Source organism: Mytilus californianus, unplaced genomic scaffold (assembly GCF_021869535.1).
Source record: "Mytilus californianus isolate M0D057914Y unplaced genomic scaffold, xbMytCali1.0.p SCAF_3, whole genome shotgun sequence".
Classification (NCBI taxonomy): domain Eukaryota; kingdom Metazoa; phylum Mollusca; class Bivalvia; order Mytilida; family Mytilidae; genus Mytilus; species Mytilus californianus.
Window position 1 is genome coordinate 45,901,519 of NW_026262679.1, and position 72,089 is coordinate 45,973,607.

Sequence of the window (72,089 nt, forward strand, 5' to 3'; positions counted from 1 at the left end):
AAATACCACCACAATGCATTAAACCTTCTTCGTTCTGTAAATACCTTTATGTTCTATCCTTTTTGGGCAAAGGTTGGTTCTCACTGTTTTAATGGTTTCAAAGAAGAACATGTGCGCCAGGCAAGCTAATAAGCTACCCAAAGATTAATAAGATACAGAAAATGTGAATGTTAATAGCTATCTTGAAGTCAGTCCCAAAAAACCACCAGACGTCAGAGCACTCTTGGACTATACTAAGATTGCCCCAAGTTATGAATTTAATAGTCATTCCCTCAAACTTGAAAACCACTAATGGAATGAATAATTATACCTTTCATGGTTTTTATAACTGGAAAGTGATATTTTTTTACAAGATTATTTCCTTAGCATGTACTGCAATGTTTTAAACTGTTATGAAAAACCTTTAAAATTAGTTTAAAAACATCAAATGGAAAATCTGCAATTCTATGAACTTTTTCTCTAAGACAATTTTAGAGGTAAATTCTGTTAAAACATAACAAAACAAAGCTTTATACAACGATTAACTGGATGGTCCAATAAGCTTGAATGGCTCACCTGAAAAGAAATATAACAACAGTTACAAGTGACTTGTAGAGTGTCCTAAAAGAGAGGCGAAATATACCAAAGGGACATTCAAACTCATAAGTGAAAATAAACTGACAAGGTGATGGCTAAAAATGAAAAAGACCAACAGACTAACAATAGTACACAAAACACAACATAGAAAACTAAAGACTGAGCAACACGAACCCCACCAAAAACTGGAGGTGATCTCAGGTGCTTCAAAGGGTAAGCAAATCCTGCTCCACATGTGCACCCGTCATGTTGCTCATGTTAGTACATACTCAGAAATAAGTCTAATTCGGTAAGTCATATTCATCAATCCTTTAAAGCTCCAAAGCATTACACCTTGTAGTTTCAGAGGAGATTTTTGAAAATTGGCAAATCATAATGAATGAGAGTAAGTTTGTAAAGGTCTTCAATATGTCATTCCTGTCAACTTTTTTTCACATTGTCCTAGTGGTTTCAGGGAAGAAGATGAAAATTTTAATTGGAAATACATATTCCACTTGTAGTTTCAAAGAAAATTTATAAATATTGGCTAATCAGAATAAATGATTGCCTGTGGAAGCCATGCTTTAAAGTCTAAATCAAATCCTAATGAGGATCATTTGTAAAAGGCCATCATACATAATACCAGTCAAGCTTGTTTAAAATTTGGAAATATGATTTCACAGCTTTATGGGTGACATATAATGTTGTGAAGTGATAGCAATAGATCACATGACCTTTCAGGACTGGTGCGCTAGTTAAGAGAGATGTGGGGTATGTCAATGAAAAAAGCAACCTAAATACACGAAAAATAACAAACATTGTGACATCTGTGTATTATAAACCAACACAGTTAAGACTGCACACATACCATGGTTGTGGTACAATTGCTTCTATTATTAAGACGTTTTCAGTCATTATGTGTTTATTTGTTTGTTTGAGGTGTCATGCCATTTCTATAAATTGCAGCTTTAAAATTCACAGCTGTCAGTTGTTTTGGTGCAGTTATTTAAAAAAAATTTACTAGCAAACTCGATCATCTAATGATGAAGTGCATATTGCCTTTTAGAAAATAAAATGCTTCGCTGAGCGCAGCCTGATACGACCGCAGAGGTCAAACCCTGAACAGTTGGGGCAAATTTGGACACAATATTCAAGCTTGATACTGTCTGAATTTGGATTGTGATCAACTTTTTGACACAATATAGGTTTCTGACACAAAATAAATGTGGTCAAAGATCTTACAAATCTATTGCGCAATACTGTGCAATTCAAGGTTTCTTATTTCTTCTTGAAACTTTCAAAAATTTGAAATTTGTAAAAATTTTGAAAACAAAATATGAAGCCCTTAAAAAAATTGGAACCCCACCATTTTTGAATCCCTCCTTCGAGCAATTACCTCCAAACTCAATCCCAGCCTTTCTTTTGTAGTATGGAACCTTGTAGTACAATTTCAGAGAGATCCGTTCACTTAAACACAAGTTATTGTCTGGAAACTAGAAAAATGCTTGTTTTTGGCCCTTTTTTGGCCCCTCATTCCTGCATGAATGGGACAATTATCCCCAAACTCAATCCCAGACTTCCCTTTGTGATATGGAACCTTATGGTACAATGTCAGAGAGATGCATACACTCGCACACAAGTTATTACCTTGAAACTACAAAAATGCTTGTTTTAGGCCCCTTTTTGGCCCTAAATTCCTAAACTGTTGGCACCACAACCCCCAAAATGAATCCCAACCTTCTACTTGTGGTATTAAACATTGTGGTACAATTTCAGAGCAATCAAAATACTTAAAACACAACTTATTATCCTGAAACTAGAAAAATGCTTGTTTTGGGCCCCTTTTGGGTTCCTAATTCCTAAACGGTTGGGACCTGGCATCATCCCCAAAATCAATCCCAACCTCCCTATTATGGTATCAAACCTTCTTAAAAAATTTCAAAGAGATCCATTCACTTAAACTAAAATTATTGTCCGAAAACCAAATGAGTCTTCGGTCGACGACGCAGACGACGACGACATCATACCATTATACGATCCCAAACAATTTTTTGCGGTCGTATAATGACTGGAAGAGGTCTTGAAAAAATATGGTTTTGGTATAATGCTGTATTGATTTTGGAAAGCTACTGCAGTATAGTTGGAAATTTGGGCTAATTTTTATTTTTACAGTTCTTATTCTTTAGAAAAATGAAAACTGTACAAATAATTTATGGCAAATTGTGAGGGGAAACCATGATAAAAGAATGAAAACAAACATGCACTGGAAGGTCAATAGTAATTACTAAGGGAGCTACCATTTGATTTAGGGGAGGGGGGGGGGCTAGGATGAAATTTGGAAAAAAAGGCAGGACAGGAGATTTGAGTAAAAAAAAAAGGCATGATGACAATTTATGTAAAAAAAGTCAGGATAAACTAGAGATTACAAATAAAAAAAAATGCAGGACAACATTTTTCATCCTAGCCCCCCCCCCCCCCCCCCCCCCCCATAAAAATCAAATGGTAGCTCCCTTATTCTTAAAACAATTAACTAAATACACCAAATCATTTGACAACTGTTCAGGAAAAGTTTAATGTACAAAGGGGAACGCATGGAAAAGAAAAGAAAAAACAATATTATGGCTCCACATGCTCTGTGTTGATTGTTTATCAATGTAACGATGCGGTAAATTTCGGCAACAAACTTGAAAGTTAATTAGCTTGCATCCTTCATTGCTGATTTTTTTTTTGCTGTTTATAGTCTCTATTTATACGGTTTCAAAATAATTGATAAAAACGTTAAATTTGGAAAACAAAATATGGTCATGTAAGGACAGCAACTCAAATAAGAAGTTAATAATGGTTTCATTAAAATTGGCAATTATGTATATATTCTATCTATTATGGTTTCCATGTTATGGTTACGATTGGTGGCTGTTCAACGTCAAGTGGCAAACTAGTTGCATATTCAGGATAAGAACATTTTAATGTGAAATGAAGATGAACCCTACTTTGTACAAGACCAACATGCTGAGCCAGATTTTAACATGCTATTTCACAAGTCCACAGGAAGATTATTCTGTCTCCAGGCCAACCAGTGTTTGCTCTTACTCCTAAATCCTGTGTGCTTAGCGTATAAGTAGCAAATATCAATTTTTAAGTCTTTTTTTTTGACGCAGCTGGGGATCAAACCAAAAATCTTCTTCACTGGAGGCCATCACTCTACCAAAAGACCACTGAGGCAGTTTACAAGATAACAGACAAAAAACTAAAACTGCTAGATTTTATCAAGGTAGCCATGATGGTTAATCGGCAGAAACAACAAACCAAAAGTTTAAACTAGATGCACTAATAGTTAATTCAGGCCGTTTTGATTGAAATTGGTCCAGTAGTTTCATATGATACCAGTGATACGGTGCTTTTTGTCCGCAATTTGCTTTTTGTCATCTTTTGCTTTTTGTCCGATAATTTTGCTTTTTGTCCGACACTTTTGCTGTTTGTCCGTTGCTTTTTGTCCGTTTTTGCTTTTTGTCCGATAATTTTGCTTTTTGTCCGACACTTTTGCTTTTGTCCGTTGCTTTTTGTCCGTTTTGCTTTTTGTCCGATAATTTTGCTTTTTGTCCATCACTTTTGCTTTTTGTCCGTTGCTTTTGGTCTGTTTTCCTTTTTGTCCGCTGATTTTGCTTTATGTCCGATATAAAAATGTGTATATTTTTTGCATGTTTCACTTTGAACTTCGAAACACCATGCCCTTTTTGGAGTTAAATACAGACCTAATCAGTTTATAAATGATTTGTACATAAAATATTCGTTTCTTTCACTAGATATAAGAAGATGTGGTATGAGTGCCAATGAAACAACTCTCCATCTAGTATGATCAATATGTTCTGAATTTACCGCTTACTTACGTTTAAAATGATTCATTGGAAAAGTTTAAGAAGATCGATATTATGAGCATTTATAATTTTGACATACAATTAGTTTCGCCTGAAAAGAGCGCAACATAATGCAAAATATAGGTATGCAAGTCCGACGTCATTTCGGTATATATTTCTTTTATTTCAGATGTGAAGAAGATCCGAATGCTTCCAATTTTGCATACTAAAGCTTTATGTTTCAATGACATAATTTTCAATTGTCCTTGATTTAATTTTCGTTGTTTCGTTTGTGTATAGGCTGATTGTAGGGTGTACATGTCCGACCGGTAGTTTTCAACTAACTTTTTGTCAATTTTCTATTTTATGGTTCGGTTTTTTTTTCTGATGCTTTTTAAGCAATGGGTCAATTAAAATTTAATTTAGCGTATGCAGGCCTTGTTATTTTTACTAGAATATTAAACGGGGTTCATCTAACATTGACTTCATTTTCATGTGCTATTGGTCGATGCTTATTTTTCATGGGATTTTGGTGGTTTTTTTTAATAATCTCATAGTAGACTCATAGTATATTTTCTGAAATGATTGTAATGTGAACATACTAAAAATTTAATACATTTTTATGGTTTATTTGCTTGTCTTAATGAGTGTGGTATCTTAGATAATAAATACAATAGGTGGACAATATTGGTTGTATTGGATGATGTCTAATTGCCCTTACTTTCGTCATTCATCGATCAATCATGAGTTCTCAACATTTAATTTATGTATAATTTACATACCCGACAAGAAGTGACAATCTGACCTTGACCTTAGTTTCATAGTTCATTGGTCAATTTTAAGTATTGGTGGTTATAGGTCTGTATCTCGGATAACAATTAAAACATTCATGAAAGATACCATGCAGATGTATAACTGTATTCTCCAAACTCGCGTTTCCCTACAAAGGATTCATCAGTGACGGTCGATTAAAAAATAATATGGAACTTAGAATAATTAATTGGTAAGATTGCCAATGAAACCACTCTCTACAAGAGACCAAATGTCTTTGGTGATAGAGACTACATGACACCGTATGACACTCAACGTGGAGCAGAAATCTTCACCTCATAGACAATAAAAAACGTGAAAATCATCGGCATCATTTATAATGCATAAACCGAAAAACCGAAAAGATAGCGTTAGAATAGATATAAGAAGATGTGGTATGAGTGCTAATGAGACGACTCTCTCATCCAAGTCACAGTTTGTAAAAGTAAACCATTATAGGTCAAAGTACAGTCTTCAACACGGAGTCTTGGCTCACACCGAACAGCAAGCTATAAAGGGTCCCTAAAATGACATGTTTAAAACCATTCAAAGGGGAAAACGAACGGTCTAATCTATATAAAAACCAGAAACGAGAAACACATATGAACCACATCAACAAACGACTGAACACCATCACTGATCAATATTGTGATAGTCAAGTTTTTCAAATACTTTTACTAATCGGTCAACTTGACTTATTTTGTTGACCCATTTTCTTCAAGACTATTTTGCCGACCATAATACCAATTTTCCAATCATGATTTCTTTGACAGAGGGTTGCTGCTCACAAAGAAGCTATTAAACCAAGAGTTCCAACAGGTGAAGTTGAAATCCCCCCTCGTAAGTTTTACGGACGCCATCAAGAGTTGGTTGACCGTTATGGAATATCTGTTTCACAGATGATAGCGGATAGGTTTCAAATGTCTTAACTACAATCCCGTCCCCTTTTCCTTGAATGTGTCCTACCTTGTTACCGGGTTTGTACTAACATGAGCAACACGATGAGTGCCACGTGTGTAGCAGGAACTGCTTTTAAAAAAGAAAATGTGGTAGGATTGCCAATGAGACAACTCTCCACAAGAGACCAAATGACACAGAAATTAACAGCTATAGGCCACCGTACAGCCTCCAACAATGAACAAAGCCCATACCGCATAGTCAGCTATAAAAGACCCCGAAATCACAAATGTAAAACAATTCAAACGAAAAACTAACGGCCTAATTATTGTACAAAAAAATTAACGAAAAACAACAGCAACAAACACCAACCACTGAATTACAGGCTCCAGACTTGGGACAGAAAACATACATACAGAATGTGGCGGGGTTATACATGTTACCCTTCCTGAGCACCTGAGATCACCCCCAGTTTTGCTCAGTATGTTATGTTTTTGTACTTTAATTGTTTGTGTGTTTGTGTGTTTGCGTGTTTCTTTTTTAGCCATGGCGTTGTCAGTTCATTTTCGACTTCTGAGTTTCAATGCCCCCTTGGTATCCTTCGCCTCCCTCTTTAGATGGAACATTTCTGCTTGAAACCTTAGATTTTCCATTTTCCTTATCTATCTGTAAGCTTGAAACATTATGTATGGTTTTATCCTGAGAAAATGCATAGCATCCTTCAATTTCGTTCAGATTAAGAAATTTTTGCCAAAGTTGAAGGAAGGACCTGAAATAAATGATTGCTTTGAAATGTCAATTTGACATCTTTTTTTGTATCGAGGCATAATTATTATTAATTAATATGAGTTGTTTAATTTATTTTTGAATTCGTTTCAGACTAGTGATTTGTTGCCTTAGTTATGGCCTTGAAAAAAGAAACTTTGAAAATATGTAGATACCGCAAAGTATTGTTACGATTTGCATGCATAAACTAACGAACTCGTGGTTGCAAATTCAGAAATGCCATTAGCATTAAATATATCGATCATTCCAGGGCTTGAGCGAGCTTTTTTCTGTGGTATGGGGTTTACTCACTGTTAAAAGCCGAGCGAAAACTGGTTTATAATGATCACACTTTTGATTATTGGCTTTACTGGATAGTCATCTAATGTACAAATATACCACACAAGTTTTACACGAAACCATTGGATTGGCATGAAATTTCTGATGTCTTCTGATTTTTTAGTCACTAAGAAGTCAAACTTTCCGCTATACGGTATTTGCATGACTGTAGATTAAAATACAAAACATAAGAAATAAAAAATTCTGATAAAAAAGTTTTAATGAAAGAAAAATACATCTTCCTGATGTGTAAAAACACGGTAAATACATATAGAAAAGTGTCTTTTGTACCACTTTCAGAGGTATCTTTCCTTAAAAGTCAAAACATATAGTCAAATTGGTAAGAAAAGAATTGTGAAAATTATATGACATTAATATGTGTTCTTAAACATACAAATCCCTCTTATCGTTTTAAATGTTATAAATGTTTGAATGAATTGTACAAGTAATCCATACTTTCACGACTACCCTCTGTCATTAAGGGACATACAATACAATTACAGGGGAGGTAATGGCGTTGCTAACGTAAAATGTAATTTTCGCGAGGTCAAACTGTGACATATCGGGAAATGACTGTTTTTTTCTGTGATTTAAACTGATTTAACTTGAAAACGAGTACATGGACCCCTCTTTTTTAAAATTGCATTATATTTGATTACGTATGAAGATTATTGGTACCAATTTTAATGAAAAAGTCAACATTGATTTTTTTTTAAAATTTGATGAATATACCGCAAAAAATGCCGTTTTTCCTAAGATTCCGAAAATTTGTTAAACATTAACTATTTTCAAAGAATTGTTGAACATACTAAGAGATGAGTAAAGAAGTTTTCATAATTTTTGTACAAAAATCCGCTTGTGTTTATCTGTTGAAATAAAAAAGTTAGGTGTGTCTATCAAAAGGATAGAAATGTCAAACAAAAACGAAATGTTGACCCCTTTTATCTCTTAAAGTAGCACATGAAGGTATATTTTAATTACATAATTGAATTGCGCAAAAGGGATTTTTTAATGATAGTTCATGTCCAGGGAGACATAAAGCAACAAACGCCCAGCAGGACCGATGCATTTGTCTAAAACATCTCCGATATTGATTCCGCGTGGCTTTCTAATTGACACGAGTATCCATTGGTGTTCATGGTAAAACCTTTGGAGCTATATCAGTTTGTGTGGAATTAATAAAGAGCATGGCGACCTTTCCTTGGTGATATTTTAATGGCCGTCCGGCTTAAAAAAATATCTGTTAACCAACAACCATCTTATGTGTACCATAAGCCGTCAGCGATGGGCACACAGACAATTTGCTACCTTCGTGGACCAAAGTCTGGCTTTTCGCGGGATCCTATTAAACATTCAGTGTTGTCACTACCATGTGCTGTAGAGATTTCGTTGCACAACATGACAGAAACATTCTTTATTAGGACTCTATGTTAATAATTCGACATTGGATGTTCCATATACCAATTGTAGCCGAAAAATGATAATGAAACATTTTTGTTTGATATCGATCTATTGTTTGAATTGTAAATTTTCATATTCAATTTTTGTTTAAAGGTTATCATTTTGAACATAGATTTTATTTTTGAAAAGGCAAGTGTTGGACTTTTATTGGCACTTAGTTCATGTAAGCTGTCATTTTTTAAATGTGCTTATCCGAGTCCTGGACTGCATTCCAGCGGCTTTCATTCGTTTACTTTTGTGTACATTTTATACAGACCAGTATTTTTTTCAATTGTTTTTACCAATATTTTAGCTGCATGTAACATCTTGAACACTCAGAACAGCGAAACAAAATTTAGATTTCAGAAATAAATAGCCTTTAGCCATCAACGAATAGCCGATGACTTTTCAAGAGTTGTTTTCGTTAAAGAATGATTCCTTTATTTTTGTGCAATTTTTTCTCTTTAATAACGACAAAAAAAAAAGATAAAAAGAACATTACGTAAAGCATTAAGTATCACCTATAGTATTTTACAACCTTCATTGGTGGTAGTTCATATATATTTCTGCTGTGTTTTTTTTGTATATAAGTTATTGTCCTGAATAAACATCTTTATGCGTTTGTGCGTTTTTGCGTTTCAGTTTTTATTGTGAAATTTCTTCTAACAGCAAAGACAAACTTTAAATTCGGCCGTTATAAATGTTTTCGCCAGAAATCCATGTATAATTATTTAATAGCTACAAATTTAATCATTATCTAGTGCCCTTAGATGAGATTTTCCCGAGACGCTGGGTTTGAAATGGGGTATCCAATTCAATTTATACAATATTCGGAATTTTTAAAAGATGCAGATGGGAATTTTCGGTCCTTATGAATGTGTTCGCAAGGAATTAAATTATAACTCCTTGTAGGGTCATCAAAAAGCAACTATTTAGGACCCTCTTGGATTAAAGATCTTCAAAGACAACTGGTTCGAAAGTTCAGTTAAACATATGTTAAACGACGGATGCCAAGAGATGAGAAAAGCTCACTTAGCCCTCTGGCCCAGGTGAGCTAAAAAAGCTACGGACAAAAAGTAAGTGTCGGACAAAAAGCAAAATTATCGGACAAAAAGCAAAACGGACAAAAAGCAAAAGTGTCCGACAAAAAGCAAAATTATCGAACAAAAAGCAAAACGGACAAAAAGCAACAGATAAAAAGCAAAAGTGTTGGACAAAAAGCAAAATTATCGGATAAAAAGCAAAATCGGACAAAAAGCACCGTATTATACCAGTAAACATTTTTTAACAACTGACACTGAATGATTACAACAGCTAACATGGCCCATAAGATAAGGTGTCAAGTGAGTTAACAAAAGTAGAATATCATCCAGCACAACAATGGATTTATATCTAAAAGGAAGATCAAATAAAATGAAGAATGATAAAACAAACAATTTATTTTTGTCATGAATCTGCAGATCTGTTCCTGTGAAGTTGTGGTCGTAGTGATGATAATGTGATCAAAATGGCTTCTTAAAAAGAGAGAAATATCTTTCAGTATAAAGCATAATAATTTGTTTCCATATGTTCACCTAGAAATGCATGAATTATTTTTGCGAAAACCCCCCTTTTTTTTTTACAAAAAAAACAATATCTCTAAAATAAAATTTTGAATCAAAACCAAAAAGTATACAGATCTTTAGATTAATATAACTAAGAAGTGTGTTAAATTTTAAGCAATAATCATAAATCGTTTTTGAGATACGGCGCGACATGTGAAAAAACCCTCCCCCTTTTTTTACAAAATACTCAATAACTCAAATTTAAAATTTTGAATCATCACCAAAAAAGTATACAGATCTTAAGATTAAGATAACTAAGAAGTGTGTAAAGTTTTAAGCAATAATCATATATTGTTTTTGAGATACGGCGCGACATGTGAAAAAAAACACGCACCTGTTTTAGTTACAAAGTCCCGTAACTCAAAAATTTTAATCTTATTTTCACCAAAAAGTATACAGATCGTTTGACCTTCATAAGAAACAACTATTTTAAGTTTCATGAAATTTGGATAAGTCGTTCTCAAGTTACGGTGTGACATGTTTACGCCGGACAGACAGATGGACAGAAGGGCAGACGACATTTGTATACCATAATACGTCCCGTCAAAATTTTGACGGGCGTATAAAAACTATGAAAGAAGGAGTGTTTTGGGCCTGTAAATATAAAAAAAAAATTAAAAAGGTTCTCCTGAACACTTTGTCTCGTCTGGACTGCTGTTGGCAGTGTAAATTGAATGCTGACTGACAAAAAATAAGTCCTTTTATTAGTAAAATACTGAGAACAGAAAAGAAGAAAACTTTGCTTAGGATGCTATGTCTTGATTATAAAGAAGCTTCTGTCCAACTTTTGTAACATTCCATGAAGAATTGACAAAGATATTTAAGTTTTAAAATCTTTTACCACAGACTGTACCTAAATATTTAAGGTGAACAATAAGTCCATTATTTAGTTAAGTACAGCAAAACGAAGAACAAAATGAAATTTTACTCTTGATAGTAACTTTTGATTTTGAGATGCTTCTGTAAAAATTTCAAGAAATTCTATGAAGGTTTGAAAAAGGTTATTAAAGTTTTAAAAACTTTTTAAAAAAAAAGCATCTGAATATTAACTGCGAAAATTTTTATCAGTAAAACACAGAAAAGTTAAAAAAAATGTTTAAACTTCAGTTTTGTCCAAGTTATTTGATGTCTAAAAAACTTTAACTCCAGAATGTATCCAAATGGTAATTAAGGCAAAGTGTACGTAATTGCACGCCTCTAGCGGAATTCAGGATAAAAAACGTGCGTCGTTAGTTACGCGGGTTATCTCCCCTACTCCAAGAAAGGAAAAATGGGCACATGAAAGAAAAATGACTTCGTGCGGTCTATCATGAATCCAAACAAGTATTCATGTGCTATCTCAAAACTTCAAAGAAATTATTAGAATGACTCCAATCAGAAATCTAGCTGAGTATCCTATTGTGAGTTAGTCTGACTTTATTACCACTGTTTTTGTTTTAGACACGCAGGAGCAAGTACACAATACGACTCGTGTTTTTTTTCAACAGAAGGTAAAAACGCATAAACAACAAAATTATAACCAATAAGCAAATAAACCAGTGACAATTCTGCTTCTATTCGTATCAAATTCATTAAAATCAAACCAGAATTGACCCCACAATATTTATTTGAAAAACCATAGTTTTGAATGAAATTCACAGTGTACTGTAGCGTAAAATTGTAGGTAACGTACTAACAAATAATTATATTGCATGTGAATTTGTGTGTTGGACAAGAAAGACGTTGGCATGTCCGTTTTTATGCAATTGAAAATTTTATGATGTTTTTTTTATTTTATTATTTATGTAAAAAGTATAAAAGATACTAAGGGGTAATCGACAACTAGTACAACATAATGAACATTTATAAGCCGAAGGCGAAGAAAAAGCCAACAACAAAAAAAAAACCCATCAGATTCCGTCCACAAAACATTACACACTCAGAAACTAAGAATTGAGCACTATTACATTTATCTTAGAATAAGTAAAATATATGTCATCCAAATCTCAGTTTTCAAGGTGCAGAAAATAAACAGGTGTCTTCTATTCCGTCCGCAATTTTTGGGGAAAGTAAAATCTAAATTTAGAACCATGGTTGAAACTGAAACTACACATGTATGATAAAAATAGAACGTGTTATTTTTTCTTTATCAAATTCCAATTTCGATGGGATAGCGAAATATGTTTTCTTTTTTTGAGCTTTTGTGTATCATTCAGCAGTAGTATAAGGTAGGGGTGAAGAAAATAAGGTCTACAATGTCGGGGCTTTTTATAACCGACTATACGATATGGATTTTTCTCATTGTTGAAGGCCGTATGGTTGCCTATAATAATTGCTTACATCCACATCATTTAAGGTAGCTGGGGTGTCTAAATGTTGGACGATAAATTTTTCTTAAACTTCTGTAAAAGTCTTCTGGGTCAATGTAATTTCAAATTTCAATATAAAAACTTGGGATCACGGACCTTGTTTTTTCGTAATAACACATTGAAATTCACGAAATTTGGGTTATTTTATATTGTTAATATAGGGGAAACTTAAGTTTTCCTTATTGCGGAAACATTAAACGATAGAATTGGCTAAAATTCGATGAGAAAATAGCTTTTCATTAATAACTCCGAAATATCAAATAAAAATAGGGGGTCACGGGCCTTATTTTCTTGAAAAAATCCCCAAAAATTTTAAATATACTTTACGACACATAATTTTTTGATAGTTCAATCTTTAAATTTCAAGTTTTAGGTATTTTGTTGTATATTGAATGATACTTGGTAAAATATTTTTGAAACAAAAAAGTATTTTTGCAACATGATCAGAACGGACGCTCAGAAAAAGACACCTGATCTACCTTAAACTGTGGCAGATAGTTGTCTCATTTGCAATCATACCACATCTCCTTATTTTCATATTATATTAACAAAACTGCAATTCATTTGCATTATATACAGGGACAAGTTATATCAAAAACTCCGATCTGTTTTACTTTGCTAAAATTCATGTGCGGGTTCTTCTTTTGACCTTATTACAGCCATAAAAATTCTCAAGACAATATGCAGATACAGTTTTCTTATTTTTTGGGAGTCGTGCATGTGGATATTCAACAAATAATGGTACAAGAAATTATTTCCTTTTTTACTTAAAATCTCCAGCAAACATTATATTATGCTTTGTCGTGTAGTTAAAGAAAAGGGAAAGCGATCGAGACAGGAAATTTTTAAAATAAAATTGCAGAGTTGTGTCACGTGCACGTGTGTGAACCTGACAAATAAAATGGGTTTTGTGCGCAATACCTCGAATAGCGCCGGAAATGGTGAGGATGAAAAGATGCAGCAAATTATATACACTTTTTTAAAATAAGATATTTAAAAAGACGTGTATACGCGATCCCAATATTATAACCGATTATTTAAATACGTATAGAATCATTCTGTCAACGCTGTGTTAACCGGGACAATTTCAAACTTGATATTTGATTCATAATTATTAGAACAATACAATATAAAAATAAGAAGATATGGTATGATTGCCAATGAGACAACTCTCCACAAGAGTCCAAATGACACAGAAATTAACAACTATAGGTCACCGTACGGCCTTCAACAATGATCAAAGCCCATAGTCAGCTATAAATTTCAAAAAAGATGTGGAACCCTGTCTAATTAAGAAAAGATGGAGTTAAAGTCTATACAGTAACTTTCTTTCACTTGCAGTATATTTATTTGCCAATTTGCTTTTTTTTTGGCAGCAGAAATATCCTTAAAAAATACTCAGTTTATTTCCTTATCAATTGATTACGCTTGAGCGTTTGCAATAATTAGGAAAATGGGTTATAAATAATTCGTAAATATAAATCAACATGTAGACATCTTATACGTTCAGGTATTTCACATCCAATATTTTATGGTAATATTCTTTAGAAAGCACAAAAATGTCGGCATTCACCTCAAAAGCTAACCAAAACTTTCAACAGACTTATTCGGAAAGGATATAGTTACGATACTGTTGTCAGGTCATTAAGGATTGCATATTTTGGTATTAATATTGATTCACTCATAGGGTCTTTGCATCGGAAATAAACACTATTATTCTAAAACCAGTTGTTGGCATGATACGGGTCATGTTCTTCTCATATATTTTATGATTGTATGATACTAAACCCCTAACGGAAGGGATTGTACTTGATTTTCATATGATGAAGACATAATCTTTCAATCAGTTTAATTGAGGTCTGGAGCTGGCATGTCAATAACTGCTAATAGTCCTTTGTTAATTTATGTATCATTGTCTTTGTGTTTAGTTTCTTTTGTTACCTATTCTGACATCGGACTTGGGCTTCTTTTAAACTGAGTTATACTGTGCGTATTGCTATGTGTTTCTTTATTCTACATTGGCTAGAGGTATAGGGGAGGGTTGAGATCTCATAAAACATGTTTAACCCCGCCGCATTTTTGCGCCTGTCCCAAGTCAGGAGCCTCTGGCCTTTGTTAGTCTTGTATATTTTTTTAATTTTAGTTCATTTATATGTTTTGGAGGTTAGTGTGACGTCCATTTTCACTGAACTAGTACACAATTTTATTTAGGGGCCAGATGAGGACCACCTCCGGGTGCGGGATTTTCTCGCTGCGTTGAAGACCCATTGGTGGCCTTCGGCTGTTGTCTGCTCTTTGGTCGGGTTGTTGTCTCTTTGACATATTCCCCATTTCCATTCTCAATATTATACACACTCACGATTTTGTTTCGACACTGTACGGTATATATAATAGCGTTATAGAGTTATATATCTATAAAAAAAAAAAAAAAAATAGTAGAAATTGTGATGACGTTACAGTAGACATCAATAACGTCGCCGAATGTTTTTTATTCTTTCAGCTAAAAATCAAACTTCCACAGGATTTAGCTTGAAAACTAGCACGGTTGCTAAGGACTTTCTTTGCACCAATGGGTTCGTCGTTCATTTTTGAATCGCATATCGATTTTTAAAAAAATTCTGTGGACCAACGAATTAGAAAATCTTGATAAAGTAAAAATATCTGCCGATTTTTATGATTTTCCCTATATATCCTTTGTATTTTTGGCGTATCATGCTGTTAATTTCAACAGCTTGTATCTGAAAAACGAAAACGGTTACCCCCTTTTTTTATTTTATTGTCTGATGTATTTTAACAAGCAGAATCCACATGTAAAATTAAAAAAAATTCTGTGGAGTAGTTAATTACGTACACTTCGCCTTAAAAAATACTATTCCCATCTATCAGTAAAATACAGAAAAATAAAAAATATGTTTTCAAAATCTTGTATCAGATGCTATCTCTTATTAATACAGAAGCTTCTGTTCCAATTTCATAAAATTCATGAAGGTTTGACAAAGTTATTGATTTCTACCGTAATTGGCCCTGTATAGTTCGCACTGTTACATTAGGTAAATTATTAGTTTTGAAAATCATAAGATCACCCTCTACAATTTCAATAACAAACCTGGCGGAACTTAAAACAAACCTTGCGAAATCAAATTTTTCTCTTATTTCTTGCTTATCATACTCTATAATCTGCACCCCTTGTGGCAGATTCAATTTTGGAGGATAAAACCGTGGACTATACAAGCCTGAATTGGGTAATAAAACTTTAACCCCAGACTATATCTATACATTGTGCATATTCAAAAGGCTTTGTCCTTTCACAATACTAATTTTCTAAAATGTTTTTCCTTATTGAATAAAATTGAGAATGGAAATGGGGAATATGTCAAAGAGACAACAACCCGACCAAAGAGCAGACAACAGCTGAAGGCCACCAATGGGTCTTCAATGCAGCGAGAAAATCCCGCACCCGGAGGTGGTCCTCAGCTGGCCCCTAACTAAAATTGTGTGCTAGTTCAGTGAAAATGGACGTCACACTAAACTCCAAAACATATAAATGAACTAAAATTAAAAAACATACTAGACTAACAAAGTTTGGAAGTTTGGATTCATCTTTTCAAATTGATCAACTGATAAAATATTTTAGCTAATTGATAGTAAAAGGTTACTTTTTGGGTAGCAATAATTGTGCTTTATTCTATTTCTCTGTATGTGTATGTATAAAGTCAAGGTTTAGTATAATTTTGTCACTTTGCCACATTTATTGTTATATCATGTCCATGTAAATCATGAAAAGAAAATAATTAAAAAAAAATACACAAAGTTGAGCAATGGAAGCACATAGGTCTATGGTTCACTGTAGGAGGAGTTATCCGGAAACGCTATGCATCTCTTATGCAAGTATACACTCCAAAAATGACAAAGTTCAATTATCTCCCAAAAGAGCAAATATTAATAAAAATCAAAACCCTGACCACATGCACACTTTCAATATATGTACAAACAGCCAGCAAAGTGAAAACTTCCTAGCATTCAAACTGTAGGAGGAGTTATCCGGAAACGCTATGCACCTCTTATGCAAGTATATACTCTAAAAAATGACAAAGTTCAACTATTTCCCAAAAGAGCAAATATCTTGAATAACTATATACCGCTGATGGGACGGACGGACGGACGGACGGACAGGGGTAAAACAATATGCCCCCCCACTTTTAGTTGCAAGGGCATAAAAAGCCTGCCTATTGTTGCCTCCGAAGACCTAAGAAGCATTCATGGTATAGCATGAAAACACAAACTTAGATACCTAATTTCAAGACTGTCTCATTTGTATTTTCATGACAAATAAAATAAAAATTTCATAGGACAGACAAAAGGTTACACACAGACAGATGGAGTGAATACACATAGACAGATGGAGTGAATACACATAGACAGATGGACTGAATACACATAGACAGATGGACTGAATACACATAGACAGATGGACTGAAGTAAAGCAGAATAGCCTCTCCTTTGGAACATGGGGTACAATAACAATGCCATGACTTATGGATAACTTACTTGTTCACAAGATTCTGTAGTTTTTGTACAGGCTCTGGTTCACCAGCTTTTCTAGGTAATACTTCCTTGCAGCCATCAACATTAATGTTAAGAGCAGTATCCTGTGATACTTGGTAATGATGTTCATTGTCCTCTGGTTGGCCAGCTTTTCTTGATAATTCTTCATTACAGTCATCAACTTCAAAATTTACAGCAGCATCTTGTGATACTTGGTAAAGATGGTCATTCTGCTCTGGTTGCTGTTTGGTGTTCTGGAAAAAAAACCAATGCTTATGCTACAACATTACAGTAAGAAATGATTGTTCAATGACATCATTTACACTGATTGACCTTGGGTCAACTAGAGAAACCCATTCATAAAAAACAACTTAAGATTAATCTATATATCTTATTACTATTAGGATTTTTTGACACTTGATTTGAGATTTTGTGATATTTGACTTTTTGACTTCATATAACAATCCCTTTTACACTGTGGTGTCATACTTTTTCTCTTGTCAAAATTTACACCAATGTCTGTGATATTCAGTAAAGGCTGTAATAAACTAGATGCTCTAAAGAGCCTGTGTCGCTTACCTGGATCTATGCACATTTCCAACATTGGAGACTTGGATATAATTAAAAAATCTCATTTCGTTGATCTTGTATTGCTGACCATTTTTACTGGTTCCAGTTTCTCTATATCTAGTTTTTGTCCAGAATACAAACAAATGGTTAAAATTGTCATTCAAGGACAATAACTTCCATAAGAAGTGCATTGACCATTTCTCCTTTGTTGTTTGTCTTGTCTATCTGATCCTTTTTGGCTGTTTACAGTTTCTCTTTATCTTCTATATTTTGGTTTTGAAAAAAAAAAGATTGCCCCCCTCTTGCATTATCGAAAGTGCCAGGAGTAAAACCAAGCTTTTGCACTACTCTAGCCAACATTTTTAAAGTAACTGGTAACAAAAACATATTGTATATAGATCTATCTATTGTTATAGATTGTATCATGTGTATAAATGTTACCCTCTAGATGTTTTTTTGGTTATTTTTGTTGTTTAGTTTTTGTTTTGTGGGTGTATACCACAAATTTCCTTTATTCATAGTGATATTACATCGTGATTGAGGCTAAATGATTAGGAAATTTTTTTTTTTACATTAATTATGCTTCTATTGTAACAGTGGTTTGATTCCGCCAGTGTACTTTATCCGGAGGAAGAAAATCCCCAGTGATTTTTATCCACCAACAAAAATTCACTAGGTTTTTCTATCCGGGTCCAGTGTAAAACATCCACCAGTCATTATAAGGTTCTAAAAAGGTTTTTTTGAAGGGGAAACATGTATAAAATGTGGCTTTATAGTTTTTAGTGTATTTGAAACTTGCATAGTTAATTTATGTAAAAAGTGGAGAGTTTTCATCCAAGGAATGTTCACACTAGTGTTTTTAAATAAGGAATGATTACACTAGTGATTTTGTACCAGAATGATTGCACTAGTTATTTTATACTGGGATTAATTACACTAGTGCTTTAGATCCATACCTTGATTCATGAAGTGATTAGTACTCATTTTGAACACACGATAACACTATAATGCTTATTAACAAATAAGATTTAAATAATTTTTCTATGCAAATCTATAAAATCATATGCTTTTAAATTGTCACTAATTGTAATATTTATATTTATTGAAGTTTTTCTGTGTTTTTGCTTTTCGGTCGACTTGGATATAAAATCATATCTTCTATGTCAATTTCAAAGGATGCTTCTATAATTGAAACTTTATGTAAGAACAACTCTTTAAATTTGGTTTATATCAAGTTCAATGTCCTGGTCATTGATAAGTATTTTGAGTTATAAAAACATCCTCATCGTTATCATCAATATTATTTACTAGATTGACTCAGATTAATTAAACTGGTTCCTTGAAAAAGATTGACTCAGATTAATTAAACTGGTTCCTTGAAAATCATTTTAATTTTAACCTATTTATTTATGTAAACAATAAACCGGTCTAATATAAACAAAACAACGATATCAAGTTCGACGCTTTCACACTATTTACATCCAATATTCTCTAGTGAAAAACAGTTACCCGGAATAAATACACGGCGGAATGAAAGTAGGCTTACACTATCGCTTATGATTCAGTTTTGCTAATACTGAATTTTTGCAAAAAAAAAGTAAATTCAATGAACACCCTGAACTTTGAGCAAAACATGTATGTGTCTGGTAGAGATCCCTCTCATTGGCAATCTTCTTGTTTTTATATGTGTATGTTTACTTACCTTAATCACTGACTTTACAGATTCACTGCTTCTTTTGGTTAAACAGCAACAATGAAAATAAAAAGGTAGAAAAGATCACTGCAACTAGCATACAAATATAGATAGTTAAGCTTGAATTTATATTGATTTTACCATGGGTTGGCCTTTTATTTCAAATATTTTACCATGAGTGATAGTGATCAGATCAAAGCTCTCTGGACCAAGACAAATATTTGCGGTTCCCATAATTGAACACACTACAAATATTGTTTGTAAAAAGCATAGAAAACTGAATAAGTGACATACTTAAATGATTTTCAATTACAGGAACTAAATATATTTAATCAAACAGATTTTTACTTAAGAAATCATGCTCTCAATAATGACGACTTCAGTATGTATACTAAAGAAATTTATCCTGTTGAACTTACTTTAAATAAAGCTAATACTAACAATGACCACTGCCCTTTCCTCGATCTTGATATCTATATCATTAATGGAAAGCTTAATACTAAAATATATGATAAAAGAGATGATTTTTCATTTCCTATCGTTAATTATCCATTTTCAGATGGTGACGTTCCCTTGTCACCATCTTACGGTGTTTATATATCTCAACTTGTACGATTCGCTTGTGTATGTAACAATGTTTTAGATTATAACGAGAGAAATTTATGTATTACTGAAAAGTTATTACACCAGGGTTTTCGATATCACAAACTAGTCAAAACATTTACTAAATTTTATCATCGGTATAAGGACATCATTCGTAAATATAGCTCAACATGCAGACTTCTTATACGTTCAGGTATTTCACATCCAATTTTTTATGGAAATATTCTTTATAAAGCACAAAAATGTCAGTATTCACCTCTGAAGCTAACAAAACCTTTAAATAGACTTATTAAGAAAGGATATAGTTATGATACTGTTGTCAGGTCATTAAAGATTGCATATTTTGGCGTTAATATTGATTCACTAATAGGGTCTTTGCATCGCCACTTAACACATTTATTTAAAAACCAGTTGTTGGCATGACACGGGTTATGTTCTTCTCATATATGTTATGATGGTATGATACTAAACCCCTAACGGGAAGGATTGTGCCTGATATTCATATGATGAAGACATAATCTTTCAATCAGTTTAATTGAAGTCTGGAGCTGGCATGTCAGTTAACTGCTAGTAGTCTGTTGTTATTTATATATTATTGTCATTTTGTTTATTTTCTTTGGTTACATCTTCTGACATCAGACTCGGACTTCTCTTGAACTGAATTTTAATGTGCGTATTGTTATGCGTTTACTTTTCTACATTGGCTAGAGGTATAGGGGGAGGGTTGAGATCTCATAAACATGTTTAACCCCGCTGCATTTTTGCGCCTGTCCCAAGTCAGGAGCCTCTAGCCTTTGTTAGTCTTGTATTATTTTTAATTTTAGTTTCTTGTGTACAATTTGGAGTTTAGTATGGCGTTCATTATCACTGAACTAGTACCGGTATACATATTTGTTTAGGGGCAAGCTGAAGGACGCCTCCAGGTGCCTGAATTTCTCGCTGCATTGAAGACCTGTTGGTGACCTTCTGCTGTTGTCTGTTCTATGGTCGGGTTATTGTCTCTTTGACACATTCCCCATTTCCATTCTCAATTTTATTTCAACAAATTTGTATCATAAAGTCTGTTTATATGTTTCCATGTTTAGTTATAAATGCCTATAACATCGCAGTAAATTGAAACAGACAAAAGAACACATGATGTGCTGATCAGCTGACATACAATATATACTAATTTTATGGACCCAAACCGTTTGAAGGACTTCATATTATGTTACCCATCTAATCTTCTATGTGGTGCTCTAAGTTTGTCGAATTCCTTCTCATTAACTGTCCATACTCCTTCATTCTTTTCATTTGTTACTCGGACAAAACATTTATTAAAACTCAGAACTTGTCTGGCATTGTTCTACAAGCAAAAATAACAAAAAATGTAATATCTTTTAGGAAAACCAGCTTTTAATTAATTGATTAGCGTTTAAACACCACTTTCAGCACTATTGGCTATTTTGTGGTGGTCAATTTTTATTGGTGGAGGAAGCTGGAGTGCCAAGAGAGAACTACAGACCTTCGTCAGAAACACTGAAAACCCTAGTCAATTAAGGTTGGAGTCAAATGCACCTGCCAGGTGCAGTGTTCGAACTCACAACCTCACTTTTTCATTAAGAGTTAAATAATAAATACACTAGTTGCCATTAGACACTTGTATCAGATACTTCGGGTGCCACATGTGGAGCATGATCTGCTTACCCTTCCGGAGCACCTGAGATCATCTCCAGTTTTTGGTGGGGTTCGTGTTGCTGTTGTACCCCTGTTTGTGCCATTTTTACCTATTGTGTCTGTTTGTTTTGTTCACACATCGTTGTCAATATAATGGAATTTGATGCAACTGTCATACAAGTGAGAGGTTTAGCTAGCTTTAAAACCAGGTTTAATCCACCATTTTCTACATAAGAAAATGCCTGTACCAAGTCAGGAATATGACAGTTGTTATCCATTCGTTTGATGTGTTTGAACTTTTGATTTTGCCATTTGATTGGGGACTTTCATTTTTGAATTTTCCTCGGAGTTCAGTATTTTTGTGATTTTACTTTTTGTATTCTAACATGGCAGTCAGTTTTGATGTCAAAAGTAAGAAAAATAAACTGAGAGTGATCACAACATTCTTATTAAACCTCTTTAAAAAGATGAGACACAAAAAGTGATGTGTGAGTGTGTGTGAATGTAAATTTCTTAATATTCTTTAAATGTTGATCAATCACGTTAACCTATAAACATATTTATTCTTTTAATAAATCAGTTATGAAAAACCTTACTGAATATTTGTTGATTTATTCATATGTTGCTAACCTTTATGTCATTTCGTCTCAGGAGAAAATTGTCTCATTGGCAATAATACCACATCTTCTTATCTTTATATAAAACAATTTGAACTAAAAAAAATCTCTATTTTCAAATCTAAAAAATATCATCATTTGAATTTCAAATTTAATAGAGAATGACTATTTATATTTAGATTTATAGAATCTCAATTTCCATATTTAATAATCTAAAACAACGGCCAATTATTAAACTAAAACAACTGCCAATTATTAAACTGATAGGATCCTGATTTCAAAATTTAAATGAGAATCAATATCTATACTAAATATAATTAAATTGATAGAATCTTGATTTCAAATCTAACAGAGAACTGGTATTGATAATAAGACAGATAGAAAGAGAGCCTTATGACATACTAACCTTCATTGTGGTTATATCATCAATCTGTTTATATGAATATGCATTGTGTAACCATCGATAGATTTCACTTAATGTTAAGTTATGGTTAGGAGATTCTACAATAGCCTGAAACAGAAAAATTGTTTGTTACCTCCCTTTAATAAATTTCAATATTTTTTATGCTTTAGACACACATAATTGATTTTGGATAATATTTGTCAAATATTCCAATCTCAAGTTGTTTTTTATGAATGAGCAACACCAGTTGACCCCAGGTCAATCGGCTTAAACAACATCATTGAACATTCAGTTCTTTTTTTTTTTAACAACATAATTAAATATTTATTTCAATTATTGGCTTGTTACAATATCCTTCAGGAGTCCAAGCTCCTCCTGATGTTCCCTGTTACATTTCACTAATCACTCAGGGCAGTAATTAGTTGTAAAATTTATATTACATCAAATATATATTAAATAATATCACTCATAATGATTATTCATATGTTTTCTAATGGTTGCTAAAACATTACTTTTAATTGTCATTGTCAAACATACTCTTCTATTGAACTCATTAAGAAAAATTGAGAAAACATTGACATTTTTTGTCTTTTGATCAGATATGTAATAGGGGTTCATTCAACCTATGCCAACATTTTGAAATTTAGGTATAAAATTGTATGAAAAAGTGTTGGCATAGGTTGAATAAAATATAACAGATTAAGTGTTATAAAAACAAAAAATAATTAGGGGCCAATCAATTTACAACCAGTTTAAAATTGGCGTTTAAGTGTACCCACAACTATTTTTGTTACTTGTAATAGTAAAAATGAAGGCAACTCTGTGTGTTGCTGATCTCTTTTGTATTAGGAATTAACATAATAAAACAATTGATGATTGAAGATTGCTTAAAGTCCAGTGGCAAATATTTCATGCATGTTCAGGATATACCAGTATCATGTGAATATCATACAATATATGATGAAAATATTTGATGATATTTTTCTAAAAGTAGAATTACGTCAAATGCATGGAAATAATGAATATAGCACTATTTAAAATGCTTCACATTGAAAAGTGTATTTTTTCACAGTTCAGTATTTATGAAATAATGGTGTTTTTGTATATATGTGTGTTACTTCTTATTACAATAGTGCTTTATTCTGCATTTCCATTCATGTATTCTAATATACAAAAACACATATTACGTAAATACTGACATCAGAATTAAATACAATTTTACAATGTTCACTTTTACATCATACCAGAGACATATATATACATATTATATAAAAATATATCTGATAATACTGTAAGACACCTGAGACCACCCCCGGTTTATGGTGGGTTTTGCATTGCTCAGTCTTTCGTTTTCTATGTTGTGTTTTGTATACTGTTGTTTGTCTTTTGGTCTTTTTCTTTTTTTGCCATGGCGTTGTCAGTTTATTTTCGACTAATGAGTTCGAATGTCACTTTGGTATCTTTCGCCTCTCTTTTTGAATAGTCTGATAAACGGATATAGTATTCGTTACGAATATCATATATTCTAGAAAGATATTTTCTAGAAAGGACATATCTGGTCTTTCCATATCTGAAAATTTCAGAAGCAGTCTGACATATTACCGTTTATACATATTATGTACATTAATATAATTATGCCGCTATTCATATGTGCTCAGCAAATTGTAATTCTCTGTGTATATATTTCTATTCTTTTATAAAATATTGTAAGATTCAATGGGGAATTATGTTTCTAAGAAATAGAAATCATACTGAATTAAAAGAGCTCTGTGAAAACTAGTTAAAGCCCATTTTTCATATATGATAACCAAAATTAATAAAGCACTTTTTCAAAATAAAATTTAAATTTAGATATAGAACATGAATCAGATTTAATACATTTTTAGCTTGGATAGTCAGCAACAAGTCATAAGTGAGCAAATCTTGTATATTAAAAAAATCCCAAATAAAATATTTTTTTACTTTAATTCTTTTTAATTTTTATAATTTTTTATTTATTCAATTATTTTTGTTTGTTTTGTTTAAGTTTTATATTAAGAACAAAACAATTTTGGAAGTATTTTACCATACAAGAATATTTTTACTACAACATAATTTTGCATTTATTTAACTGTTGTTTTTTTATTCTAAAGGAGTAATTTTTAATGCTTTAAAATACTGACTGTATTTTACCTGTAATTAGTTATTAATAGTTATAACAACACCCATTGTATTTTGTTTGTAGGCATAGGTTGAATATATATTTTTCAAATGTTGGCATAGGTTGAAGACACCGTAATAGGCTTTGTAAATTGAAAAACCAACAATTGTTAAAAAATAGTTAAAGTCAAAAAATATTCTTCGTCTGAAGTTTTATATCCAAATACCAAATGTCTTAATTTTATCTTAAAAGTTATTTTACTCTTCTTTAAAACTTCATTTATTTTATTCCAAAAATGTTCTAAATACGGACACAGTATAAAGAAGTGATCATAATCTTCTTCTTGTGTACAAAAGTTACAAAAACTATTGTTTACAATTTTCCACCTGAATAATTTTCTTTGTAGGTAGAATATGTTGTAGTAATTTCCATCTAAAAATTTTAAGTTTATTTTCTTTTAAATATCTGAATAAAAATTTATATAAATTGTTTCGATATAACACATCATCTATATCAAGTATACGCAGCCATTTTTTGGGTCCATTAGCTGGTTCAAATTTTTTATTTATCAGAGATTTATATAAAAGTTTGTTTGATAATGATTCTAATTTTATAGGTAAACCTTTCCATATAAATTGGTTTCTTTTTATATTTACAGTACTTTTTACAGAATTTTCCGACTTTAAAATTGCTACCCAGTCTTTTGGTATTGATTTCTTTACCAAATTAATTTCAGCTATCCAGTTTGATTTATTTTTTAGTTTATTAAAAATGATGTCTTGAGAAATGCAGCCTTTTTCATCTATGATATCATTTACATAAATAAGATCGCTTTTAATCCAATTTTTTTAAACTATAGCTTTATTTTCAAATTTAATAAATTTATTGTTCCATAATATTTGTTTTCTTATATCTGTAAATGTTTCAGGTTTTTTCATTAGACCTCCTCCAGTTAATTTCATTATAACATTTAAGGTTATTTTTATAAAAATCTGGGATATTTTCAAGGCTTTCGTCTGGCTTATCCCCACTGTTTCTTTGAAACACTAACCAGTTTGACCCAAAATTAAAAAATATCGCTGAGGTATAATTTTCCAACCTCCTTCACAATCAGTTACTAGTCTTTTAACCCACATAGCTTTTAAAGCAGTGAAATAACTTCTTATATCTATCATATCTAATCCCCCCTTTTCATATGGACCATTGATTGAATTTCTTTTTACTTTATCTGGTTTATTATCCCAAACAAATTTAAAACAACTTTTTTCTATTTTTTTCAAATATTTCTCTGGAACTATACAGGCAGTTCCCACAAAAGTGAAAATAGGCACAATTAGTGTTTTAATAATCAAAATTAGTAAGATTTCTTTTCTGCCTACAACAAAATAATTTATTCATCTTTTCAATTTTATTTTCCCAATTTAGTTTTTCACATTCCTCTCTACAATGCCCAAAGTATATGCCAAGAGTTTTGACTGGTCCATTGCTCCAGTTGATTCCCTCAATTTTGTCTTTACATGATTTAAGCTTTCCTACCCATAACCCCTCTGTTTTATTTCTGTTTAATTTCAATCCTGAATAAGAACCAAATATTTCAATTTCGTTCATAGCTAACTGAACGTCATATTTAGAACAACAAAATAAAGTACAAATGTAGTATCGTCTGCTAGTTGCGAAATTTTTATGCTATGATTTTTGCAATCCAATTTGATTTTGATACCTTTAAATTGGTATTGCTTCTTAATCTTGACTCCATGATTTCCACCGATAAAACAAATAATAATGCCAATAAAGGACATCCTTGGCGTATACCCCTGGTGTTTTTAAGGACATCAGATATCCAACCATTATTCATAACACATGTTTGAATATCGCTATATAAAGTCTTAACCCATCTTATAAAAGAATCATTAAATCCAAAATGTTTTAAAACTGAAAACATAAAATTCCATTCTAAAGAGTCAAACACTTTAGAAAAATCAACAAAGACTATAGCCCCTTCAATTTTGTATAAATCAGTGAAATCAATAATATCTTGTATCTGTCTAAGATTAAAACTAATAAATCTATTCTTTACATATCCAGTCTGGTCTTCTTTAATAATTTTTGGTAGGATCTTTTTCAATCGTTGTGCTAGAGCGTACGATAGAAGCTTCATGTCAATATTTAAAAGGGAAATAGGACGGTAATTATTTAGTGACAATGGATCACCTTTTTTAAATAATAGCGTTAATACACTTGTACGCTGTGAATATGTAAGTGTTTGATCTTTATATCCAATATTAAGAATGTTTACTACTATGTACTTTAATTTATCCCAAAATTTTCTATAAAATTCAACTGTTAATCCGTCTAATCCAGGAGATTTATTAAGTTTCATTTTATAAATAGCATCTGAGCATTCTTCTACTGTAATATCCCCATCGCAGACTGATTTATCATTTTCATCCATTTCTTTCTCTTGTTTTGTCTCAAATATATATTTATCACTTGATGTTTTATCAGGGCTTTGCGTCGAGTATAACTTTTTATAGTACTCTTTAATACTACATAGTATATCACTTTGATCCGTTAAAATCTCATCATTTTCTCCTTTTAATTTATTGATTGACTTTTTTACCTGTCTCTGTTTTTCTAAACCTAAAAAGTATGAGTTATTTTTTTCCCCAAATTCAACCCATTTCTCTCGTGATCTAATTTGAGCCCTTTTAGCCTTTTGTTCGTAAATTTTGGTATTTTTATTTTCAAGTTCTTCAATATCTTTATCTAAAATGTTATTCTCAGATTCTTGCTCATCTCTAATTTTCAATTTTATTTCTAATTTTTTTTCAAGAGTTCGTAAGTTTTCTCTTGTAAATTTTGCTTTAGTTTTACAATAAGCTATAGTTGCCTCCCTTACCTTTATTTTAAATATATCCCATGCTAAACCAAGGTTTTTTAAATTACGATTATTCATAAAGCAGCTATCCATTTCTTTATTAACTAATTGTATGTAGTCATTATCTTCTAATATAGAATTATTTATTTTCCAGTACCCCTTTCCCCTTTCTGATGCACCAGTTCTAAATTTCATAAAAACACTTTGATGATCCATAGAACCAATAACTGCAGGTTTAATTTTGCAACATTCTACTAGTGGTATGAAGTCTGAGCCTATCAGAATCATATCAATCCTACTTGCCTGTGATTTATCTTTTCTTCGCCACGTATATTGTTGTTTATTTTTATTTGAATATCTCCAAATGTCTGTTAAGTTATTTATCTTTATTAAAGATTTTAAACTATTTACTGATTGGATATTTTTTACCTCTGAACGAGTAGTTTTTCTGTCTGTCGCTTTCATCGTATCATTGAAATCTCCACCCATTATTGTAATTCCTATCCCTTGTTCTTTTAATATATTATTTACTTTTTTGAAAAATATATTTCTATTTCTTTTGCAATTAGGTGCATATATACACATTAGTGTAAAAACGCTTTCATCAATTTCTACATTAAGAAGAACTAATCGTCCATCTACATCGTTATGTTTATTTATCAACTTATAATTCAGTGACTTTTTAATGAGAATAGCCACACCCCTACTAGAGGCCTTTCCGTGACTGCAAAATATATCAAACTCTGAATTATTTCTTATTTCTGTTTCTATGTTTTCATCAAAATGAGTTTCTTGTAAAAAACAAACAGAACAGTTTTGAGATTGAATCCATTCAATTACTCTGTCTCTTTTAGCTTTATTTTTAGTACCATTCACATTTAAACTACTTAAGTTTATCAAAAATTTAGATGCCATTTCAAAGTATGATTTCATATTTTTGTAATAGCTCCTCACATAACTGTACATGCCTACAAACAGTACAGTTAAAACACATTTATATAACAATCATACAGAAATCGACAATATACATCACTCTATTTCTACTAACATAAAAAGTACAATTCATCAGGTTACATATAATTACAGGTAACAAATAAAACACCCTACCTGTGAATACGGCATTTAATTTACTGGCCTGATTTGACCTTGTTATGTTAAAATCGATAGACAATAAAATTGACACTGAAATATTCAACAGCCACCACGTGTGATTCGTTACAGTCTTACAATGTGTATTCGGATGGATATATGTTTCTGATATACGTGTCTTATTCACATAATTTTATCTAAATAAGTGAAATGGATAATGTAAACACATTTAAAATAATAATAAATGTAAACTTCACCGTTTTTCAAGGCTTCTATAGCTGTTTTGTTGGCTATGTTTACTAAAGAAGTAACTTCTTTGGAAGAATTAGATATTTGAGATGTATTTAGTAGGAAGTGTAGAGGAATTCAGTTCTTACTGTAACGTAATAACATAAGCATTGAGACAAATTTACATGAAAGTGCATGTGAACTTTACAAAAAAGAAATTGGTATTTTTCATTTTTTTAAATAAATTTGAAAATTTAGATGTTATTTGAATTACTTTATTTTAAAAATTAACGTGAATTTCATGTGAAAAAAATTCATGTGATTTTCACGTGTGTTTCACATGAGATTCACTTGAAAGTTGAAACTCGCTTGAATTGATTTAACGCGAGTTTCAAGTATAAGCTCGTTTGAGGTGAAATTCACATGAATTTCACGTGAGATTTACATGAATTTAAATTCAAGTGAAATTGATGTGAGTGAAATTTGCCTGTATAAATTTCTAGTCTGTGACATTGAATATTTTAATTTACATCAACAGTAAACAGTGGAGCTCACAAACACAGCATTCATTTATTTAGGCAAAATTCTATCCCAAGAAATTAAATGTGTCTAAAGAATCTCAAAATTGTGAAAAAGTCATTGTACAGATTTTGTTATAAGTTTCTCTTCATTAATATAGTGTTATTAGATGAACCAGACTTCAGTAATGGGTAACTTATCCAGAAAATTAAGACACCAAATTATCATTTACCCTTTCGGCAAAATCATACTTAGGGCTATTCCATTAAAATGTATGTGGGAGGGTAGGAAGGGAAGTTTAATTATTGAATGTGGGTCATGGGTCTTTTTTCAGTATGCGTCTATAACCATTATGCAAAATTATCTAAAAAATGGTTCTTGGTTGTAGTGATATTTTGAAAGTCCCTTCCTACCCTCCCACATACATTTTAATGGAATAGCCCTTAGAAGGCTGAAAGTGATAATTGCGGTTTAGCAATTCAGTTTAAATTAACTGTCAAAAAGTAGCTTCAATTCTGAAACAGATTTATAAGATGTTAAATATTATCATTATTTTTTAGGGGTTTTTTTTCAAGACTTTTTGATTGGTGCCAGATCTTGATAGTTTCTGCTTAATCTATATACAACTTTTATAGATTACAGAAGATTTGGAGCATGACATTTTATATGAACAATTGTGAATTGTTGAACACAGTATGTTGAAGTTTTTATGTTATTTTTGTCGCTGGGTTGATGTCTCACTGACATATACTTGACACACCTTATATTCACTTTATTCAAACAGAAATCCAAAATTAAAATTTTTACAGAAAGGAGTTTAATGCTAACTTCTCATCTAAAAAAAAAGATTCTGCAAATTATAATAAATCTCTTAATACACAACAGAAGGAGATGATTTCTTGCTTATCTGTATCTTGATGTAAAATTGAGAAATGTTATTTTGCAGTTATCAGATTTTTTGTGACAGGTGATTTGCACTTTTATTTCAAAGTAAACCTTCTGTTGTAAAATTTCTAACAGCTATAACAGTAATCTGTAGATTTTGTTTGCTGTAACTAGTGGGGCAGAAACAAATGACCTTTCTAAAACGCCTAAATACAAGCAGAGATAACCATTAAATATACATGTAGGATTTTGTCTGAGAGGTGGTAGCAGCACAGCTAATCTTACCATTGGGCAAAAAAGGGTGGGGTTAGGGGGGGGGGTTAAGAGTTATGATTGGATTAATGGGGTATTTATTTTAAATATATTATTAATCAAAATAAAATTAACTCTGCCGTTTGCATCATAGGGGAGTATTGATCAATAATTATCTTTACATGCCAGACTGGTGTTGGATTGCCGCTGTGCTCGTCTGCCCTCGGACGACAGTCCTTATTTGGTCAAGAGACTGGCATTACCAATGGGAAGGGGGCTTCCAGTGATGACCAGTCACATGACTAATTAGCTGATTGGTTTGTGATTGTAGTGCGCTCACTTCAATTAGAAAATTTAGCGTGGTAATGCCAGTCTCTTGACCAAATAAGGACTGTCGTCCGAGGGCAGACGAGCACAGCGGCAATCCAACACCAGTCTGGCATGTAAAGATAATTATTGATCAATACTCCCCTATGATGCAAACGGCAGAGTTAATTTTATTTTGATTAATAATATATTTAAAATAAATACCCCCTGTAGATTTTGTTTGCTGTAACTAGTGGGGCAGAAACAAATGACCTTTCTAAAAAGCCTAGACTTGCTACAATTCCCTTTCTTTAATTTCTTTCTTACTAATTTATATGTTTACTGAAAACTGACAGAGAACTCCTCTGCAGATGTCAGTATAATGGAAATCTCTTAGTTATAGCAGTAAAATTGTTACAGGGGCAAAATTGAAAAAAATAAATTAGAAAGGGACATGAACAAGTCTATAGAACATCTGGAATCACTTCTGTTTTTTCCAGGGGTGTATTGCTTAATCTTTAGTTTTCAATGATGTGTTGAGTGGATTGATGTTTGTCTTTTTATCATTTTTCTTTCAGCAATAATATTGTCTGTTTTTGTTCATTTTTAATTGCCCTTTTCATATTTACTGCCCCTTTTTTAAATAGTACCTTGAAAAACCATCAATATTATTGTAAACAATGATTGTAATTTTATTTTTATTTGTGTTCAGTGTTCATCGGTAATATTACCTGTGGTATCTATTAATTGATTGTTGGTGCTTAACCTCACTTTCAGCACTATTGGCTATTTCATGGTGGTCAGTTTTTATTGGTGGAGGAAGCGGGAGTGCCCAGAGAGAACCAGTGACCTTTTGCAAATAAACTGACAATCCTAGTCAATTAAGATTAGAGTCAAATGCACCTGCCATGTGCGGGGTTCCAACTCACAACCTCAGTCTTGACAGGCTAGTGATACAGTAGTTGGACTACTTACCTGTCGTATCAAAGAGGCATATGTAAATGGCCGAGGGGGTCTCCTTATGTAAACTTTTCTTGGTTTCATTACTGAAAAAAGGAAAAAAATTGTTGATATCAAAACTTACAGGTGTTTATGTATAATGTAATGCTTTTCAAATTTATGTTGTATAAAAATTCATTAAGTTTGGGTAATTTCTTTTCTTATCATTGCCCCTAATAAACTCTTATAAAATTGAGAATGGAAATTGGGAATGCGTCAAAGAGACAACAACCCGACCAAAGAGCAGAAAACAGCCCAAGGCCACCAATGGGTCTTCAACAAAGCGAGAAAATACCGCACACAGAGGCGGGCTTCAGCTGGCCCCTAAACAAAAATGCATTCCTATCAAGTCATTAAAACTTGATGTCTTTCATCCTGCAGATTCTTATATTTTGGCATTGCATTGCATAAGATCATGTTTTTCTCAGACTGCTTATGACATCTTTTAACTGAATTTGTGAGGAGGATTCCACACTTGCAAACATGTTTACCCAAGCAACATTCTGTATGTGCCTGTCCCAATCCAGGAGCCTGTTGTCATAAGTTGCCATCTGTCATAATTGTTTCATTCAGGCTGTTAGATTATTTCTCATTTCTAATTGACTTCATAATGGTTTATCAGAAGATTTTTTTAATTTTGATTAAGATCTATATTTTCACTATTTTTCTAGTCTTGAAATTAAGGGATGACCATATTTCAATACCATATTTACCCCAGTCAATACTTGGGATTAAGTAACATAGGTAATAAAAGGACTCCAAAATATAAATGGGTAATTATAGTATATAACATGATACTACTGTTATGTGTTACAGTACCTTGTGTTTATTTACCAGATGCATAGTACCTGCCAACTTTCATGATTTTGGCATGAACTACACAACTTTGACCCCTTGTCAGGATTGCACGATCGTGATTGTGAAAAAAGTCCTTTAACAAAATTTTTTAAAAACCTACAGGAAAAATTTGTTCATTCCCGGTTTTTAACTTTTCCCAAGGGAGACAATTAAGATCAGCAACAAATAGCAAATCACATTTGGATTTTTTCTGTGATTACGTTTTCATCTCCTGATTAATTGGTGTACGTATTTTAAAAAACCACAGAATGAAACTCGTTTGGAAGTTTTGAGTTGTATTCCTTTGTCTGTTTGTCAAAATTGTCAAAATTATGATAATGGTTGTTGAATTATAATTTGCAAGAAAGTTCTTAAGTCGCCTACATAGTAAAGCGTTGATCAATTGAGAGGCTGGTTGACAAATTTTACAATAGGGATAACACATGCCTTGTAAAGCAGGCAAGGACTGTTCAACTTCATCAGAAGTTCTTCACAGCTCAGAACACTACCAAGTCTGTCGGTAACTTCTTTGTACAACCAAATAATGAGCAACTCAAGACGGTCAAGCAAGCATATTCAGTAACACAAAAGAACTATTCATAAGACGTTTTCATATCTTTGAGTTAATAAAATCAGATTATTGAAATATGAACCAAGTTTAATACAAGTCAATGAAGTGTGTTTTCTTTGATAAAATTTGAGCTGAAGAGAGCAGTGCTACCATAAACATAATAAATAGTAGCTTATTTGGACATTACACTTATTGTAACTGGTCCATACATAGTCATAATTATTGTTATCAAATTTTCAAATTATTAAAAATCTTGTCCTTTATTTTTCACGAGGAAATTCAGATAAATGTCCTTTGTCCATATTTATATATGGAAAAGTCAGTTATAACTAGACAAGAAAAGATTTTGATGGTAATTAATCTAACTTAATGTACTATCTTTTGTACACATTAGGATGAGTACAAGAATCATCATCAGTATACCATATGAAAAAAGAAGAAAAGGGCTTATTAGCTCATCATCAGTATACCATATGAAAAAAGAAGAAAAAGGCTTATTAGCTCATCATCAGTATTCCATATGAAAAAAGAAGAAAAATTACACATTTCTAGAGTAAAACACAGACATACAAAAACGACACAAAAATTGTAACCCTTAAAAATGTTGTTGCACACAAAAACCCCCATGGCGATTTTCAAAAGCTGGCTGGTATGCAGATGACATTGCCACTGTACCTGCAATATTTGTTCCTCATTGACTGAAGAGTAGAGTTCTGGCGTCTGTTGTACTTCTTCTTCCTTTCCAGGTGATTCCATTAACTTACAAAAAGAAAAATACAACAAATATAAATATTGAGCTCACAATGCTGGAAATACAGAGTGTAATAGCTTTATATGTAACATAGCTGTTCCATAGGATGCTTATGATAGCTAACTTGAAATTAATGTCAAAACATCTTTTGTATGACCTAATGATAATTTGTGCATATCTGCAGAGTCTCCAAAAATCATCTTAAATCCTGATTTAAATTATAGTTTTCATTTTTGGTATGTTATGAATCAAATTATTTTACTTTCAGAAAACACACTATATTTCCATTTTAAGATATTTAGTATGTCCTTGATGATAAAAATTATCTGATTTGAGAAACACAAGTCAAGCATGAATGACCTTCAAAGTGTAACATGATTACCGCTAATTCCTTGTTTTTGTGATCTAGATACTGAAAAAGTCATGTGCGAATCAATTCTAAGCATATTCCCTGCAAGTTTCTTATCATATTATCTAGGTGATGATGAGTTATCCAGGTCATGTGACCTGTCATGCGATATAGATGATGAGTTATTCAGGTCATGTGATCTAGATGATGAGTGATCCAGGTCATGAGATCTGTCATGTGATCTAGACGATAAGTCTTCCAGAACATGAGAACTGTCATGTGATTGAGCTGATGAGTCATTAATGTGAATGCACTTACCACTGATTTCTTGTCATTTAATCTTGACGATGATGAGTCATCCAGTTCATGTGATCTGTCATGTGATCGAGCTGATGACTTATTCATGTGATCATCAAGTCTAATTATTGTAACTTACCTCTGATGTATTGTCATTTGATCTAGATGACTCCAAGTTATCCAAGTCAAGTGATCTGGATGGTGATGAGTTTTCCAAATCATGTGATCTGTCATGTGATCTAGACAATAAGTTGTCCATGTGAGTATCCAGTCTTGAAACGTTCCCTTCTGGTTTCTTGTCATATAATCTGGACGATGATCTGAGTTGTCAAGGTCACATGATCGAGATATTGAGTTGTCCACATTTACCATTGGTTTTTTGTCATGTGATCTAGAGGATGTACTATTCTTTTGAGTATCAATGCTGTTGTCATCACAGTTTGAATTTGAACTTACAAATTGATCTGAAACAGAATTCTGTAGAAATACAAAATTGTCATAAAAATATGCCAACATTTGCCATAAATTGTAATTGGAGAAAATATGCCTGCTAAAGTCCTGACTTGGTACAGGCATCTTACATTAAAAAAAACATGTGTGTTGAACTGTGTTTTATGATCAGCAAAAACTTCAATTTGTAAGACCAATCTGTTTTGTCCCAATCTACCGATGCATCTTAGGCGAAAGCAAAAACATAAAAACATATGCCATGTTGATACAATTTTACAACTGAACACAAGGATTATTGTTGCCAAGAGAAGTTTAAATTGGTTTCAGCCATTTTTTAAAAGCTAAACACACCATAAGATCCAGAGGGATAGACCTCAATAGATCAAATTTGAGATTCTTAATGATATATCAAACTCATGATCTCAAACCTGTTGTACCTTGTTTGTCATCACTGTCTACTGAAAACACTTCCTCACATTCCAAGTGAAGTGGAACACTTTCATCTTGAGTCTCTTGACCCGCTGTTATATATTCTTCTGACATAGATTTATTTTCACTTTGCTGACTGTCACAGGACAGTTCTGGTGGTTCATTGCTGCAAGATACAAGTAATGAAAAATTTATTTTTAATAATATAATGTAAAAAAAAAAGGATTACAATGTAAAAAAAACCTATTTAACTCAAAAAAAATTATTACAATGTAAAACTATTATTGTAACAATGTAAACAAAAAATAAAACTTTTTACAATGTAAAACTATTACAAAGTAAAACTATTGCAACTAAAATTATTACAATGTAAAACTTATAATTACAATGTAAAACTATTACAAAGTAAAACTATTGCATGTAAAACTATTACAATGTAAAACTATACAAAGTAAAACTATTACAATGTAAAAAATAACTATTGAAATGTAAAAAAACTAAAACAATGTAATAAAAACAACTAATGAAACAAAACCTTATGAACTTCGCTCATCAAATCATTTGAAATTATATAAATGAGTGAAAAGTTGTACATCATTGATCATTAACAAAAGGAGAATGCATCTACCTCAATGAGACAACTATCCAATGACATAAAAAATATGCATCAAAAACAAAAATGGCCAGGTTGCAAATAATATTTTTTAAACAATGGATAATTTTTTGATAAAAAGTTGTGTACATCCTTGTCCTTATGTGATATATTGTTGCCTCATAGGCAATTATACCACATCTCCACATTTTCATATTTAAATAATTTAATTTTGGATGTAACGCGTCTTCTGATTGGCTGACGTTGTTTTGTTTATCAGCTCATAGACATAATTTTGTCATGTGACTGTGACGTCATCAACGTTTTTTCATGATTTGCTCCGGTTTAAAATGGAATTTAGAATTAAATTATAAGAAATGACTGTAATATTTTTTCTGTCTATTCGAAATAACATAAAAAATGTGGTGCACACTTAAAATAACCCGCTACGCGGGTTATTCAGTGTGCACCACATTTTTGATGTTATTTCTTCATAGACAGAAAAAATATTACAGTCATTCCTTAAATAATAAACGGAAATTTAAAAATTATATAATAAACTGTTAACACAGATATATGTCTCGCCTATTTGTTATTTTGAAAATGCAAATGTTGAAATTAAAATAGCAATACATTTTTTTTTTAAACAACATAATAATTTTATTAATCAAATATTGCTTGTTACATAAATCATCAAGATTCCAAGCTTCTCTTGACGTACCCTGTTATGATCCACTGACTACCCAGGGAATAGTCAGCTGATTAGATTAATTGACATACATTTTCTTTACAAAACATTATAATAACAATACTAGAAATATTATTCATTGATTATGTTCCTTTTAATTGTTAGTAACATTGGACTTATTGTCTTATGTCCATTAATATTGGTGTCTACTCTCTTAGTGTATTCATTGACAAAAATTCTGTAGACGTCTATGTTTTTTTGTTTTCTGCTCAGATACATAGTATGACTTATATATTGAAAAACTAAGTATTGTAATTAAAAAATTTATTGAGTAATATTTGTTGTCTGTGATTTTGTATCCAAATATCAGGTGTTCTAGTTTTATTAAAAAAATCTATATCACTCCTTTTTAAGAGGTCGTAAATTTGCTGCCAAAATCTTGTCAAATAAGAACAATTGAAAAAACAGTGATCATAGTCTTCTTATATGTTACAAAAATTACACATATTATTATTAGTTATTTTCCATTGTAATAAAAGCTTTTTTGTTGGTACAATAAACTATAGTAATTTCCATCTGAATATTTTTAATTTATTTTCAGTTAAATATTTAAAAATAAAGTTATATAGTGAATTCATATTTGGAGCTTCTTGCATTGGTAGAATTTTAAGCCACCTGTTTATCCCTACTGACGGTTCTTTTTTACTATTCACTAGCAAATCATATAACATTTTATTTTAAAAACATGTAGTCTCAAAATAACGATATTTCCATGTGATCTTATTTCTCTTGACATTTACTGTACTTTGAACAGAATTTTCTTGTTTAACTATGTGAATCCAATTTTGTGGAAAAGCTTGTTTCAATATATGAAATTCTGCAATCCAGTTTACCTTACACTTTATTGTTTAAAATATATTTTTCTGATAATGACATAGTGTCATCTAGAATGTCATTTAAGTATATTATACCACTCTTAATCCAGTTTTCAAAGATAATTGGTTTATTATGAAATGTAAAATAGCAATACTTTAACATGTAAGTTATGCAAATATTCAAAGTCAATGAACCATGACTGAAGGTACAGGGCGAAACAATCTCCATGGAAATGAGATGTGCCAATGCTAATACAACTGCAAACCAAATACCATTGACTTTTCATAAGTCGTTCCCTTTAAACAAACCTAAACACAAACATTAACTTGTAAACTATGTAAAAGTTTCAAAGTCAATGAACCATAATTAGGGGGTGGGGTTATATAATCTCCATGGAAATGAAACTTGCAAATGCCAATACATTTGCATACCGAATATCATTCACTTAGCATTAGTGGTTCATCTTGAACTGACCTAATCACAAACCAATACATGTAAACTAAGCAAAAGTTTCAAAGTCAATAGACCATGACTGAGGGGTAAGGATCAAATAATCTCTATGGAAATGAGATGTGCTAATGCTTATACAACTGCATACCAATTATCATTGACCTACCACTAACAGTTACCCTTAAACTGACCTAATCACAAACTAATACATGAAAACTAAGCAAAAGTTTCAAAGTCAATAGGCCATGAATGAGGGGGAAGGGCCAATTAATCTCCATGGAAATGAGATATGCCAATACTTATACAACTGCATACCAAATATCATTGACCTACCACTAGTGGTTCCTCATAAACTGACCTAATCACAAACTAATACATGTAAACTAAGCAAAGTTTCAAAGTCAATAGACCTTGACTGAGGGAGCAGGGATAAATAATCTCCATGGTACTGAGATGTGGTGCCAATGTTAATACAATTGCATACCAAATATCATTGACCTACCACTAGTTGTTCCCCATAAACTGTCCTAATCACAAACTGATACATGTAAACTAAGCAAAGTTTAAAAGTCAATAGACCTTGACTGAGGGGGCGGGGCCAAATAATCTCCATGGTAATGAGATGTGCCAATGCTAATACAACTGCATACCAAATATCATTGACCTACCACTAGTGGTTCACCATGAACTAGACCTCATCACAAAAAATACATTGTTGATGCTGCCGACGCCGGAAACAGCATACCTATGTCTCGCTTTTTGACTCCGTCAAGGCGAGACAAAAATGAAACACTATATGTTGATATAAAAAAACACTACTGTAAATTCAGAAATTATTGCAATGTTTATATCAATGCAAAAAATGCAACAATTTCTGGTTCGCAATAATAAAAACTAGCATTCATAATTTCAGTAATGATGTTCCATCATTAAATTTTGGCAATCACATTAATTGGATATCATATCTTATCCAGAGGTCAAGGATTTGCAATAATAAATGCACACATTAATTTCTAAATTTACAGTATATATTCAAAATTAAGTAACAAAACATTGCATAGTTACATTTTGAACCACCCTGTCTGGTAGGCTGGATGGTTATGTGGTGTGCCAACTTTGACCAAATGACCCTCATGTGTGTTAACTGTTGCTTTACAGGATGCAATTGTACAACGCCAGTAAATTCTGTTGTTTCGTTTGGTCTTAGCACTGTAACGGTAACCTCCAAGGACCAAACTTGCTCTGCCAAACTTATTCTTTACATACTTAAGTTGTTGTGTTTTTCCCTTACTTGGTTTTGAATCATTCCAGGACATTAAGTCAACCAACCTAAAATACAAACATTGAGTGCTTAGTATGTATCATTTGTTTATAAATAGAATACAGTAAACCAACTAATTTTCCCAAGCAATTTATTTTCATGAAAAGATAAAAAATAGTGAATATAAATCGTTAGAAAAAATGTGACACTTGGGCCTCCCCCAATATAAATTCATCAAGAAAATAAAAAAAACTTGAAAAAATAAATTGCGGCAAAGTCTGTTGAAAAGGGCTAAACGTGAAATAAATTATCCACGAAAATAATTTATTTTTGTGAGCAATTAATTGTTACTTCTTTCTCAGGTAGAAAAAAAACCGCAAATATAAATTGTAACCAATATGTAAAACTTAGGTCTTCTTTTTTATAAAGAATTCAAGAAAATTACAAAATAGGGAACATAAATCACCGTGAAGATGGCTCGAAAGAAAGTATCCACAAAATCAAGTTGGTTTACAGTATACAAACAGTCTACAACATCAATGTTTTCACATCATTTCTCAAGAAATAAATAGTCTTTGCCTTTTAATTTGTTACTGAAGTTACAAATATTGATTTACAAATCAAACCATAAAATACATATGACCAGTGAGACTGTTGAACACCAAATATGACTGTTAAAAAAGCTTTACGATGAGTTCTTTGTATATTTGAAAAAAGTGTGGGAAATCACTGATGTTTTATACAGTGCTTAGATTTTTATAATTTATTTTTTGGCAATAACTTGAAAAATCCTTCATGAACTCATTGCTTAATGAATAACAAATTAGGATTAATGATGTCTTCCTTAAAGGGTACTGCTACTGCGCCAGATTATGATGATACGAATTTTTCTTTTCATTTTAACTTTTAAGGTGTTAATCAAATAGTGTTGAGTGTCTGATATGTGAATTTTAAGACTAGCTGTATATATATCTTTTGATAAACAAGTCTAAATTGAAAACAACATTCAAACCTATGATTGCATTGGATAAAAACCGCATTTTTTATACGTGTGAATGTAAAACAAATTTCTTGGTAGAGGGGTCTAAATACAGCACAAACAACTGGAAATTACATTTTATGTAACAGTTAACATTTCTTATCCTCAATTTAAAAGAAGATGTTCTGTTTCATGGACTTAATTGTGATGAACTTTGCAAATTATAATAAAAACTCAAAGTAGGTCGTAAAGATGGTTGTACATGATAGCAGTTGATATTTTGGAATTAATAAGGAAATTGAACAACTAGAATATGGAATAAATTTTACCTGGATCTTGGTCAGATAACTTGACTGTAACTCTTATTCCTGGTTGTAAATGTTTATCTATCTGTACTTCTTTCTGTAAACATATAAACACAGTTTGTATGATCAACATTACTTGTCTGTTGTGTGATTCATACAATTCTAGGCTTTTTTGGTGAAGCTCAACATTAGTGTTATCTTGGAACCAAATTATTTAAACCTAATCTTGCTGTAGTTGTTGCAACTTAATACAACAAATATGGCAATTTTGACAATTATGTAATTTAATATTGATAACACCGAAAACTTAAAACTTGAAAATGATAGTTGAGACTTTTGGATTCATATTATCATCAGTTTCATTTATAATATAAGGAAAGTTTCAGAATTTGTGCATTGTATCCAAGCATTTTTTATGACATGTAGATTTACAAAAAAGTGAAATAAACATATGAAATTCTCAAATACAGTTGACTGGAGTTATCTTGAAACCGCAAGAGTTATAATATTTCAACTCAACTGAAGTTCGACTCGAGAGGAGCTTATGTAAAAACAATCAAGGGGAGACAACTCAAATTTGCACTAGATAAAACGAGAATTGTGTATCTGATTGATCTAGTCATGTTCTGTACTGATGAACATCAATTAGATATATGTTTTTCATTTGAGGCAGTGTTTTAGTTTTCTGAAGTTTTTAAATACTGTATTGTTCTAATTATGCAGCTGCTGCTTTGAAACAAAAAGTACAATATATCATGTTTGTGAAACAAAAAGTACAATATATCATGTTTGTTTGAATATTACTAGTTTCAATTAAACAACAAATATGGCAATTTTGGCAATTATGTAATTTAATATTGATAACACTGAAAACTTAAAACTTGAAAATGATAGTTGAGACTTCTGAATTCATATTATCCTCAGTTTCATAGATAATATAAGGAAGGTTTCAGAATTTGTATCCAAGCATTTTTTATGACATGTAGTTTCATTCTGACCCATTCTTTACATACTGTTTAAATATATAATATATGTAATAGATTTACCTTTAGAAGACCAACATTAGCAAAAGATCCCTTGCCAGTCTTCACAGGTTTATCTAACACTACACCCTCTCCGAACTGGCAATTGTCATCTGCTCTCATGTGGTGGGGACTATCAAGTGGATTCAAAATGCCTGAAAAAAAAAATAAAATTGGTCTTGACCAACTGAACATTGATTCCTATGGTTCTGATAGCATAAACAAGGAGATTTTTAAATCTACAACAAATCTAAATTAAATAATACTTTGTAAGTACATATGTATATAAAATTGGTTGATGCTGCTTCTTTGCCAACTTGCAGCATTGAGAAGTAAGAGCAAAGAATGGTGTTAGCATCTGAATTAGCATGTAATACCCTAGTATTTGCTGCTGGAAGTTAAGCAGCCATCAATTCACACCTTGACCTACATTTCTTAGGGTAAATGACTCTTTTAAAAAGTAATTATCTGTTGTCATGTGCACTTATATTCATAATGATTTCACCATGCTACATCTTGTACATGTGGAAATACATAAAAATAAATGGAGAATGTGTCCCCATGGACACAGATGATGCCCCCGCTTGCATACAACATTATAAAGGGACATAACTCAAGAACAATTAAAGTGACACTACCCAAATTTGTACTTGATCTTAGTTTTGTGGTAATAAGTATTGTGTATAGGTTTCATGTTTGGTTGGGGCAAACTTAAGTTACAGAATGGAAACTAAAAATTTTGCAATTTTTCGATTTATAAAGGAGCATAACTCAATAATTGTTAAAGTAACACTACCCAAATTCAACTTGATCTGTGTTTTATCAGTGGAAGGCAAAATTAAACATTGCATTGTATAAAGCATTGATTGTAGTTGATTCAACTATAATCATGGACAAAGGAAGATAACTCCAATTTTAAAAATTACTTGAACAATGACATCATTGATATTTTTAGAAAAAAAATGAAAAATTTAGCAATTTTTCCATTTGTAAAGGGGTATGCTAGAACTCTAGAACAGTAAAAGTGACGCCACCAAAATTCAAACTTGATCTGTGGATTGTGGTAATAAGCATTGTGTATAAGTATCATAATATTTGGTTGAGGCAAACTTAAGTTAGAGAACAGAATGAAAAATTTTGCAATTTTACTATTTATAAAGGGGCATAACTCCACAACGTTAAAGTGACGCTACCAAAATTCAAACTTGATCTGTGTTTTGTGGTAATAAGCATTGTGTAAAGTTTGATAACATTTGGTTGAGGCAAACTTAAGTTAGAGAACGGAAACCAATTTTGGGACGTACAGACGTACGGACGTACAGACGGACAAGGGTTAAACTTTATGCCCCCTCCGCTATGGCAGGGGTATAAAAAGTTTGTACGGGTTATGACCTGAGATTTTCTTCTTCAATGCAGGTCATGACCTGCATTTTCATTTTCATAGGTTGACAGGTATGCCAATAAGTAAGAATAAAATTTATAACAAGAATTAAAATCAAGGGGCTTCTAAGAGACTAAATCACTCATCTGTCAAAATATATCTTGCATTGCAGATTTTTTTTACTGTTTAAAGTTTCTTCCCGTCTAATATTGTTTTTGAGATAATAGGTAAAAACTAGAAAAATTAATAAAAATATCTTGTGATATATCCAATTTTTACTGATAAATATCAAAATCAAATGAATAATTACAAATTTCTTTTCATAGCATTGCGTAGCGATGTATAAACAACAAAACATTAACAGTCATTTGTTCTGATTTGGTGTTTCATACAACTGCATGTGTTTTGTTTTAGCTAAAGGTTCTTCACATATAAATGTGATGAAAAAATTGAATGTATCTTACTAAAACTGCACTGTTTTACTTTCAAAGTCGTATTTCTTGTAATTAGATATAAGAAGATGTGGTATAAGTGCCAATGAGACAACTCTCCATCCAAGTCACAATTTGTAAAAGTAAACCATTATAGGTCAAAGTACGGTCTTCAACACAGAGCCTTGGCTCACACCGAACAGCAAGCTATAAAGGGCCCCAAAAATGACTAGTGTAAAACCATTCAAACGGAAAAACCAACGGTCTAATCTATATAAAAAACGAGAAACAAGAAACACTTATGAACCACATCAACAAACGACAACTACTGAACATCAGATTCCTGACTTAGGACAGGCGCAAACAAATGCAGCTGGTTTAAATGTTTTCATAGGTACCAACCTTCACCCTTATCTGAAACAATAGTTTAACATCACAACATAGAAAGACACACTATAAAATATCAATTGAAATGGCTTAACTGAATCAAAAGACATATTAACACAATTGAACATACACTGAATGAATAAATTTGATCTATGATACAATGTAAATACAAAATCAATAAAAAAAGGGGTGAATAAATAAAGGCAACAGTAGTATACCGCTGTGAGATGTTAAACAATTTAAAAAAAAAACAACAACAACCTTGAACAAAAAGCCGCCAAATACAATTATATACAAAGGGAAATGAAAATAATTTTGTTGTAAGGTATACAGTTTAAATGCAGAACGGAAATATTTTTTACAAAATAAATTATTTTGTTGTTCAAAGTACGAAGGAGTGAAAATTTATAGTCATACCAAACACTTATCAAAGCTGGTATATAGACGAGATATAACCCTGAATAAGTAAAAATTAAATAACAAAAAAGCATTACAAATAGTATCAACAGGTCAAATTAATATCTATTAAGTATGGAATTTCATCACACTCTCAACTTATTTGTTTGTGATTTACAAATTCTTTTCCTATCTCCGTTAATGACAAAGACAACTTTTCCAGTTGTTCTTTTTTTTACAATTTTGGCTTATTTTAACACTTATGTTCTAGAATCATTTACAGCTATTTTCAACTTCTACTTGATCATGAAAAACAGGAACAAATGTAACTACTGCAAACAATCACACATGACTTGAAAATACAGAGTTTTACTACATGTTTTCAACAAGTGACAAAAAGTTTTTTCCTGAATTCCTGTGGCAAACAAAGGTGTGCAGATTATGTACCAAAAGGGATTATACATGGCCGATTACAATATAAATTAATAAAACTGTTTTCAAGATATAGGACAATTAATGCAATTTATCATCATTTTCTTTTTGTAGCCATATCACCAATGTTTGTTGAATGACGCCAGAATACAAAACACAAACTTTATATAAGTTAGTCCTTAATGATTATTCATCCCAATTTTGTTTGAAATTGGTTCAGTCGTTTCAAAGGAGAAGATCTTTCAAAACTTTAAAACAGAAGAAGACTGATAACAAAAGTAATATTTATAACTCACTTGGCCCATAGGCTCAGTGAAAATGATAAAAATAGTGAATAGAAAGTACTTATTGTTCCATTGTTAAGAACAAATCTAAATTATCAAATTTTAGTGATCTAAACTATTGTAGATATCTCATGTACTGCAGTTTAATTGATATTTGTGGGTACTATTTTGTCTAGATATAAGAAATATTATAATTTTGAGGATTTTTCAAGAAAGGAGAAGGTTCGGTAAGGGCTAATTTTTGCCTAAAATTTGAAGTACATTTGATGAAAGATGTTTGACATTTTTTAAACACATGAGTGTCTACTTCAGTCGTTTCAGTTAGTTTAAGTAAACGATTTAAACTGATTTGGTCATTAAAGACACTCAAATTCAAGCTTAGATATGAAAAATCTGTCAGATATGCCATAAAACGTCACTTTTCAGACAGTTTTTGTCTAAAATGTAAGTGGCCGCATTCGTGTTTAGTCTCCACCTTTATATATGTTTAATATGTTTAATCATCAAATACAAAATTTAAATATTAAGACTGAACACAAGTGCGGCCACTTCCATTTTAGACAAAAACCGTCTGAAAATTAGCACAAATGCTAAAATTGTGAAAAATTTGATAACTTTGCATGAATTAATTATATTAGTAGTACACAGAACACCACCAATTGCAAGCCTGTCACTAACTTCTTCGTTCGACCAAATGATGAAGGTAAAATTTTGAATATATCATTAACTATTTTTATAGAACTATGGCACAACTGTTTTAGTCTTTTTTCTCTTTAATAAATTAAATATAAATAGTTAATTTGTCGAGGAATAGAAGTTCCTTCATAATATAAGTTCCAAATGGAAACAATATTCTGGAATATTATTTCCACTGGAATAAATATTACAGTAAATGTTCCTAACGGACTAAATGGTATAGAACATTTGTTCCAACAGGAACAGATATTATGACATTGTTCATAACAAAGTTTCCAGTGGAACTTCTGTTAAGCGGAACAAATATACGTTGACAAATTGTCTTTTGGTCTTGATTCTAATGATATGATTTTATTTGTTATAATGTAAACATTTACAAGTTTTCATCAGTTTAATTTGTGAAATGTCAATTATTAACTGTTGATAAATAATATCTTTAGTCATATTTAAAGTGATAATATATGTACAATATTTTGATTATGATCATTTAATAATCATCTAAAATTGAGTAAATACTGTAAATTCAGAAATTATTGCAATGTTTTTATTATTGTGAAAAATGCGACAGGGTTATAATCGCAATAGTTTAAACTCGCATTTTGAAATTTTTATATGAATTAAACAGGATTTTTCTCAATATTGCAAAAAATAAAATCGCATTTTTGTCCAAAATGACAAAATCGCAATAATAAATGCACGCAATAATTTCTGAATTTACAGTATTTTAATTATTTAATCTGTTAGTAAACCACTATTGAATTCTTAATTGCATGATAATTTATTATACGTGTTGATACAACTTATTGCATTGTTTTCTTAGTTAAAATTGAGAATGGAATTAATCTGATTAAGTCATAAAGGTAAAATTCCTAACACGGCCTTCATTAATGACTTGATTGTTAACCAATGGTTGTTTATGAGAAGGCTAAAATGTATTCATAAAATGCTGTAGATTTATTTATTTTTTTTTTTTTTAATTTTTCAGGTATTATCAAAGCTGAGGTCATGTGGTCCAACTTCATAGCACAGCACAACATCTCCTTTCTACTTGCAGACTGCTTCACAAAGCTGTGTAAAGCCTTGTTTACAGACAGCAAGATAGCTACAAAGTTTGCATGCAGCCGTACAAAGACTACACAAATCATCAAGAAGTCACTTGCACCTACTCTTTATCAAGAGGTTGTCCAAGACCTGCAGTCTAAACTGTTTTCCATAGCCATTGATGAGAGCAACAACTACAACTGTGACAAGTCTCGTGCCATTCTGTTTCGCTACTTCACTGACCAAGTAACAACCACATTCCTAGCCATGCCAATATGTAATATAGGAAAAGCATCTAACATCTTTGACCATTTTCAGGAAGTGTTTGTACAAGTTATTTTCTAATAAACTTTAATTTCTAATTTTAACACCATCTATTAACTGATTGTCATTGATTGATTGAGTATATGCTTTATGTCCAGTGGACAATATTTCATACATATACAGGTATATGACAATAAGAAGCAACAGCTTCAAATTCATGTTAGTAATACTTATAAAAATAAGATGTGGTATAATTGCCAATGAGACAACTCCCTACCAGAGACCAAAGGACATAGAAGTCTAAAACTTTATTTTGTTTATACAAGTTCATGTTAATTGTGATTTAAAAGTATATATTGCATGTGTGCATGTTCTTTTAATAATCATTAAATAGTACCTTTTGTATTTGACATTTCAACTATTGATATTGATCTATATTATATATTGTTGCCTTTTTGTTATCAAATTATTAAAATGATTATTTTTTTTTATTTCTTTACAATGTATCAGATAAACAACAAGAAATCTTACTGGTGTTTATCACAATAAAGAGAGTACAACAATCATAAAATTAAAAAAGAAGGGTTATAACCTCATCTTCCATCATCACCCAAAAAAAAAAGAAGTATGCCACTATTTCTTGATCCAAATCATTACATATTTTTTCGTATGTGGTGATTAATGGCTCGGTTCTATAATCTTTTGTTAGTTTTTTTTTTTTTTTTGTTGTTGTTAAAATGTGTCGATCTGTTGAGTCAATCCTTTTTCAACTGATTTATATATTTTGTTCATATGTTGTGCTGTTACACCACTGCTCCATGTTAGGGGAGGGTTGAGCATTCACAAGCATGTTTAACCCTGTCACTTTTTGTACATGATGCCTATCCCAAGCTTACTCAATTACAGAATGGGCTTATGGTGACATTTGTGTTGTCTCATTTGGTTATCATACTGCATATTCTTATTTTTTTTTATTATTCTTTTATTTAAATAATTAATGTAATTTAATAAGTTTATTGATAATGTTGTTTGGAATGCTTTTAATATTTCCATGAGGAGGGAAACTCTAACTTATTTTCTTTTCAATTGGAGTTTTGTGTCACTGTATTATTTTGATCTATTTTCAAACTTAGTCCATAATCATTATTAATGTCAATTTTTCCCATTCATTATTATGACCATATAGAGTTAAGGAATAATTGAAATTCGCTCACTGTGACCATGATCAGGTAAATTCCAGTTCCACTCAGTTATGCCTCAATGAACAGATTTCTATTGTTAGATTTAAAATAAAACTAAAAGGTCAACTGTCCCTATTGTTGTTGATCAGGTGTTCAGATGGTACACAACAGATTGCAAGTTCTGTCACTATTTCTTGATCCAAATCATTACATATTTTTTCGTATGTGGTGATTAATGGCTCGGTTCTATAATCTTTTGTTAGTTTTTTTTTGTTGTTGTTGTTGTTAAAATGTGTCGATCTGTTGAGTCAATCCTTTTTCAACTGATTTATATATTTTGTTCATATGTTGTGCTGTTACACCACTGCTCCATGTTAGGGGAGGGTTGAGCATTCACAAGCATGTTTAACCCTGTCACTTTTTGTACATGATGCCTATCCCAAGCTTACTCAATTACAGAATGGGCTTATGGTGACATTTGTGTTGTCTCATTTGGTTATCATACTGCATAATTCTTATTTTTTTTTATTATTCTTTTATTTAAATAATTAATGTAATTTAATAAGTTTATTGATAATGTTGTTTGGAATGCTTTTAATATTTCCATGAGGAGGGAAACTCTAACTTATTTTCTTTTCAATTGGAGTTTTGTGTCACTGTATTAATTTTGATCTATTTTCAAACTTAGTCCATAATCATTATTAATGTCATTTTTCCCATTCATTATTATGACCATATAGAGTTAAGGAATAATTGAAATTCGCTCACTGTGACCATGATCAGGTAAATTCCAGTTCCACTCAGTTATGCCTCAATGAACAGATTTCTATTGTTAGATTTAAAATAAAACTAAAAGGTCAACTGTCCCTATTGTTGTTGATCAGGTGTTCAGATGGTACACAACAGATTGCAAGTTCTGTCACTTGAGCAGAAAACTCATGGGCGTCACAATTTTTAGTAAAGTGCAATAATTGATACCTTAGATTTTACCCGATAATACTAGAAAATAAAATCTTCCTGCTTTTAATCCATTCTAAACAAATATGTCCCTCTATATAAGGATAATCACTCTATACAGGTATTATCACCATATATAGGGGGTTTGTTCCCAACCTAGGCATGTATAAGCTTTTAATCTTCTTCTATTGGATATTAACCCTATTTGCAGGGTCACCACATCAAAAATATATATGCGTTTATTTTAGAAATAATTTACCTTGTTAATATATTTATAAATGTTTATTAAATAAAATAATGGTAGAATGGTAAAAGGAGAGATTGATTGATTGATTGATTGTTGGTTGCTTAACGTCCAGTGGTAAAAGAAAGAGAGAGCAAGAAAAGGTATATGTGATTTTTAACACCCTTAGCTACTACCGAAAGAGAGTACATGTATATACTGTATAATACACTGAACACATCCGTGTGACAAGAAATTATAAAACTTATATTATTTCAAAATGGATAAAACTCATTTGACATGACTTTGGTTAGATTATCTATAGTTAAAAATTTCCACTTGTTATAATTAAAGTTTTCATGGTTTTTGTCTGGGACATAGCTAGGGTAATCATACGGGTGCGACTTTTTTTTTAAACTTCCAAATTATGTTTAAACTGTTTTTTTTAGGTATATTGGGGTATGTTGGGGTATATTGGGGTAAAAAGTCACGCCGAAATCACACTTCCGGTACATGTAAGAGTTAACTTTTCTTTTCCCGCAATCGTCAAGTAGAAACTTTGCAGGTTTTTTGGGGGGTTTTGAAAGTTACTTATGTAAGGTAGGTTTTATTCTTTCTTTATCAATAACATATGGTCTAGTAATGTTATGTATAAATATCAAGTTTTAAGTGTTACACAGTATGAAAGTCAAGATTAGTTTGGTGACTCGAAAGCGAGTGGAGCCAATTTGACAGCTTGTTTTGTTTGCAATTATTTAAGCATAATAATTTTTTACAAAAAAAATTTGTTTTTAATGTGTGATATTTTGAAAAATATAACCTTAATTCACATTTTTTTTTGTCACTTACTATTATGTGACTAGCTGCATTTCTTGTCAAAATCTTCTTAATCCCTTGAGGGACTGTAGAAACTCTCAGTACTTTCACCCTCCAAATTTGTTATTTTTAGCTATGGTAGTATAAGACAATTCTATCGACCTTATACAAAACTTCTTATGAAAAACACCTCAAGGAATATGCAAACAAAAATGAGAGTTATTAATCGGATAAGCAAAATTGGCACCTTTTGATCTAAATAAACAAATTGATTTCATAAACATTTAGCTATAAATGAAGACTTTACTTTCAAATAAGCTTGTATTTATAATTTATTCTATCATTGAGATAACCATCGGCATTCTGTTAAAAAATGTCTTTGGGTGACTTTTAAAGACAGAGGCGTCACAAGTTCAATACACATAGATTCAAAATAATTTGTTGTTATATTTGTCTATTATTTTAGGTTCCATTTCAAACAGGCAAAGTTGAACTAAGATAGTTTCTGAAAAAATGTAAGCACCCTACTCATATAAATCAAGTATTTATACATGGCCATTTTTCAAATAATTGAATTTGAGCGTTCCTGATGAGATACATAAAAAGTGCTTTGGATGCACCAAATTATTAAAATGCTATTTTTGTGAGACATAGGTATTATACATCCAGTGGTGGCGGCAATGGTGTAAACTATTTGTTTAAAGCTTTATATTTCAGAAGGTAGAAGACCTGGATGCTTCAGACTTTGTGTGCAGATACTTTATGTTACAAAGTTTCCTTCTGTCATATGTCCATTGTCCTTGACCTCATTTTCATGGTTCGGTGACTGCTTGAAAGAAAATTAGTTTTTTTGTTAAGTGAAATACTCGCTTATTATGAGTAATTGGATAACTTATTTGGTATATGGGTTCCTCGCAAAGTCTACATGTCTGTCGGGTAAGGTTTCCCTGACCTCGACCTTATTCCGTGATCAAGGTTAAAGTTATGTGGTCAAGTCCATATCTCAGATACAATAAGCAAAAGGTCAACTATATTTGGTATTTGAAATGATTGTAAGGCATACATGTATGACTGACAGGTTTCATCTGACCTTGACTTCAATTTCATTGGACAATATTTAGTTTTTATGGGTTGGTCTATTTCTAAGATACATCATATAAGCAATAGGGCCACTATATTTGGTGTATGGAATGATTGTCAGGTGTACATGTCTGTCTGGCAGGTTTCGTCTGACCTTGTCAAATATGGTTCGAGACTGACATTTGTACTTATAGGATGCACATTTACAATTTTCATTCAGCTGTTAAATAACAGTGACCTTGACCAAATTCAGAATTTTTACATAAGATTCGATACAAGTAATCTCTAGAGATGTTTTATAGATATTAACATTTATAAGTTGCCCTCCCAAAATGTTATTTTTTTGTCTTTTGATAGGTGTTTGTAATGATTTTCTGGGTAAATATCCAATTTTCTTTAGGTGAGTGTAGAAGCACATCAAACTGTACTTAGTTCCAAAACTGGTGTAATATTGACACTGAATGGATTGAATTAGTAGGTCTGAGTATATCTTTGCTTTATAGAAATAAGAAAAACTGCAAACGGTGAAAAAGGGGAAGGGTTTCTGTTAAAGTTATGAAAATAAAATGACAATTAGAAACGGGTTAATCACTCCATCTTACACACTTATATGACTTATTAAGCATAAATTAATTGGCCTACAATTGACACGAAGTTAAAGGTTATCTACTAAAAGAGGGTTATGTACAGCATCGATGTATTTTACAAACACTTGTAAACAACATCAATCTTATTGAAATGTAGATCTCTGATTTTGTTATTCCCATGCATATGAGCTTATATATACAAGCACGCGAGTTGATATAGATCAGAATTTTAATCAGATCAAAACAACATAGAAAAATTGACGAAGCTAGTAAGTAGCTATTACATTTCATTGTCTACTGTTAAATTGAAAGCCTTCTGACCTGTTTTCGGTTAGAGAGCTAATTTCAGTTGTTTTTTTTTAAGTCGCAGAATGCGAGGCATACAGAATAAAATCTGATGGTGGAGGCGGCAATGCCGTAAATTATATGTATAGCTTTATATTTCAGAGGTTTTTTTTGTATAGCTTTATATTTCAGAGGGTAGAGGAATAGGATTTATATATTTTGTATATAGGTCCATTGTGTTGTGAAGTTCCAGTCTGTCATATAATCATTGTTCTTGACCTCATTTTCATGATTAAGTGACTGCTAAAAAACTGTATAGCTTTTTTTTGTCATGTGAATGTCTTATTTATCATGAGTTCTAGGATAACTATTTTTGGTTACTAATATATGGTATCCTTGCGAGGTCTACATGTCCGTCAAACATGGTTCACCTGGCCTTGACTTCAATTAAAGCTCACCGGGGTCCGAAAGGCCCCATGTGAGCTTATGCCATCACTTGGCGTCCATCGTCGTCGTCGTCTGTCGTTGTAAACTATTTAAAAAATCTTCTCCTCTGAAACTACTGGGCCAAATACCTTCAAACTTTAACTAAATTTTCCTTAGGGTATCTAGTTAATAAAGTGTATCTCAAGTTTTGATCCATCGACAAACATGGCCGTCATGGCTAAAAATAGAACATAGGGGTCAAATGCATTTTTTGGCTTATATCTCAAAAACTAAAGCTTTTAGAGCAAATCTGACATCGGGTAAATTTGTTCAATTGGTCAAGATCTATCAGCTTTAAATCTTTCAGACGAATCGAACAACCCATTGTTGGGTTGCTGCCACCGAATTAGTAGTTTTAACAAAATTTTGCAGTTTTTTGTTATTATTTTGAATATTATTATAGATGTATATAAACTGTAAGCAGCAATAATGTTCAGCAAAGTAAGATCTACAAAAAAGTTAATATGACCATAATTGTCAATTGACCCCTTAAGGAGTTATTGTCCTTTAAAGACAATTTTACACAATTTGTTCATCAAGTTTGCTAACATTTAAAAATCTTCTCCTCTGAAACTACTGGGCCAAATACCTTCAAACCTAAATAAATGTTCCTTAGGGTATCTTGTTTATAAATTGTTTCCGAAGTTTGTATCCATTGACAAACATGGCTGCCATGGCTAAAAATAGAACATAAGGGTCAAATGCAGTTTTTGGCTTATATCTCAAAAACTAAATCTTTTAGAGCAAATGTGACATGGGGTAAAATTGTTTAATTGGTCAAGATCTATCGGCCCTGAAATTATCAGAAGATTCGAACAGCCCATTGTTGGGTTGCTGCCACCGAATTGGTAGTTTTAACAAAATTTTGCAGTTTTTTGTTATTATTTTGAATATCATTATAGATATATATAAACTGTAAGCAGCAATAATGTTCAGCAAAGTAAGATCTACAAAAAGTTAATATGACCACAATTGTCAATTGACCCCTTAAGTAGTTATTGTCCTTTAAAGACAATTTTACACAATTTGTTCATCAAGTTTGCTAACATTTAAAAATCTTCTCCTCTGAAATACAGGTGAGCGATTCAGGCTCTTGAGAGCCTCTTGTTAAAATAAGGAGATGTGGAATTCGAAGTAAGCAATTAAAGGCAAACGTACAGACTTCAAAACTGAGAAAAACCCATACCGTATGGTCGGCTATAAAAGGCCCCAATATGAAAAATGTCAAACAATGCATTTGAGAAAACTAACAGCCTAATTTATAACAAATATTTTGTTTATAGGTCCATTGTATTATGAAGTTCCAGTCTGTCATATAATCATTGTTCTTGGCCTCATTTTCATGGTTAAGTGACTGCTAAAAAACTGTATAGCTTTTTTTTTTGTCATGTGAATGTCTTATTTATCATGAGTTCTAGGATAACTATTTTTGGTCACTAATATATGGTATCCTTGCAAGGTCTACATGTCCTTCAAACATGGTTCACCTGGCCTTGACTTCATTTCTTGGATCTGTGAACAAGGTAAAGTTTCAGTGGTCAAGTCCATATCTCAGATACTTTAAGTAGTTGGTCAAATAATATTTGTTGCATGGAATGGTAGCAAGATGAACATGTTTTTGTGGCAGAGTCCATCTGTCCTTATCCCATTTACATAGAAAAGTGATAATGTTAATTTTTATATAAAACTACTTGTAGAATATGAAAATAAGGAGATGTGGAATTCAAATTAAGCAATTAAAGGCAACTGTACAGACTTCAAAATGGATGAAAAGCCATACTGTATGGTCGCCTATAAAAGGCCCCAATATGAAAAATTTGAATCAATGTATTTGAGAAAACTAACAGCCTAATTTATAACAAAACAATTTACCATGAAAAATATGACAAACATGAACCAACGACAACCACTCAAACCTCGATCCTGACGGGACAGGCATATAAAAAATTCATAATCCTTTTCTCTTAGACTTTCGACATAATTCAGTCAATTAGTAAAGCATGCTGTACCTGTTGAATCCTAGTTTTTACAGTCATGATGTTTATGATAATACTTTTCTCAGACTATTGATGACGTCCTTTCATTAACTTTGAGTAGGAGACTACCATTTGATTTAAAAAGGGGGCAGGGGAGGAGGATTTAAAAAAAGAATAACTTGGACTGGTATGAACTGAAAATGAATGACTGCACTAGACAGGATGAAAATAAATACTCTGCAACATGAAATGCAGAATAGTTATGTGTACAAAAGTGAAAATAACCACCATCTGTGTTGTGAATATGAAACTAATATATACTTTTTGTTTTTCTTTCAGAGTACCTGACCCGATGTCGACGCCACAGACCAAGACAAACGCACAGATGCAGGAAACAGCAAGAGATAAGTATTTTTTCTGACTTGCAGTGCCCCCCCCCCCCCCCCCCCCTCCATCGGTGTGGTTGATATGAAACTAATATACACTTTTTGTTTTTCTTTCAGAGTACCTGACCCGGAGGTGGAGGCCGCGGAACCCAAGGCAAAGGCACAGATGCAGGAAACAGCAAGAGATAAGTATTTTTTCTGACTTGCAGTGCCCCCCCCTCCATCGGTGTGGTCGATATGAAACTAATATACACTTTTTGTTTTTCTTTCAGAGTACCTGACCCGGAGGTGGAGGCCGCGGAACCCAAGGCAAAGGCACAGAATGCAGGAAACAGCAAGAGATAAGTATTTTTTCTGACTTGCAGTGCCCCCCTCCATCGGTGTGGTCGATATGAAACTAATATACACCGGTGTGGTCGGTATGAAACTAATATACACTTTTTGTTTTTCTTTCAGAGTACCTGACCCGGAGGTGGAGGCCGCGGAACCCAAGGCAAAGGCACAGAATGCAGGAAACAGCAAGAGATAAGTATTTTTTCTGACTTGCAGTGCCCCCCCCTCCATCGGTGTGGTCGATATGAAACTAATATACACTTTTTGTTTTTCTTTCAGAGTACCTGACCCGGAGGTGGAGGCCGCGGAACCCAAGGCAAAGGCACAGAATGCAGGAAACAGCAAGAGATAAGTATTTTTTCTGACTTGCGGTGCCCCCCTCCATCGGTGTGGTCGATATGAAACTAATATACACTTTTTGTTTTTCTTTCAGAGTACCTGACCCGGAGGTGGAGGTCGCGGAACCCAAGGCAAAGGCACAGAATGCAGGAAACAGCAAGAGATAAGTATTTTTTCTGACTTGCGGTGCCCGCCTCCATCGGTGTGGTCGATATGAAACTAATATACACTTTTTGTTTTTCTTTCAGAGTACCTGACCCGGAGGTGGAGGCCGCGGAACCCAAGGCAAAGGCACAGAATGCAGGAAACAGCAAGAGATAAGTATTTTTTCTGACTTGCAGTGCCCCCCTCCATCGGTGTGGTCGATATGAAACTAATATACACTTTTTGTTTTTCTTTCAGAGTACCTGACCCGGAGGTGGAGGCCGCGGAACCCAAGGCAAAGGCACAGAATGCAGGAAACAGCAAGAGATAAGTATTTTTTCTGACTTGCAGTGCCCCCCTCCATCGGTGTGGTCGATATGAAACTAATATACACTTTTTGTTTTTCTTTCAGAGTACCTGACCCGGAGGTGGAGGCCGAGGAACCCAAGGCAAAGGCACAGAATGCAGGAAACAGCAAGAGATAAGTATTTTTTCTGACTTGCAGTGCCCCCCTCCATCGGTGTGGTCGATATGAAACTAATATACACTTTTTGTTTTTCTTTCAGAGTACCTGACCCGGAGGTGGAGGCCGAGGAACCCAAGGCAAAGGCACAGAATGCAGGAAACAGCAAGAGATAAGTATTTTTTCTGACTTGCAGTGCCCCCCTCCATCGGTGTGGTCGATATGAAACTAATATACACTTTTTGTTTTTCTTTCAGAGTACCTGACCCGGAGGTGGAGGCCGCGGAACCCAAGGCAAAGGCACAGAATGCAGGAAACAGCAAGAGATAAGTATTTTTTCTGACTTGCAGTGCCCCCCTCCATCGGTGTGGTCGATATGAAACTAATATACACTTTTTGTTTTTCTTTCAGAGTACCTGACCCGGAGGTGGAGGCCGCGGAACCCAAGGCAAAGGCACAGAATGCAGGAAACAGCAAGAGATAAGTATTTTTTCTGACTTGCGGTGCCCCTCTCCATCGGTGTGGTCGATATGAAACTAATATACACTTTTTGTTTTTCTTTCAGAGTACCTGACCCGGAGGTGGAGGCCGCGGAACCCAAGGCAAAGGCACAGAATGCAGGAAACAGCAAGAGATAAGTATTTTTTCTGACTTGCGGTGCCCCCCTCCATCGGTGTGGTCGATATGAAACCAATATACACTTTTTGTTTTTCTTTCAGAGTACCTGACCCGGAGGTGGAGGTCGCGGAACCCAAGGCAAAGGCACAGAATGCAGGAAACAGCAAGAGATAAGTATTTTTTCTGACTTGCGGTGCCCGCCTCCATCGGTGTGGTCGATATGAAACTAATATACACTTTTTGTTTTTCTTTCAGAGTACCTGACCCGGAGGTGGAGGCCGCGGAACCCAAGGCAAAGGCACAGAATGCAGGAAACAGCAAGAGATAAGTATTTTTTCTGACTTGCAGTGCCCCCCTCCATCGGTGTGGTCGATATGAAACTAATATACACTTTTTGTTTTTCTTTCAGAGTACCTGACCCGGAGGTGGAGGCCGCGGAACCCAAGGCAAAGGCACAGAATGCAGGAAACAGCAAGAGATAAGTATTTTTTCTGACTTGCAGTGCCCCCCTCCATCGGTGTGGTCGATATGAAACTAATATACACTTTTTGTTTTTCTTTCAGAGTACCTGACCCGGAGGTGGAGGCCGAGGAACCCAAGGCAAAGGCACAGAATGCAGGAAACAGCAAGAGATAAGTATTTTTTCTGACTTGCAGTGCCCCCCTCCATCGGTGTGGTCGATATGAAACTAATATACACTTTTTGTTTTTCTTTCAGAGTACCTGACCCGGAGGTGGAGGCCGCGGAACCCAAGGCAAAGGCACAGAATGCAGGAAACAGCAAGAGATAAGTATTTTTTCTGACTTGCAGTGCCCCCCTCCATCGGTGTGGTCGATATGAAACTAATATACACTTTTTGTTTTTCTTTCAGAGTACCTGACCCGGAGGTGGAGGCCGCGGAACCCAAGGCAAAGGCACAGAATGCAGGAAACAGCAAGAGATAAGTATTTTTTCTGACTTGCAGTGCCCCCCCCCTCCATCGGTGTGGTCGATATGAAACTAATACACACTTTTTGTTTTTCTTTCAGAGTACCTGACCCGGAGGTGGAGGCCGCGGAACCCAAGGCAAAGGCACAGAATGCAGGAAACAGCAAGAGATAAGTATTTTTTCTGACTTGCAGTGCCCCCTCCATCGGTGTGGTCGATATGAAACTAATATACACTTTTTGTTTTTCTTTCAGAGTACCTGACCCGGAGGTGGAGGCCGCGGAACCCAAGGCAAAGGCACAGAATGCAGGAAACAGCAAGAGATAAGTATTTTTTCTGACTTGCAGTGCCCCCTCCATCGGTGTGGTCGATATGAAACTAATATACACTTTTTGTTTTTCTTTCAGAGTACCTGACCCGGAGGTGGAGGCCGCGGAACCCAAGGCAAAGGCACAGAATGCAGGAAACAGCAAGAGATAAGTATTTTTTCTGACTTGCGGTGCCCCCCTTCATCGGTGTGGTCGATATGAAACTAATATACACTTTTTGTTTTTCTTTCAGAGTACCTGACCCGGAGGTGGAGGCCGCGGAACCCAAGGCAAAGGCACAGAATGCAGGAAACAGCAAGAGATAAGTATTTTTTCTGACTTGCGGTGCCCCCCTCCATCGGTGTGGTCGATATGAAACTAATATACACTTTTTGTTTTTCTTTCAGAGTACCTGACCCGGAGGTGGAGGCCGCGGAACCCAAGGCAAAGGCACAGAATGCAGGAAACAGCAAGAGATAAGTATTTTTTCTGACTTGCGGTGCCCCCCTCCATCGGTGTGGTCGATATGAAACTAATATACACTTTTTGTTTTTCTTTCAGAGTACCTGACCCGGAGGTGGAGGTCGCGGAACCCAAGGCAAAGGCACAGAATGCAGGAAACAGCAAGAGATAAGTATTTTTTCTGACTTGCGGTGCCCGCCTCCATCGGTGTGGTCGATATGAAACTAATATACACTTTTTGTTTTTCTTTCAGAGTACCTGACCCGGAGGTGGAGGCCGCGGAACCCAAGGCAAAGGCACAGAATGCAGGAAACAGCAAGAGATAAGTATTTTTTCTGACTTGCAGTGCCCCCTCCATCGGTGTGGTCGATATGAAACTAATATACACTTTTTGTTTTTCTTTCAGAGTACCTGACCCGGAGGTGGAGGCCGCGGAACCCAAGGCAAAGGCACAGAATGCAGGAAACAGCAAGAGATAAGTATTTTTTCTGACTTGCAGTGCCCCCCTCCATCGGTGTGGTCGATATGAAACTAATATACACTTTTTGTTTTTCTTTCAGAGTACCTGACCCGGAGGTGGAGGCCGAGGAACCCAAGGCAAAGGCACAGAATGCAGGAAACAGCAAGAGATAAGTATTTTTTCTGACTTGCAGTGCCCCCCTCCATCGGTGTGGTCGATATGAAACTAATATACACTTTTTGTTTTTCTTTCAGAGTACCTGACCCGGAGGTGGAGGCCGAGGAACCCAAGGCAAAGGCACAGAATGCAGGAAACAGCAAGAGATAAGTATTTTTTCTGACTTGCAGTGCCCCCCTCCATCGGTGTGGTCGATATGAAACTAATATACACTTTTTGTTTTTCTTTCAGAGTACCTGACCCGGAGGTGGAGGCCGCGGAACCCAAGGCAAAGGCACAGAATGCAGGAAACAGCAAGAGATAAGTATTTTTTCTGACTTGCAGTGCCCCCCTCCATCGGTGTGGTCGATATGAAACTAATATACACTTTTTGTTTTTCTTTCAGAGTACCTGACCCGGAGGTGGAGGCCGCGGAACCCAAGGCAAAGGCACAGAATGCAGGAAACAGCAAGAGATAAGTATTTTTTCTGACTTGCAGTGCCCCCCTCCATCGGTGTGGTCGATATGAAACTAATATACACTTTTTGTTTTTCTTTCAGAGTACCTGACCCGGAGGTGGAGGCCGCGGAACCCAAGGCAAAGGCACAGAATGCAGGAAACAGCAAGAGATAAGTATTTTTTCTGACTTGCAGTGCCCCCCTCCATCGGTGTGGTCGATATGAAACTAATATACACTTTTTGTTTTTCTTTCAGAGTACCTGACCCGGAGGTGGAGGCCGCGGAACCCAAGGCAAAGGCACAGAATGCAGGAAACAGCAAGAGATAAGTATTTTTTCTGACTTGCAGTGCCCCCCTCCATCGGTGTGGTCGATATGAAACTAATATACACTTTTTGTTTTTCTTTCAGAGTACCTGACCCGGAGGTGGAGGCCGCGGAACCCAAGGCAAAGGCACAGAATGCAGGAAACAGCAAGAGATAAGTATTTTTTCTGACTTGCAGTGCCCCCCTCCATCGGTGTGGTCGATATGAAACTAATATACACTTTTTGTTTTTCTTTCAGAGTACCTGACCCGGAGGTGGAGGCCGCGGAACCCAAGGCAAAGGCACAGAATGCAGGAAACAGCAAGAGATAAGTATTTTTTCTGACTTGCAGTGCCCCCCTCCATCGGTGTGGTCGATATGAAACTAATATACACTTTTTGTTTTTCTTTCAGAGTACCTGACCCGGAGGTGGAGGCCGCGGAACCCAAGGCAAAGGCACAGAATGCAGGAAACAGCAAGAGATAAGTATTTTTTCTGACTTGCAGTGCCCCCCTCCATCGGTGTGGTCGATATGAAACTAATATACACTTTTTGTTTTTCTTTCAGAGTACCTGACCCGGAGGTGGAGGCCGCGGAACCCAAGGCAAAGGCACAGAATGCAGGAAACAGCAAGAGATAAGTATTTTTTCTGACTTGCAGTGCCCCCCTCCATCGGTGTGGTCGATATGAAACTAATATACACTTTTTGTTTTTCTTTCAGAGTACCTGACCCGGAGGTGGAGGCCGCGGAACCCAAGGCAAAGGCACAGAATGCAGGAAACAGCAAGAGATAAGTATTTTTTCTGACTTGCAGTGCCCCCCTCCATCGGTGTGGTCGATATGAAACTAATATACACTTTTTGTTTTTCTTTCAGAGTACCTGACCCGGAGGTGGAGGCCGCGGAACCCAAGGCAAAGGCACAGAATGCAGGAAACAGCAAGAGATAAGTATTTTTTCTGACTTGCAGTGCCCCCCTCCATCGGTGTGGTCGATATGAAACTAATATACACTTTTTGTTTTTCTTTCAGAGTACCTGACCCGGAGGTGGAGGCCGCGGAACCCAAGGCAAAGGCACAGAATGCAGGAAACAGCAAGAGATAAGTATTTTTTCTGACTTGCAGTGCCCCCCTCCATCGGTGTGGTCGATATGAAACTAATATACACTTTTTGTTTTTCTTTCAGAGTACCTGACCCGGAGGTGGAGGCCGCGGAACCCAAGGCAAAGGCACAGAATGCAGGAAACAGCAAGAGATAAGTATTTTTTCTGACTTGCAGTGCCCCCCTCCATCGGTGTGGTCGATATGAAACTAATATACACTTTTTGTTTTTCTTTCAGAGTACCTGACCCGGAGGTGGAGGCCGCGGAACCCAAGGCAAAGGCACAGAATGCAGGAAACAGCAAGAGATAAGTATTTTTTCTGACTTGCAGTGCCCCCCTCCATCGGTGTGGTCGATATGAAACTAATATACACTTTTTGTTTTTCTTTCAGAGTACCTGACCCGGAGGTGGAGGCCGCGGAACCCAAGGCAAAGGCACAGAATGCAGGAAACAGCAAGAGATAAGTATTTTTTCTGACTTGCAGTGCCCCCCTCCATCGGTGTGGTCGATATGAAACTAATATACACTTTTTGTTTTTTCTTTCAGAGTACCTGACCCGGAGGTGGAGGCCGCGGAACCCAAGGCAAAGGCACAGAATGCAGGAAACAGCAAGAGATAAGTATTTTTTCTGACTTGCAGTGCCCCCCTCCATCGGTGTGGTCGATATGAAACTAATATACACTTTTTGTTTTTCTTTCAGAGTACCTGACCCGGAGGTGGAGGCCGCGGAACCCAAGGCAAAGGCACAGAATGCAGGAAACAGCAAGAGATAAGTATTTTTTCTGACTTGCAGTGCCCCCCTCCATCGGTGTGGTCGATATGAAACTAATATACACTTTTTGTTTTTCTTTCAGAGTACCTGACCCGGAGGTGGAGGCCGCGGAACCCAAGGCAAAGGCACAGAATGCAGGAAACAGCAAGAGCTAAGTATTTTTTCTGACTTGCAGTGCCCCCCTCCATCGGTGTGGTCGATATGAAACTAATATACACTTTTTGTTTTTCTTTCAGAGTACCTGACCCGGAGGTGGAGGCCGCGGAACCCAAGGCAAAGGCACAGAATGCAGGAAACAGCAAGAGATAAGTATTTTTTCTGACTTGCAGTGCCCCCCTCCATCGGTGTGGTCGATATGAAACTAATATACACTTTTTGTTTTTCTTTCAGAGTACCTGACCCGGAGGTGGAGGCCGCGGAACCCAAGGCAAAGGCACAGAATGCAGGAAACAGCAAGAGATAAGTATTTTTTCTGACTTGCAGTGCCCCCCTCCATCGGTGTGGTCGATATGAAACTAATATACACTTTTTGTTTTTCTTTCAGAGTACCTGACCCGGAGGTGGAGGCCGCGGAACCCAAGGCAAAGGCACAGAATGCAGGAAACAGCAAGAGATAAGTATTTTTTCTGACTTGCAGTGCCCCCCTCCATCGGTGTGGTCGATATGAAACTAATATACACTTTTTGTTTTTCTTTCAGAGTACCTGACCCGGAGGTGGAGGCCGCGGAACCCAAGGCAAAGGCACAGAATGCAGGAAACAGCAAGAGATAAGTATTTTTTCTGACTTGCAGTGCCCCCCTCCATCGGTGTGGTCGATATGAAACTAATATACACTTTTTGTTTTTCTTTCAGAGTACCTGACCCGGAGGTGGAGGCCGCGGAACCCAAGGCAAAGGCACAGAATGCAGGAAACAGCAAGAGATAAGTATTTTTTCTGACTTGCAGTGCCCCCCTCCATCGGTGTGGTCGATATGAAACTAATATACACTTTTTGTTTTTCTTTCAGAGTACCTGACCCGGAGGTGGAGGCCGCGGAACCCAAGGCAAAGGCACAGAATGCAGGAAACAGCAAGAGATAAGTATTTTTTCTGACTTGCAGTGCCCCCCTCCATCGGTGTGGTCGATATGAAACTAATATACACTTTTTGTTTTTTCTTTCAGAGTACCTGACCCGGAGGTGGAGGCCGCGGAACCCAAGGCAAAGGCACAGAATGCAGGAAACAGCAAGAGATAAGTATTTTTTCTGACTTGCAGTGCCCCCCTCCATCGGTGTGGTCGATATGAAACTAATATACACTTTTTGTTTTTCTTTCAGAGTACCTGACCCGGAGGTGGAGGCCGCGGAACCCAAGGCAAAGGCACAGAATGCAGGAAACAGCAAGAGATAAGTATTTTTTCTGACTTGCAGTGCCCCCCTCCATCGGTGTGGTCGATATGAAACTAATATACACTTTTTGTTTTTCTTTCAGAGTACCTGACCCGGAGGTGGAGGCCGCGGAACCCAAGGCAAAGGCACAGAATGCAGGAAACAGCAAGAGCTAAGTATTTTTTCTGACTTGCAGTGCCCCCCTCCATCGGTGTGGTCGATATGAAACTAATATACACTTTTTGTTTTTCTTTCAGAGTACCTGACCCGGAGGTGGAGGCCGCGGAACCCAAGGCAAAGGCACAGAATGCAGGAAACAGCAAGAGATAAGTATTTTTTCTGACTTGCAGTGCCCCCCTCCATCGGTGTGGTCGATATGAAACTAATATACACTTTTTGTTTTTCTTTCAGAGTACCTGACCCGGAGGTGGAGGCCGCGGAACCCAAGGCAAAGGCACAGAATGCAGGAAACAGCAAGAGATAAGTATTTTTTCTGACTTGCAGTGCCCCCCTCCATCGGTGTGGTCGATATGAAACTAATATACACTTTTTGTTTTTCTTTCAGAGTACCTGACCCGGAGGTGGAGGCCGCGGAACCCAAGGCAAAGGCACAGAATGCAGGAAACAGCAAGAGATAAGTATTTTTTCTGACTTGCAGTGCCCCCCTCCATCGGTGTGGTCGATATGAAACTAATATACACTTTTTGTTTTTCTTTCAGAGTACCTGACCCGGAGGTGGAGGCCGCGGAACCCAAGGCAAAGGCACAGAATGCAGGAAACAGCAAGAGATAAGTATTTTTTCTGACTTGCAGTGCCCCCCTCCATCGGTGTGGTCGATATGAAACTAATATACACTTTTTGTTTTTCTTTCAGAGTACCTGACCCGGAGGTGGAGGCCGCGGAACCCAAGGCAAAGGCACAGAATGCAGGAAACAGCAAGAGATAAGTATTTTTTCTGACTTGCAGTGCCCCCCTCCATCGGTCTGGTCGATATGAAACTAATATACACTTTTTGTTTTTCTTTCAGAGTACCTGACCCGGAGGTGGAGGCCGCGGAACCCAAGGCAAAGGCACAGAATGCAGGAAACAGCAAGAGATAAGTATTTTTTCTGACTTGCAGTGCCCCCCTCCATCGGTGTGGTCGATATGAAACTAATATACACTTTTTGTTTTTCTTTCAGAGTACCTGACCCGGAGGTGGAGGCCGCGGAACCCAAGGCAAAGGCACAGAATGCAGGAAACAGCAAGAGATAAGTATTTTTTCTGACTTGCAGTGCCCCCCTCCATCGGTGTGGTCGATATGAAACTAATATACACTTTTTGTTTTTCTTTCAGAGTACCTGACCCGGAGGTGGAGGCCGCGGAACCCAAGGCAAAGGCACAGAATGCAGGAAACAGCAAGAGATAAGTATTTTTTCTGACTTGCAGTGCCCCCCTCCATCGGTGTGGTCGATATGAAACTAATATACACTTTTTGTTTTTCTTTCAGAGTACCTGACCCGGAGGTGGAGGCCGCGGAACCCAAGGCAAAGGCACAGAATGCAGGAAACAGCAAGAGATAAGTATTTTTTCTGACTTGCAGTGCCCCCCTCCATCGGTGTGGTCGATATGAAACTAATATACACTTTTTGTTTTTCTTTCAGAGTACCTGACCCGGAGGTGGAGGCCGCGGAACCCAAGGCAAAGGCACAGAATGCAGGAAACAGCAAGAGATAAGTATTTTTTCTGACTTGCAGTGCCCCCCTCCATCGGTGTGGTCGATATGAAACTAATATACACTTTTTGTTTTTCTTTCAGAGTACCTGACCCGGAGGTGGAGGCCCCGGAACCCAAGGCAAAGGCACAGAATGCAGGAAACAGCAAGAGATAAGTATTTTTTCTGACTTGCAGTGCCCCCCTCCATCGGTGTGGTCGATATGAAACTAATATACACTTTTTGTTTTTCTTTCAGAGTACCTGACCCGGAGGTGGAGGCCGCGGAACCCAAGGCAAAGGCACAGAATGCAGGAAACAGCAAGAGATAAGTATTTTTTCTGACTTGCAGTGCCCCCCTCCATCGGTGTGGTCGATATGAAACTAATATACACTTTTTGTTTTTCTTTCAGAGTACCTGACCCGGAGGTGGAGGCCGCGGAACCCAAGGCAAAGGCACAGAATGCAGGAAACAGCAAGAGATAAGTATTTTTTCTGACTTGCAGTGCCCCCCTCCATCGGTGTGGTCGATATGAAACTAATATACACTTTTTGTTTTTCTTTCAGAGTACCTGACCCGGAGGTGGAGGCCGCGGAACCCAAGGCAAAGGCACAGAATGCAGGAAACAGCAAGAGATAAGTATTTTTTCTGACTTGCAGTGCCCCCCTCCATCGGTGTGGTCGATATGAAACTAATATACACTTTTTGTTTTTCTTTCAGAGTACCTGACCCGGAGGTGGAGGCCGCGGAACCCAAGGCAAAGGCACAGAATGCAGGAAACAGCAAGAGATAAGTATTTTTTCTGACTTGCAGTGCCCCCCTCCATCGGTGTGGTCGATATGAAACTAATATACACTTTTTGTTTTTCTTTCAGAGTACCTGACCCGGAGGTGGAGGCCGCGGAACCCAAGGCAAAGGCACAGAATGCAGGAAACAGCAAGAGATAAGTATTTTTTCTGACTTGCAGTGCCCCCCTCCATCGGTGTGGTCGATATGAAACTAATATACACTTTTTGTTTTTCTTTCAGAGTACCTGACCCGGAGGTGGAGGCCGCGGAACCCAAGGCAAAGGCACAGAATGCAGGAAACAGCAAGAGATAAGTATTTTTTCTGACTTGCAGTGCCCCCCTCCATCGGTGTGGTCGATATGAAACTAATATACACTTTTTGTTTTTCTTTCAGAGTACCTGACCCGGAGGTGGAGGCCGCGGAACCCAAGGCAAAGGCACAGAATGCAGGAAACAGCAAGAGATAAGTATTTTTTCTGACTTGCAGTGCCCCCCTCCATCGGTGTGGTCGATATGAAACTAATATACACTTTTTGTTTTTCTTTCAGAGTACCTGACCCGGAGGTGGAGGCCGCGGAACCCAAGGCAAAGGCACAGAATGCAGGAAACAGCAAGAGATAAGTATTTTTTCTGACTTGCAGTGCCCCCCTCCATCGGTGTGGTCGATATGAAACTAATATACACTTTTTGTTTTTCTTTCAGAGTACCTGACCCGGAGGTGGAGGCGGCGGAACCCAAGGCAAAGGCACAGAATGCAGGAAACAGCAAGAGATAAGTATTTTTTCTGACTTGCAGTGCCCCCCTCCATCGGTGTGGTCGATATGAAACTAATATACACTTTTTGTTTTTCTTTCAGAGTACCTGACCCGGAGGTGGAGGCGGCGGAACCCAAGGCAAAGGCACAGAATGCAGGAAACAGCAAGAGATAAGTATTTTTTCTGACTTGCAGTGCCCCCCTCCATCGGTGTGGTCGATATGAAACTAATATACACTTTTTGTTTTTCTTTCAGAGTACCTGACCCGGAGGTGGAGGCGGCGGAACCCAAGGCAAAGGCACAGAATGCAGGAAACAGCAAGAGATAAGTATTTTTTCTGACTTGCAGTGCCCCCCTCCATCGGTGTGGTCGATATGAAACTAATATACACTTTTTGTTTTTCTTTCAGAGTACCTGACCCGGAGGTGGAGGCCGCGGAACCCAAGGCAAAGGCACAGAATGCAGGAAACAGCAAGAGATAAGTATTTTTTCTGACTTGCAGTGCCCCCCTCCATCGGTGTGGTCGATATGAAACTAATATACACTTTTTGTTTTTCTTTCAGAGTACCTGACCCGGAGGTGGAGGCCGCGGAACCCAAGGCAAAGGCACAGAATGCAGGAAACAGCAAGAGATAAGTATTTTTTCTGACTTGCAGTGCCCCCCTCCATCGGTGTGGTCGATATGAAACTAATATACACTTTTTGTTTTTCTTTCAGAGTACCTGACCCGGAGGTGGAGGCCGCGGAACCCAAGGCAAAGGCACAGAATGCAGGAAACAGCAAGAGATAAGTATTTTTTCTGACTTGCAGTGCCCCCCTCCATCGGTGTGGTCGATATGAAACTAATATACACTTTTTGTTTTTCTTTCAGAGTACCTGACCCGGAGGTGGAGGCCGCGGAACCCAAGGCAAAGGCACAGAATGCAGGAAACAGCAAGAGATAAGTATTTTTTCTGACTTGCAGTGCCCCCCTCCATCGGTGTGGTCGATATGAAACTAATATACACTTTTTGTTTTTCTTTCAGAGTACCTGACCCGGAGGTGGAGGCGGCGGAACCCAAGGCAAAGGCACAGAATGCAGGAAACAGCAAGAGATAAGTATTTTTTCTGACTTGCAGTGCCCCCCTCCATCGGTGTGGTCGATATGAAACTAATATACACTTTTTGTTTTTCTTTCAGAGTACCTGACCCGGAGGTGGAGGCGGCGGAACCCAAGGCAAAGGCACAGAATGCAGGAAACAGCAAGAGATAAGTATTTTTTCTGACTTGCAGTGCCCCCCTCCATCGGTGTGGTCGATATGAAACTAATATACACTTTTTGTTTTTCTTTCAGAGTACCTGACCCGGAGGTGGAGGCCGCGGAACCCAAGGCAAAGGCACAGAATGCAGGAAACAGCAAGAGATAAGTATTTTTTCTGACTTGCAGTGCCCCCCTCCATCGGTGTGGTCGATATGAAACTAATATACACTTTTTGTTTTTCTTTCAGAGTACCTGACCCGGAGGTGGAGGCCGCGGAACCCAAGGCAAAGGCACAGAATGCAGGAAACAGCAAGAGATAAGTATTTTTTCTGACTTGCAGTGCCCCCCTCCATCGGTGTGGTCGATATGAAACTAATATACACTTTTTGTTTTTCTTTCAGAGTACCTGACCCGGAGGTGGAGGCCGCGGAACCCAAGGCAAAGGCACAGAATGCAGGAAACAGCAAGAGATAAGTATTTTTTCTGACTTGCAGTGCCCCCCTCCATCGGTGTGGTCGATATGAAACTAATATACACTTTTTGTTTTTCTTTCAGAGTACCTGACCCGCAGGTGGAGGCGGCGGAACCCAAGGCAAAGGCACAGAATGCAGGAAACAGCAAGAGATAAGTATTTTTTCTGACTTGCAGTGCCCCCCTCCATCGGTGTGGTCGATATGAAACTAATATACACTTTTTGTTTTTCTTTCAGAGTACCTGACCCGGAGGTGGAGGCGGCGGAACCCAAGGCAAAGGCACAGAATGCAGGAAACAGCAAGAGATAAGTATTTTTTCTGACTTGCAGTGCCCCCCTCCATCGGTGTGGTCGATATGAAACTAATATACACTTTTTGTTTTTCTTTCAGAGTACCTGACCCGGAGGTGGAGGCGGCGGAACCCAAGGCAAAGGCACAGAATGCAGGAAACAGCAAGAGATAAGTATTTTTTCTGACTTGCAGTGCCCCCCTCCATCGGTGTGGTCGATATGAAACTAATATACACTTTTTGTTTTTCTTTCAGAGTACCTGACCCGGAGGTGGAGGCCGCGGAACCCAAGGCAAAGGCACAGAATGCAGGAAACAGCAAGAGATAAGTATTTTTTCTGACTTGCAGTGCCCCCCTCCATCGGTGTGGTCGATATGAAACTAATATACACTTTTTGTTTTTCTTTCAGAGTACCTGACCCGGAGGTGGAGGCGGCGGAACCCAAGGCAAAGGCACAGAATGCAGGAAACAGCAAGAGATAAGTATTTTTTCTGACTTGCAGTGCCCCCCTCCATCGGTGTGGTCGATATGAAACTAATATACACTTTTTGTTTTTCTTTCAGAGTACCTGACCCGGAGGTGGAGGCGGCGGAACCCAAGGCAAAGGCACAGAATGCAGGAAACAGCAAGAGATAAGTATTTTTTCTGACTTGCAGTGCCCCCCTCCATCGGTGTGGTCGATATGAAACTAATATACACTTTTTGTTTTTCTTTCAGAGTACCTGACCCGGAGGTGGAGGCGGCGGAACCCAAGGCAAAGGCACAGAATGCAGGAAACAGCAAGAGATAAGTATTTTTTCTGACTTGCAGTGCCCCCCTCCATCGGTGTGGTCGATATGAAACTAATATACACTTTTTGTTTTTCTTTCAGAGTACCTGACCCGGAGGTGGAGGCGGCGGAACCCAAGGCAAAGGCACAGAATGCAGGAAACAGCAAGAGATAAGTATTTTTTCTGACTTGCAGTGCCCCCCTCCATCGGTGTGGTCGATATGAAACTAATATACACTTTTTGTTTTTCTTTCAGAGTACCTGACCCGGAGGTGGAGGCCGCGGAACCCAAGGCAAAGGCACAGAATGCAGGAAACAGCAAGAGATAAGTATTTTTTCTGACTTGCAGTGCCCCCCTCCATCGGTGTGGTCGATATGAAACTAATATACACTTTTTGTTTTTCTTTCAGAGTACCTGACCCGGAGGTGGAGGCCGCGGAACCCAAGGCAAAGGCACAGAATGCAGGAAACAGCAAGAGATAAGTATTTTTTCTGACTTGCAGTGCCCCCCTCCATCGGTGTGGTCGATATGAAACTAATATACACTTTTTGTTTTTCTTTCAGAGTACCTGACCCGGAGGTGGAGGCCGCGGAACCCAAGGCAAAGGCACAGAATGCAGGAAACAGCAAGAGATAAGTATTTTTTCTGACTTGCAGTGCCCCCCTCCATCGGTGTGGTCGATATGAAACTAATATACACTTTTTGTTTTTCTTTCAGAGTACCTGACCCGGAGGTGGAGGCCGCGGAACCCAAGGCAAAGGCACAGAATGCAGGAAACAGCAAGAGATAAGTATTTTTTCTGACTTGCAGTGCCCCCCTCCATCGGTGTGGTCGATATGAAACTAATATACACTTTTTGTTTTTCTTTCAGAGTACCTGACCCGGAGGTGGAGGCCGCGGAACCCAAGGCAAAGGCACAGAATGCAGGAAACAGCAAGAGATAAGTATTTTTTCTGACTTGCAGTGCCCCCCTCCATCGGTGTGGTCGATATGAAACTAATATACACTTTTTGTTTTTCTTTCAGAGTACCTGACCCGGAGGTGGAGGCCGCGGAACCCAAGGCAAAGGCACAGAATGCAGGAAACAGCAAGAGATAAGTATTTTTTCTGACTTGCAGTGCCCCCCTCCATCGGTGTGGTCGATATGAAACTAATATACACTTTTTGTTTTTCTTTCAGAGTACCTGACCCGGAGGTGGAGGCCGCGGAACCCAAGGCAAAGGCACAGAATGCAGGAAACAGCAAGAGATAAGTATTTTTTCTGACTTGCAGTGCCCCCCTCCATCGGTGTGGTCGATATGAAACTAATATACACTTTTTGTTTTTCTTTCAGAGTACCTGACCCGGAGGTGGAGGCCGCGGAACCCAAGGCAAAGGCACAGAATGCAGGAAACAGCAAGAGATAAGTATTTTTTCTGACTTGCAGTGCCCCCCTCCATCGGTGTGGTCGATATGAAACTAATATACACTTTTTGTTTTTCTTTCAGAGTACCTGACCCGGAGGTGGAGGCCGCGGAACCCAAGGCAAAGGCACAGAATGCAGGAAACAGCAAGAGATAAGTATTTTTTCTGACTTGCAGTGCCCCCCTCCATCGGTGTGGTCGATATGAAACTAATATACACTTTTTGTTTTTCTTTCAGAGTACCTGACCCGGAGGTGGAGGCCGCGGAACCCAAGGCAAAGGCACAGAATGCAGGAAACAGCAAGAGATAAGTATTTTTTCTGACTTGCAGTGCCCCCCTCCATCGGTGTGGTCGATATGAAACTAATATACACTTTTTGTTTTTCTTTCAGAGTACCTGACCCGGAGGTGGAGGCGGCGGAACCCAAGGCAAAGGCACAGAATGCAGGAAACAGCAAGAGATAAGTATTTTTTCTGACTTGCAGTGCCCCCCTCCATCGGTGTGGTCGATATGAAACTAATATACACTTTTTGTTTTTCTTTCAGAGTACCTGACCCGGAGGTGGAGGCGGCGGAACCCAAGGCAAAGGCACAGAATGCAGGAAACAGCAAGAGATAAGTATTTTTTCTGACTTGCAGTGCCCCCCTCCATCGGTGTGGTCGATATGAAACTAATATACACTTTTTGTTTTTCTTTCAGAGTACCTGACCCGGAGGTGGAGGCGGCGGAACCCAAGGCAAAGGCACAGAATGCAGGAAACAGCAAGAGATAAGTATTTTTTCTGACTTGCAGTGCCCCCCTCCATCGGTGTGGTCGATATGAAACTAATATACACTTTTTGTTTTTCTTTCAGAGTACCTGACCCGGAGGTGGAGGCGGCGGAACCCAAGGCAAAGGCACAGAATGCAGGAAACAGCAAGAAATAAGTATTTTTTCTGACTTGCAGTGCCCCCCCTCCATCGGTGTGGTCGATATGAAACTAATATACACTTTTTGTTTTTCTTTCAGAGTACCTGACCCGGAGGTGGAGGCCGCGGAACCCAAGGCAAAGGCACAGAATGCAGGAAACAGCAAGAGATAAGTATTTTTTCTGACTTGCAGTGCCCCCCTCCATCGGTGTGGTCGATATGAAACTAATATACACTTTTTGTTTTTCTTTCAGAGTACCTGACCCGGAGGTGGAGGCGGCGGAACCCAAGGCAAAGGCACAGAATGCAGGAAACAGCAAGAGATAAGTATTTTTTCTGACTCGCAGTGCCCCCCTCCATCGGTGTGGTCGATATGAAACTAATATACACTTTTTGTTTTTCTTTCAGAGTACCTGA

General features: G+C 35.5%; 1 protein-coding gene and 1 long non-coding RNA gene across 2 annotated transcripts; both read right to left on the minus strand.

Annotated features, from left to right (window-relative positions):
• Positions 1-17,156: 17,156 nt before the first annotated feature.
• On the minus strand, positions 17,157-32,042 carry LOC127733497 (forkhead box protein A1-B-like). The gene is made up of 3 exons (XM_052242849.1): positions 31,972-32,042; positions 22,703-22,807; positions 17,157-17,411 (listed from the first exon to the last, which is right to left on the minus strand). Exons 1-3 carry the CDS (start codon positions 32,038-32,040, stop codon positions 17,157-17,159), a joined length of 429 nt encoding a protein of 142 aa, XP_052098809.1. The 5' UTR covers positions 32,041-32,042.
• Positions 32,043-34,941: 2,899 nt separating this feature from the next.
• Positions 34,942-39,573, minus strand: LOC127734692 (uncharacterized). Its single transcript, XR_007997705.1, has 3 exons — positions 39,351-39,573; positions 35,688-35,845; positions 34,942-35,264 (listed from the first exon to the last, which is right to left on the minus strand). It is a non-coding gene; the product is annotated as an uncharacterized LOC127734692 (long non-coding RNA).
• Between the last annotated feature and the right edge of the window lie 32,516 nt (positions 39,574-72,089).

Bases quoted from the DNA above. Each gene is read 5' to 3' on its own strand.
- LOC127733497 (XM_052242849.1), bottom strand. From the start codon at position 32,040: ATGAAACCAAGAAAAGTTTACATAAGGAGACCCCCTCGGCCATTTACA. The intron at 22,808-31,971 runs GTAAGTAGTCCA...TTTCTGTTTCAG, and splicing joins ATGCCTCTTTGATACGACAG to GCTATTGTAGAATCTCCTAA. The intron at 17,412-22,702 runs GTTAGTATGTCA...TTTTTTTTCCAG, and splicing joins ATGATATAACCACAATGAAG to AACACCAAACAGCAACCAGA.